Here is a 72089-nt window from a genome sequence, read left to right as displayed (position 1 = left end):
TGTCTTCTGCAAAGAAAATTTCGTTAGTAACACATTTATACACAAATAAGAGGAATAGGTAGAACCGGTGAATTTCAAATTAACCATAGGAAAATTGCGAGATTCTCGGGGTGCTTTTGAAAAAATAGCTCCGTGAAATCCGCAAAGCAAGATCGGCTTTTGACGAAAATAATACTTTGAAAACGCCGAAAGTGCCGACAAACATTAATGGAGGCCACGTGAAGTTTTGGAATCTGGAAAGAAAAAGAGAATATGAGGATCCGAAAAGATATTGGGATCCTGAAAAAACTGTAGCCATATTTCCTCCTATAGATATTGCCTTTGCAAAACTTGATTGGAGCAACTGCGTTTCAACTTAACTTCCTTCATTTTCTGAAACTTTAGTTTTCTTAAGACTTTCTTCGAAACCTTCTTAAAAATGGCTTCCTCTTCTTCCTGCCCAAATTATTTCAATTTAAATGATACTCCCACAACAACCAGTGACGCCAAAGTTTGGCGTCCATCCTTTGTATCCCAAAATCATCATCTCACAGTTAATGATTCTGTGATGATGAATGATGCTACTGCTGTCATAGTAGCTAGGAATTTCATTACTCCAATGGATGAAATGCTGTTAACAGGGAGGTCTGAGGAAGAGGCTATTGATGACTCAATGGCTTTTAGCATTCAGAGTGCTGCTTCTGTTTCTAACATGGCTGATCGTTTGCGTGCTAGAGCAGACGAGGTTGAGAGGCTAACAACTGAAAATTCGTCTCTCCAAAGAATGCTTCATGAGTCTCAACAGGAGGTTGAGAAACTTAAAGGAGAGAATAATGCCTTGTTGAAACTGGTGAGTTCGTACTCTGTTGATACACTGAGAAGGCTAGACATGCTGCAGGTCTCCAATGAAAGAATTTTGGGAGACCACGAGAGGCTCATGGCTAAGCTTAAGAGGCGTTGTCCTCTTCCTTCGGAGGCTTCCAGAACATAATGTAATTTTATAGATTTTACAGGGCCTGCACCTTCATTGCAGGTGGAAAAATCTATCTGTTGTATGTTCCTTTCATGTTATAATAATTGCGCACATTCTTAAACTTGCACTTGTGGTTTTTTTTTTGTTTTTTTTACGTCTTTTCAAAATGACGGTTTGGAACCTTGTGCCTTATAGGTTCAAATAACCACATCGACTCTCCCAAATTTCATATTTCAATGTATGGAACTTTTGGCCTGGGCTAAACACAAACTCAGAATTTATTCGCCCTTTTCAAATGGACATGAAATATGAATGGAGTAAAAGCCATGCTAATATCTCATATATTTGGGTTCATGAGCTTCCGGCCCAGATATAACAAAATGTGAGGGGAGCCTCAATTCATCATTCTCTTATGCCAAAGAAATATATGGCGTACCACAATTTGCAATAATACCTCAAGGGTTGTCCATTTAATTGTTGGAACTTCAGGTTCTCAACACTGTTAGATTTTGAACCTCAAGCCAAAATCACATGTTCTCATGGTATGGACATTTTTACAATTTTCTGTACATATTTCTGGACTTCAAGCCCTTACATAATTGTCCATATCTTGAGGAACTTCTGGCATCTCATTTAATTGCTCATTCATGAGTTTAAGGAACTACAGGTTCCCTTTTTGAATAGTGATGGTTTACCCAAAATGGTTAATATTTATGTATACGTCACTATTCATATATTCGGTACTATTCATCAAGTCATGAATACGTATCTATTCATGTGTACAGTACATTTGCCAGTACAGTTATCATCCATGTGTACGGCATTATGAACCAATACGGTACTGTTACATCATTAAGGAACCCCAGGTCCTTATTTACATGTCAGGGATTAAGGACCCTCAAGTCCAATCACATGTTTACAAATATAGTATCGGAGAGACTGCCAGCTCTCATATTAACATCATCATCAAGGATCTTCAAGTCCTGATGTAATTGTATGATGAGGATCAAGGAACTTCTGGTCCTGATCTGCATACTGTAAAAACTCATCATACAGCACAATTAATCCATAAAATAAATTACTGGTAAATAAATTACTGGTATGGACGATAAACCCGCACCATACTTTAAATAAATGTAAATGTGCGGTAAAATAAATTCATAAATTAAATTGCTTGCTGTATGGACGTTAATCCCGCACCATACCTTAAATAAAATTAAATGTGCGGTAAAGTAAATTCATAAATTAAATTGCTTGTTGTAAAGGCGTGGACGATAAACCCGCAACACCCTTTTAAATAGATAATGTTGTATGGGTAATAAACCTACACCATACAGTAAATAAAATAAATGTGGGGATAAAAACCACCACAAAAAATATAGAAGGTGAAACTGTCCATATAATTACCATATATAAGGATAAAGTAAAGACAATTATTTGTGCATTCATATCAACACCACAATCAAATAATATGATATTATTATACTAATATATTAGTGGAAAGCTAGACATATCATGTTGGCTTTTCTTCTTTTCACTTGCAATTAAGTTGAACTTGTTGTGTAGAGAAATAATAAAATAATAGAAAAAGTAAAAGGCATAGAGCTTATCCTTACAGTTGGTTTGCTCGTATATCTCTCTTGCAGACCACAACTCCTCCACTACTTTTCTTCCTTACATCAACATAAGGGTTAGTAGTATAGATAATAGTGCAACACAAAAATTATACCTGAGAGCTTCTCGTGCTGATAACGTGTTATAAAATGAATTGGTATATGTGCGAATATTGAGCTGCACGTAAAGTAGATGAGACACAGTATTTAACGAGGTTCGGCTATGCCTACATCCCCGGAGAGCAGCAGCAGTAACTTTTCCACTATGTAAAATAATAGGGCTACAACTTTGTGTTTACAATATGTATGGCTCACTCAATTTTCTCTCTTGGAGAATTTCTCTCTTGCTCTCTTTCCTCTCAACTCACTCACCCTCATTCTTCCTTCTCTTCCTCTTCTATATGTGTAAACTTCTCTTGATGTAGGTATCTGTTTATAGGCCTAAGACATTGGTTGTTCACCTCACAATATAATTGGTAGACAACATCATTAATATTCTTCAATCAACAACATCATTAATATTCTTCAATCAACAACATCATTAATATTCTTCAATCAATTGGGTAGTGGTTTGGTTTGGTGAGTGTGTGGTTAGGTTTGGTGGGTGTTAGTTGGCTATGTGGGCTTCACCTATTCTTCTTTACTTATTCTTCTTTACAACATTTTCTTGTTTTTCCTTAATTTGGTGATAGTATGGAGCTGAAACGAAAATACGATGCAAAAATACTCCTTCATGGAGGCCACAATGATCGTGTGGGTGAAGCAAATAGGTTAGTGGAGGAGAAGTACGTAGCTTGAGGGAGGTCACAATGTAATGCTCCAATAAATACAAACCGTCATTATTATTGTGTGGAGCTATTTGTTTATGTCGTTTATGAGTACTTCATAGAATTAAATGATCACTTCAATGAGGTAAATACTGAGTTGTTTTGTTTGGCATGTTTGTGTCAACATGATTTATTCGTAGTTTTGACAAACCAAAGCTAATTCATTTTGCTCAATTTTATAATCAAGATTTTTCAGATTGGGACTTATTAGCATATGAAAATTAACTTGAGCTTTATATTCGTCATATGAGTCTGAGTATTTGTTTTTCTCAATTGCAAGGGATTAGTAGTCTTGCAAAAAAAGAAAATAAAAATGGTTGACAAAGGGATGCATAGAACAACTTTGTATTTGTTTATTATATTGACTTTAGTTTTATTGGTTGCAAGCAATTGCTTTAATGAAGACAACTCACACTAAAAAAATGGAGAATAATGACATATTTACTAATTCGTAATTGGATTAAGAGAAGTTGAATTGAGGAGAATTAGATTCTAGATTCCTATTGAAGTTGTTTACTAAATCATATGGATTGAGGGGAGTTAGATTCCAGATTCCTGTTGAAGTTGTTTACTAAACCATATGGAATTCGGCTAGGAGTGGTATTAATTACTAAAATGTCCTCGTTGTTGGTGTGGGAACCATATTCTAGCAAAACCCTAGGTCAAATATTTCCTTCCATTTGGGGATTATTTGACCTAATTGGGAGTTACTCAATTTAATTGGGAGTTACCTGATTTAATTGGGATTGATTTGATTCATACCATAATTAGGGATTTGATTAATCAAATCCCTAATTAATCCAATCTCAACAAATTGGGGAGGAATAATTCCTTTCCATCGAGGCCCCTATAAATAGATGGCTACGCACAATGGTTGAGGTACGTCTAAATTCATCTTTGAAACTCTGCAGAAATTATCTTTCACAAAGCTTAGCCGCTATACTCTTTCTCTCTCTCACACAAGCCTTAGGCCACCACACACGGGTCTGGTAGCCCGGTTCACACCATACATATATTTATGTACCCTTTTTAGCTATTGTTTCTCTACGAATCAATTGAACTAACTTAGGCATCGGAGGGCTTTTGGCCAACACCCCTCGGGTGTGGTCCTCTCATTCCGATTTATTTTGCAGGGAGAAAGAGACGACGAAGGGGAAGACGGAATTTTAGACAAATATTCTTGTGGGATGAAAATCGCTTCTGTGCTCTAAATCCATTTTTCAATCCACTGAAGCCTACCAAACAAACATGGTTGGAAGCAAACGCCCTAGGAGCAAAACCACCACGATGGCATACTCCGGAAAGGCAGAAACCTCGCCGCAACCCCACAGAACCATGGCTGCCAACACCTTGTAGCTACCTCCTAACGTTGTGCAGCCACCTCCAACTGTTGGAGTTGCACAACAGCAGTTGCAGACAGCTGCTTTAATTGCACAACAGCCATTGTAGACAGCTGCTGGAATTGCAGAACAACCGCTGCAGACAGCTGTTGGAATTGCAGAACTGCCAGATGGCCCCGTGACCTCCACAGCCTTGCAGCTGTACGCGTCGGCTCGCGGAGCTGCTTTACCGCGTCATCCTACCGGAGTTGCTCTGCCTCGTCATCCTGCCGAATGATGCGGCAGTCCGGCAGTCCGGCAGTCAGAACACATCAGCAGCTGCGCCACTCAGCTGACCGATTTGCTGCACAGCCCCACTACTACTCCGATGTAGTCCCAGTCTTGTAGCAGATCCATTCTCTCACTCCTCTGCAACCACACTTGACGTATGCACCTGTGTGCGCATCTAATGGAGCCCTATCCCATACGCCATTGGGCTCAATCCACACCTCTTTACCCGACCTATGCAATCAAGTAGGCCTTAATTCACGGGTTGATCAACTCGCGCAGAGGGTCGACGACCAAAACAATCTAATTGGCCAACTACTCAGGTAGATCAACTTGAATCAAGGCTCTGACTTTGGAGCTCATGACGAGGAGAGAAGGATCCGTGAGCATACCGGCGAGCATTTTGAGGGATCCCAGACTAGTCAATCAGAGACAAACTCGCAGGGGAGAGAACGAGATCGTGCTGACGAGACCCAAACATCTGCAAGCCATACTCAGAGTTGGTAGACAATCCATTCAAGATTAGGCTCACAGGAGGCACGAGTCCGTGAACAATTGCGTGACGAATCCAAAGACCGACGCTCACCAACCGGCTCGAGAACCAACTCACTGCGACAACTTGTGGAGGAATCTTTGCAAGCTCAATCCACCAATCTGCCTCACGGGCAGGGCAACTAAGGAGGTCAACCTCTTCAAGTCGACGATGAAGTCAACCATCCCCGCCTGAATCACGAGGGTCTCCAACGTGATTGGCAAGCCATGCGTGCGGAGGACGTCAAGAAGCTCGTAAATGACCGACTTCGTAACTTAGAGATTGGCAAAAATTTCGAAGATGCTCTACACAATGAGGTGGACCAAACAAACTCTACGCCTTTCACTGCCGAAATCAAGCAAGCTGCTCCTCTAAAGAGATTCTCAACGCCATTATTCATGCATTTCAAAGGGGATTCCGATCTCGAGAGCCATCTAAAGCACTTCAAAAGTGTCATGATCCTCTACAAGGCCAACAACGCGCTGATGTGCAAGGTGTTTGCAATGACCTTGATAGGAGCATCCCAAGACTGGTTCCACACCCTGCCATCAGGGTCGATTAGCAGTTTCAAGGAGCTAACTTACGTCTTCACCAAAGAATACACTTATTACCGGACAATCAAGAAAAAACCTGACCACCTGTTCAACCTGCACAAGAAGTACGATGAATCCCTCTGAGATTACATCAAGAGGTTCAAAGCAGAAAGGGCAAACATCATTGGATGTGACGATCGAATCGCGTCATCGGCCTTCAAGAGGGGCTTGCCAACTGAGTGTGAGCTGTATCGTGAGTTGACCATCTCTCTCAGCCAAACACTAGTAAAAGTCTTCACAACAACAGAACTCTATGCACTTTAGGACGATGATAGGATCGCCGCAAAGAAGGCTGTCAAGCAAGCCGATCAACCGGTTGAGCAGGCAAGCTAAAGGAATGGCAGGATAAACAACAAAGAAAAAGGCAAGTGCGGATTACAGCCTCAAGGAGGTGCTCCAGCAGCCGAGAGCTATACCAAGTTCACTATCCCGATACACCAGATCCTGGCCCAAGTAAAGAACATGCCTTCGTTGAAGAAACAGTCCCATTTGAAGGGAAACCCAGCTAAGAAGGATACTAGTAGATACTGCGAATCCCATGAAGGGCACGATCATTACACAAATGACTGTGTCGCTTGGAAAAAGCACCTCGAAAAACTGGTCAGAGACGACCATTGCACAAAATTTATCACAAGGGGGGCTGTCCAGCAAACCAAGGATCGTGACGCAGCTGCCAACGAACCTCCACGAAAAAAGTCATATGGATTAGCAAAATCCTAGCCGACTCTAAGAGCCCGAGTTGACCACCGGGGAGCAGAAGAGAAAGATCATGCAAGCGACTTTTGTCTCCCAAGCCGTCACCAGCTACCTAGTCATGGAAGACGATCTTGGAATCATCTTTCAAGGGAAAGAAGTTCCAAGACAATGGAATGCCCATCACCTCCGGAGGTACTATCCACGAAGCTCCTTGCCTATCAGCTTGGCTCCAAGCAGGCGGGCCAGGCCTTCCTCACTTCCATTGAAGACAAGTTATTTTTGATGTTACCCTTGCAACTCATCTCTTTTGTCCAGTAAAGCAATGTAGTCACATAGGCATCAATACAAGTTCAAGTTTTTCTTTCTAATAGAGTGTTCACAAATGCAATCAGGCTATTCTCATCGACACGTCTCCGGACGTAGGCTAAACGGGCCATTCTCATTGACACGTCTCAGGATGTAGGCCAAACGGGCTATTTTCATTGACATGTCTTCGGACATAGGCCAAACGGGCCACATCCATTGATACGTCTCCAGACGTAGGCTAAACGGTCCACCCTCATCGACAAGTCCTTAGACGTAGGCCAAATGGGCCATTCTCATCGACACGTCTCCGAATGTAGGCCAAACGGGCCACTCACATCGACAAGTCTCTGGACGTAGGCCAAACTGGCCACTCACATCAACACGTATTTGGACGTAGGCCAAAAGAGCCACACTCATCGACAAGTCTCCGGACGTAGGCTAAACGGGTCACACTCATTGACACGTCTCCGGATGTAGGCCAAACGGGCCACTCTCATTGACACGTCTCCGGACGTAGGCCAAAAGTCATATTCATCGACGGGTCTCTGGACGTAGGTCAAACGGGTCACTCTCATCGACATGTCTCCGGACATAGGACAAACATGCCTCAACCCGAAAAAAACATCCTACGAGATATACAGAACATGCCCGGAGTCTCTCATGGGGGACCTTGGCACTTGTCAAGTTTCCTAAGGGAAAACATCCTACAGGATATGCGGAACATGCCCGAAGTCCCTTAAAGGGGACCCTGGCACTCATAAATTTCCTAAGGGAGACACACAATCAAGATATTGGCTGGTTACTCAAGCAGTTCACAAGTCGATATGCAAATTGGAGTTTAAAAGCTGACCAACTGGTCAAGTTCAACAAAAGAAGATGATCAAACATGACCAATTATTTTAAACAAGAAAGCAGACTACCAAAGCTTAAAAGAAATAAAGAAGTCTTCATCTACTCTGAGACGCCAGCAAGAAACCCCTGATCTTCAGCCTCTTCAGTATCCGCCTGATCAGTCACTCTTTCAGCAGCTCTACTTGCCTGCTCCGCGACATCTGCAGCCATCTCATCTGTTATGTCCTCCTCTGCTCCATCCTCTTGAGCTACCGCCTCTTCGGCCTTCTGCTCTTCAGTCCATTCCATGTTCACAACATTAACCTACTGACTTTGCACAAGGAACAAGTCCGAGCAGAGCGCCTCGATGTCACCATCTTCAATTGCATAGAAGAGAGCAGTCCCATTTGTGCACTGCATGTAACCCAACTTGTACCCATCTATGGTGGCTTCAAACTTGGATTTCTCGGCAGACTTGTGGTGAGCGCGAAGTCTAGCTAGAAGCTTGTCATAGCTGAGGGAGATATCAACATTCTTGCGCTCGAGACAGAAGAAGGCATCTTTTCAACTAGCCAAGTCAGCAGCAGAAGAGCTAAGCTTAGAATCCTTCTCAGCAAGGTTGCTTTTCAGCTCAGAGATCATTGCCCTCAAATCAAATGTCTTCTTCTCATAACGGGTCTGCTCGGCAGAAAGCTTCCTGGCCAGTTCAACATTCTTCTTTTCCAACTCGTTGAGCTGAGCAGAAGAAGGGGACAACAACAGACGAGTTCCGGATAGTCTTAGTAGCAAAAACTAATCCTTTTTGAAGTAGATGAAATGTCACTTCCCTTTGTTTTTCTGAAGAAAGACTTGAGAATGTGTCAAGATCGCCTGCCTGACGGATGTGATTAACCAGCTCAGCACAAGTAGATGGGCTTGACAGAAAGTTCATCTTGAGCCGATTATACACGCCCGCATCTCCCACAGAATTGAACTTGCCTACCTCAGGGTTAGCAGATGGCATTATATAAGATTCCTTCGCTCGGGCAGATGACTCTCTCGTCTTCTTAGGCTCTGCCAACCTCACCTCCAAAGGAGTCAATATCGCTGAATCAACTCCACTCTTGACTGCCCGTGATTCAGCAGCTGGATAATGAGCAGACCTCCCAGTTTGATCTTCATCCTTCGACTGATGTAGGTGACCCAAACTTCGAAGAAGAACATCTGTATCTCTTTGCCTCTCAGCAGGTGAACTAGACCGCGCATGGTCTATTTCAAGAAGCAGATTATGGTCTTCAAGTTTGTCAGCAGGAGACTTGAATAGAACATCTCGAGCACTGCGCATACCACCAACCTTCCTGCTATCTGTACCAGTGAGATGCTTAACCCTAGCAGATGAAGGGGAAGCAACTTTTACTTATGTCTTCTTAGCATAAGAGAGCCTTGGTTTCTTCCTCAATGGAGATATATCCTTCGCTCACGAAGTTATATCTCAATTTCTTGAAGACTTGACATTAACCTTCCTCTTTGAAGGGGGTTCGGTAGAACACTCCTCCTGTTCTGCAGGCAGATCGTTAAAGTCTAGAATATTTTGCTTCCATCTCTCAACATCCTGGGCAGGGGGCAAACCATCAACCTCCCCTTGATACTCGCTCAGCTTACGTAGCCCGCAACGTATGAGGCCTATCATGCTCTAGCCCAGACCTGCGACAATAGACAGCCGCTGGTCCACTTGCGCACACCTGCTCCACCACAGCTGCCACCCACTACCAACCGTCGCCTGTCATGACGACAACTAGCTGAGCTTCCCCTAGCTGGCCCTCGCCGCAAAAAAGAAGAAAAGACGAAGAAAAAGAAATATACGTGCTCGACTTACCTTAGGATGCACGACGATTCCTCTCTTCGACAAGCAGTATAAATTCTCCAAGATCTCTCTTAAGCTAAAAAGTAGAGAAGTTAAGTTTACGATGTGAAGAAGAGTGAATAGAAGCCCTACATTTACACAGGTTGGGCATCTTAGGTCAAGAAGGAATCGCAAGCCTATTCCTGCTGGGAACCCAACTCCAAGAAAAGTCTCAAGCCCATTCCAACTGGTGTTCAAAAAATTCGCAAGTCAGAAACCTCCTCCAAGCAGGAGCCCAAATCCAAGAAGGAAGCCCAGTTGCAGCTGGACAGCCCAACAGTTAATTTACACCTCCTCCATGCCACCATGCGCCATGCAGAAGCTGGGGGGCATTTGTGGGAACCAAATTCTAGCAAAACCCTAGGTCAAATATTTTCTTCCATTTGGGGATTATTTGACATAATTGGGAGTTACTCAATTTAATCGGGAGTTACTCAATTTAATTGGGAGTTACCTGATTGAATTGGGATTGATTTGATTCCTACTATAATTAGAGATTTGATTTAAATCAAATCCCTAATTAATCCAGTCTCTCCAAATCGGGGAGGAATAATTCTTTTCCATCTACGGAATTATTCCTCTGAAACTCTAGCATCTGAGGCCCCTATAAATAGATGGCTATGCACAAGGGTTGAGGTATGTCTAAATTCCTCTCTGAAACTCAGCAGAAATTATCTTTCACAAACCTTAGCCGCCATACTCTTTCTCTCTCTCACACACAAGGCTCCGGCGACCACACAAGACTCCAGCCGTCCAGTTCACACCATACATACATCTCTGTACCCTTTTTAGCTATTGTTTCTCTATGAATCAATTGAACTAACTTAGGCATTGGAGGGCCTTTGGCCAATACCCCCGGGTGTGGTCCTCTCATTTCGATTTATTTTGCAGGGAGAAAGAGACGATGAAGGGGAAGACGAAATCTTAGACGAATATTCCCGTGGGACGAAAATCGCTCCCACAGTTGGGTTAAAGTAGATGGCAAATTTGAAAATTTTAAAATTATGTGAGGATATAATGGGTAAAAAAGATGAATTCCTAATGTGTTAGTTCTCCAGAAATTAGAATACCACCTCCCACTCAAGAATTGAAGTCCTTCAAAATTAGGAATTCAATTCCTAATTTTGTGTGGGCTCCATAGGTGGAATTCAATTCTTGATGAGAATTTCAATTCTTGATTAGTAAACACACTATAAGAGAGAAACCATAAGTGAACACTCAGAGACAAACAACTCGCCACTCTAAAAAAACCACCAAAGAGAAGCTAGGAAAACGAGAAGAAATCCTTCTTCTCAAAAACCAAAGGCTATTAAATTCACTCAAAACAGAATGTCACGTTCCATAATCGAGGAGGTGATTAAATAGTATTGTCATGGAACAACCCTCCATAAGTAGTTTATCATAAATAACCTCATATGTACCAAGTAGGGACAGACGTAGGATTTTGAACTGTGGTGGGCTAGTTTACCTTATTGTACTGTTAGAGTTTAGGCTCAACTAAACCCTTATAAGGAGGATGATGGAATTGATCATAAATATATAAATTTAATTTAAGAACATTTGATTTTTTATTTATTTATTTAAAGAGGCCTATTTGACACCAATAATGCCAACAACAATTGATTATATATGCTTAGCATTAACACTAACTATAAGAAAAGAATTCATGCATGGTACCAAGACTTGGAACAATGTATGTATCAAACATAAACCTAACAAATGCATTGAACTAGACTTTGACTTAAATAAGATAAATGCAACATGTGCTAATTAATTAGATGGGCTAGGTTCAGTGTCAAGAACATTTTTGTCTATGAATATTGTAAAACGTCCACTTCGCAACAGAATATGAGATTAATGGTTGACTGATATATAGCTTAGTTGTTTACATTGAGAAATTTTTTTCCCTTGTATTCATAATGAAACTATAATATTTTAAGAATATAAAAACTCGTAGTAGACAATTATAACTTGTAAGGTTGTGTTTATCAAAAATTATGAATAAAAGTAGTATTTGTTTATATTATAGTTGATCGAGCATGATTCGACAATGGTCAAGCTCACTAAGACATTACGGGCACTAAAGGTAAGCTACAAGGATCACCAAATCTTTACTCATCAAGGTTTAAGGACGACAATGATCAACTTCGCCCAAAGGCCAAGAAATTTGTTAGTACCACAAAAAGGCATTTTAGTACAAGCAAAGAACTATATTATCCTTGGATATGCGTCGCCACCTTGTGCCGCGTCAAGATACCCACATTGGAGAAATGCAAAGGAGTCTAACTAGGCGATTACCATCCGAGACTGAATTCTCATATGTACGTACCTTTATTTTGTTAGAATTCCTTTAGATTCCACACTTCCCTAACTTAAGCATCAAATACGCTCCTAGGTTGGTACCACACCGGGACTGAGTCGTCATTGATTTTCTTGCCTTGCACATCAATCCCCACTTGCCGAATGACCCTTGAGGTAGAAGAGATCACCTTAAAGTTGAATCTAATTTTGGATATCAACAATATCGTTTTATTTTACAGAGTATTTTTCGGCCTTTTGGGCGTGGCACTAGGTCTTTTGGGCCTTCATGTTTGAAACTCGGGGTGAGGAGGGGCTTTGTTTTGGATTCAAGGGTTCAATTAGTCTCAAGGTGTCGTCCTTCTCGCTATTATTTTTCTTTCATTTATGTTACTTTCCATCAAATCCACCAAGGATTGGCTTAAAGGTATTTGTGGATACTTCCGAACGCAATCATGAAAGGGCTGCTTAGTCATTTACTAGACCTACCTTTTGCCTGCCTGTGGAGAAAGGCTGTACAGCCTAATAATGCACTAATGTGAAGTGTGCATAAGGGCTTTGGAACGTAGCTTGGAGTTGACGCTCATAGAGTCGTAGCTCAATAATCTGTTTTCTTCCCCTCACTTTTTCATTTCTTTTTTATTTGTTCTTAATTAAATGTTTTTCTTTATTACTTTTCTTAATTAGAAACCAAAGATAGTATGCATCGACTAATTTTCAGTTTAGTAGTATTTTTTTTTGGAATATTGAAAGAGGTTCGAAGATTTGTATTCTTCATAACCTGCTTATATTAAAATAAAAAAACAAAAAAACAAAAGACAGAACGCACCATGCAAAAATGTAATGCTAGGGACGGGATCCAACTATCAGCACACTATACAACAATATCCTAGACTGCCGACAGATAAAGGGTCCTTATCTTGCAACTTTGACGTACTGCCATGAAGAGATTTTGAAATTAAGTTTCCAGAAGGGCCCGTTATATCATCAACTGAACGATACGTATTTGTAATTGCTTCTGTATTTTAATTTGGTAACCATCTTGTCTTTCTCGTAAGTGTTGGGTTGTCAACTGTTTGTCCCAACTTTTTCCAGCAATTTGATGATATGACTAGAGCACTCAGCTGATCATCACATTCATGCACGCGTCTGTTAAGTCTAGCTAAGAGGGTGCAATAGATATTATTCCAATTATAGCAAGCAAACCAGATTGATGTAGTCTGATTTCGGCTTCTAATGTTCGTTGTTAGTCAAGTGGTACTTCTCTTCTGAAGTTGGAAGAGGTCCAGTTTGAATCCCCTTCATCCGTTGATACGTACAAAAATGATCTTTACATTTATATACCACATCGTTTATCACTTCTTTAATAGAGGTGAGTCCTATTATATTGGTAGGCTTTCTTTTACTTAAAGAGTGAGTTCTCGATTGTAATTAAAGTAATTAAGGTTCCTATTTACTGCATTGACAAAATTATAAGTTTAGTTAATAAAGAGTTATATGCCCACAAACAACTCTCATGCACTGCCAAAAGGATCAAAAGCTTGTCTTCGTATTCTCAGCTTTCACTCATATGATATGTGGCTGAGCGCTTGCAAGGGAACATGTGAATTTTGATTGAAATCGCATATGCTCCAGCAAGGCACGTACGGTCTAAACATAAAGCACAAAGAATCATTCTTTTTTACTTTTATTTTAATTTTTTAAAATTTTTATAAGGTCATGAGATGATCCGATATGAAGCATTCGAGCCCTCTAATTTGAGGAATTTTAATGGACCGTAATAGTGTCATGTGGTGTTGTCAGTTCACTTGTATTAGTAGAATACGTATGTATATTATAGGTTTGCTCCTCTAATCTGAAGGTTTTTTGTCAGGCCAAGTGATTAAAGTTTTACGATTTAGAAATATTTTTGTTTAATAACTGAAGTTCATGAAATTCGACCTCAGGAAATATTTCAAAGGAGAGTGCTATCAGACCAGATGATGTGGACAGATTATAAAACCACTTAGACTGTTTTCTTTTGGGAATTAAGCACTTAGAAATATTGACCCAAAAAAAAAAGCACTTAGAAATATTGCCTCACCTGAACGTGAAAGTTGCTATGCATGTCCTAATCTGGACCCAAAAGCAAAATATATACATGTCACTATTTCAGGTTCCAACAAACGGCATTGTGACACTTCTCTTTTCTTTTTCCTAAGCGTCACCCTCAAGTTGTTAGTTTATGTTAATTACAAGAAAATATTCCCTATGCAAAGCATAGCCTCGGGCTACATCAAGAAGCCAAAAATAGCTTTGCCAAATCAAAAGCAACATATATAAAATATACAGAGAGCTTTTATTGAGGGATCCTTCAAATAAGCTTGAAGGATACCTTTATAAAGTTTACTTGACATTGTATTTCACTAATCCAAATAGTCTATTGTAGATATTCATTCAAAGATCATCTCTACAAAAAATCACTTGAATCCGATATCATTTGATCACTCAATTAAATTATTGAAAATTTAATACTTTCTTAAAGAACCATGTTCATTGATTTTGTAGAACACAATTCAATGTCTAATGATTTTCGATTTTGTCTAATGTTTTGCAAGAATGATCTATGAATGAAGACTTAAAAAATAAATGATTTGGATCGTTGAAAAAAAATAATGTAAGGTACCCTAAATGACGTCCCTCAAAAACAATTATTTAAGAGATCCCTCAATAGAAGAGGACTATATATATATATATTTTTTTTGTATTAGTGGACGTCTTAATCAGTTCTTAGGCTAATCAAAATTAAATTGTCGTTCTTCTAAACAAAATTAGATGGTGTGTATCAGTGCATATGAGATAATTAATCTGGACAGAAAAATGGATGTCTTAATCATTACTCCGTGCCAAAAGTTTCCTGATTTTTTTTTAATGATAAAAGTTTCGTAATTTTGTCAAAAGAAGGTGCTGCTCTTCTTCCTATAGCTAGTGGTCACTAATTAATTTGAACCCAATGGTTTTAAAAGTTCTTCTTGGATGGTTCTGGTCTCCCCCATGTCAGTACGGACCACAAATCCATAAGCACCAGCTTCAAAATAATATAATTTTCGTCAATCCAGCAACTTTATTGAAGGATATATTTTTTTCGCCCATTTTCTGGGTGGTGAGGACGGCTTTACTTTGGGTTTTCTGTTCAGTCAATCTTAATCACTCCTCACTTTGGGTCACAAGATATTGATATAAAGAATCATTCTTTTTTCCTAATGAGGGGCACAAGATAGCACAAGATATCGACATATACAGAATCGTTCTTTCTGTAATGATATATGAACTGTTGAAATTGGTCAGTAAAGACAATTTTTTTTGGGTGGTTAATTAGGTAGATCTCAACCCTAGTAACTCATTGTCTTATCACTAGTTATTTGGACCTAAATTTTTTTTACAGTAAATTTGGCTTACATCCTTCAAATTCAATTTGCCGTACCTACAACCCTTCATATTTTGTTCCTATAAATAATACCTAATTTGTATAAGTAAAAGGGAGCATTTTTGCTCACCACTTTAACTCAAGGTGTATCATCACCACTCTTCCCAAAAGGTGACACATGTCCATGGATTTAACTATAGTTAACTCTTTATTTTTTATTTGTTTGATGACATTATTACGAGAGAGAAACGATGATTTAATAAGATTTTTCCTAATTTAGCCTTATTCTATTAATTAACCTAACGAACTTTCCACTTTTATTGATTAATTTAATTTAAAAAATAAATCAAAACAATGAAAACTGAAAAGGCATACGTTACTATTCCAACAAAAAAAAACATAGAAGTCTCTTGAATTGAGAATTTCTAGTTTCTTGATTATTCACAATTTGGGTGCTTATATGTGAACTATGCTCAATAGACTTCTTTCCTTTGTTCAAGCAAAAGATAGGTATCGTCTATGTTGTTACTTGTTTTTTTTAGTACTATGTATTGTTTTTTTTTTAATTATAAATTTGCTTTGTTTTATTTAATTTTCTGAGTATCAAGGCCAAATTCGAATTTAACAATTCATGTCCTTCGTTAAGATTGGGATGCCAACAGATTCATGGGAAGTGGAAGACTGTTAATTTTTATTTATTTAAGTAATGACTGTTCTGCTGTTGTTAATTATTCGGGTTGTTATTAGCTTAATTGGTAATTAATATAAAAGTGGAAAGTTTGTTGAGTTAATTAATAGAATAATGATAAATCGGGAAAAATCTTATTAAAGCATTGTTTCTCTCTCATAATAATGTCATCAAACATAATAAAAAGTAAAAATTAACTATAGTTAAACTCATGGACATGTGTCACCTTTTGGGAAGGGTGGTGAGGGTACACCTTAGGTTAAAGTGGTGAGCAAAAATGCTCCCATAAGTAAAAACTCATGACTAGGATCCAACTTAGCAAATTACCTAATTCAGCATAAAAGCTGATTTATTGTACTTTTCAGATTCCAAAAATACCCCCAACTAAGCCATAATTGCATTTTGTATATTAATGTAGGAATCATTATAGAAACAGTTTTTAATTGGATTTTATATAATGACAGACATTGAATTTTGAAAGCTCTCCAACTTGTGACATGAATTTAGAATTATGCCATTTTCGGGTTAAGGTTTTTAGGATCATTGTCAATACGCCAACTTGTGACATGACTTTAAAAAAGACCAACATTCGAGAGTGATCAAGCCAATATTGAATAACGGCACAATGATCGATCGAGGACTTTGGTCTGGCTGAGTGGGTTGAAGGTAAAAATCAATTGAGAAAATTTTGTCAATATCATCATTGAAATTCTTATTGGGTTATTTCTTGATTCTTAGAAGATCATTGCGTGTAGTGACGTGATTTCAAAAATATATACATATATGTTTATTTCATGGAAGAGAGACCCGTAAAGCCAATTACCCATACACAAATTTATCCAACTCAAGTGGCACGGTAACGAGAATTTCTATTTCATGGTTATACCTCATATATCTAACCCCCCATTCACAAAGATTGTAGGACTAGTCAGTTTGTATAACTTGGCCCGAAAGTTTTACCTATCGAATTCTAAGGTCATCCTTATGTGGTCCCTCTTAGGTCATTTTAATCGGAACAACGTTAACACACTAAGTCCGTGCCCATCGAAACATCCTTGATGCCGAAGCAGATGCCCTACATATATTTAAGCAAGGCAGAGATATGCCAACCAAAAGCCATGTAGATTTCAGTGCTACTTCATACATACAGTAAAAATACAAGTATGACCACAGTATATATCACCCCCTCCTCCTTTATGGGATGAGACATCTAAATTTAAAATGAATTTATAGCCCTAGGCTCATGGGAATAAGGATTTATTCTTGTTTCTCTTTTAGTCTCTATTTATTCGGTGTCAAGGTTTTACGTAGCTAACCCTTTAATATAATATTCAACTTTCAGATGAATCTTTTTTAACGGGCTTGTCCAATATAAATTCATATATTTTTTATTTCCTAGACATATATTCATCATTCTATAAATTTATGTGTAAAATCCAATTTCAAATTTAAATGACTAGTAGGATATAAGATGTCGTAGTATTCCTATATTTTTACATCGTTGCCACCAAACTTCATATTTTATTTCTAATTTATTTCAAGCATTTCATTAACTGCCATAATTATAATTAATACTCCCTATTAATAGCATATCAATCACCCCATTTCTTTTGGTTGTCATTCCTTTTCACATATCGCCCCCAAAATTGCAAACTAAAAAAAAATATTTGTAAATTACATATCCAATAATGTACCTATGAAAAATATAAATATAAATATATACTTATAAAATATAAATATATTATTTAAATAAACTATAGGTATATTATTTACCAAAAAAATTTTAAAAAAAACTAAGTCAGTTACTTTGTAATTGAAATCTCCGTACATTTTACATAAATTAAAAATAGATATAGAATAATTTATAGAAAATATAGGTACATTATTTACCCATAGGTAAATTATTTTACAATATACCTATAAATGTGTATAGGTACATTATTTGGAGAGGAAAAATAGGTTCGTTTTTAAAAAATAAGTACATTGTTTTAATAGGTACATTATTTGAGAAAAAAAATAGGTACATTATTTGTTGAGAGAAAATAGGTTCATTTAAAAAAAAATTGTTTTTCATAAAACAAATAATAGGTACTTTATTCAGAGAAAAAAGGGTACATTATTTAGAGAAAAAAAATAGGTTCATTATTTAGAGAAAAAATAGGTTCATTTAAAAAAAAATGTTTTCATAAAACAAACAATAAATAGATAATCAAAATATTTTTCAACATAATTAGAATGTACACTATTATTCATAAAACTATAATAAAATAGATTACTAGTAGTAGAATTCATAAAAAGAAAACAAGAAAAAAAAAATTATTAAATAAACCAAAACGTTAATAATATATTAATGTTGAATTTCTTAATTTCAAATAAGTTTGTAAATTAATTCTTACATCTATTACAGCCATTTGAAGATCTTTCCAAATTAAACGTATGTCATTAGTCACACCCCTACATAACACGTTAACTTGTAAATATGGGTAGTTTCGGAATTCAAAAAATAGAATAAATCAGATTTTAAGCTAGATTAGGTAACTTGCTTACTTGGATCCTAGTCATCGGGTTTAATTTGAAAAAAATGGATATTTTAAATAGAAAAATAAAGGAAATAGTTGTAGGTGATTAAAAATGAATTTTTAACCTATTAATTAGCTAACTCATGGTTAGAGTACTCTCTCCACTAGTACTAACTCTTTCTTAAAATCTATACATTTAGGTCGGGCCATGAGCTATAAAAGCTTGGCGGTCAAGCCCAGTGACCACACTTGACATAGTTTTTGTTTTATATTTTTATTTATTATAAAGTGATATTTTGAACTATTCTAATGTGTAGGGAGAGAGATCGACTTCGGATGCAAAGGGGGAACTTATTGTCTTATCCAACTAGCTTAACACCAAGTTTAGAACCAATATTGGATACAGCCTATATACAGGCAAGTTCAGCATTACACAGAAAATCAGTAAAAAGGAAATAGTACTTTTCATTGCCAGATAGAAAGAGCCAGTTGATACGACTCTTTAAGCTTGAGGATCAAATTGTTGGCTCTTGTTAATGGGTAACAACATCCATCCAGAGCAACAACGCACTTATTTTAACTTTGCATTTTCAACCCTTGGTTTCAATGAAACTTCTTGTACTTTCTCCGTACATAACAAAAAGCACCGAAACTGTTCAGGGAATTCAAATAAGATTTTTTAAATCTTCACTTACATCCTTTTTCCCTTATAAATATGAAGCCTGTGGTGTGCCCGAAAAGCATCACTCTCTCTTCTCTCTCTCTCTCTCCCCCTCTCCTTCACTTTCTCTTTAATTAGTTCATGCAAAGCTAGTCTTACATCATTCATTTTTTTCCCATAGTGATGATGGAGTCTGCAAGTCATGAGAAAGTAGGGCTTTTAGCTAGTTGGTGGGTTCGGCTAACAGCCATGCCTAATATGATTGCTTGCAAAGTCTCTGAGATTGCAAAGAACACCAAAAAGCTTGGGCAAGATGACCCTAGAAGAGTTTTTCATTCTCTTAAAGTTGGATTTGCACTCACCTTGGTCTCATTATTCTACTACTACCAGCCACTTTATGACAACTTTGGTGTCTCTGCAATGTGGGCTGTCATGACTGTCGTGGTTGTATTTGAATTCTCAGTAGGTATGTTGGTCATCTCTCTTAAGCTATATCTCACTAATGTAAAACTCATAATATCTCATCGTCATCGGTTTTTGGACGACATTAGTTAGTCACATGATGTGACAGTTTATACGTAATTATTTATATCCTAGATATTATATAAAAGATATATGATCATGTGACCAATTAATTAATTAATTAATGTTAACGTTGTTGCTCTAGTACCATAAATAGATTTAGTGATTTCTGACTGTTTTATGGACATGCTTCTAGGAGCTACTCTTGGAAAAGGTTTAAACAGAGCATTGGCAACACTGCTAGCTGGTGCTCTTGGCATTGGAGCTCATCACCTAGCTAGCCTATCTGGGCAGATAGGTGAGCCCATAGTAATTGGGTTCTTTGTCTTCCTACAAGGTAATATATTTTGCTTTTTAGCCAATATATTTATACTTGCTTTCTTTCATAAAAAAAATAATTTATATTTGCTGTCCTTTTTTATCTTCATCACATGTTTACATTCAAACTTTTGTGTCTTTGCAGCTGCGACATCGACATTTATACGGTTTTTTCCCCAAATCAAGGCACGATATGACTATGGCTTGTTGATCTTTATATTGACATTCTCTTTGATATCTGTGTCTGGATTTCGGGACGATGAAATATTGGAGTTGGCCCACAAAAGGCTGGCAACCATTTTTATTGGTGGCTCTGCCTGTGTGATCATTTCCATAGTGGTTTGCCCTGTGTGGGCTGGCGAAGATCTACACAACCTCATAGCTGCCAACATTGAAAATCTAGGAAGTTTTTTAGAAGGTATATATTAATGCCACCCTAGACAATACATATACTGCCCAAATTCTTTATTGTAACCCTAATAATGTTGTTTAGTATGACATTATAACTTTAGACGCATGTCTTGTTTTAACTAAGTTGTTTTATCATTCAGAATTATCACATAGCAAAAACAATCTTATACAAGTTTTTATTTTGAATGTGTGGTCAAAATTAACGGTTTATCAATGTAATATATTAAGTTATCAAAATTAATTAATAAGATTTGAATACATACATAATTTTTTTTTTTAAACACAAGCAACAAAAACAAAGATCGTAACAACTACCATGCTATTTCAAGGAATTGTCCTTTAATTGGTATGAGACTAAACAAATGATAAAATAATTTTTTTAATAGGATTTGGAGATGAATACTTCAAAACGTTAGAGGATGCAGAGTCCAAAGAGGACAAGGCATTTCTGCAAGCTTATAAAAGTGCTCTCAATTCTAAAAGCAGTGAAGAATCCTTGGTGGGTATAGTTCTCTCTCTCTCTCTCTCTCCATCTAAAAAAAAAGGTTCATTATTCGTAATCAACTAAGATGTTATACGTGTTACTTTCAGGCTAATTTTGCAAGATGGGAGCCTGGACATGGCCGTTTCCATTTTTGTCATCCATGGAAGCAATACCTCAAAGTTGCAACTTTAACTCGACAATGTGCCTACCGGATTGAAGCACTTCATAGCCGCCTCACTGCTGACAACAAAGTATGAATACAAAATCCATAAATAGTACATGCATTTTTTTTGGTCTAATTTAGCACCTGCACGCATATAAAATTATATATAATATAAAATTAATTAATAAATAACACACTATAAATTAAAGTTTGTATTGTTAATGGAGCTTAGGCAATTTGGCTACGTTTATGCACGTATGGTAAAAATAATATAAAATTAAGTAGTAACATAATGCTATATTGGACCATTAATAATTAATTAGTGTTCATATGCTTAACTTGTGTTGCAGGTCTCACCAGAAATTCTTAATATAATTCAAGAATCATGCACAAAACTGAGCTTGGAGACTGGCAAAGCACTGAAGGAACTAGCAGCAGCTTTCAAGGAAATGACCAAATCACCCTCTCCTGAAACCCACATGGCTAAGGCAAAGGCTGCAGCCAAGTCCCTCAGATCCTTACTTAAATCTGGGCTGTGGGAAGACACAGAGCTCTTAGAAGTGATGCCAGCAGCAACAGTTGGTTCACTTCTGCTGGATGTTGTCAACTGCAGTGAGAAAATTATTGAGTCTGTTAATGAACTTGCCTTTCTTGCAAATTTTAAGACTGTTGAAGCCACAGTGTCACAAGAAAAATCACAGTTGGGAAAACTTGACACCAAAGAAAAAAATCCCAACATGGATGTTGTTGTTACAATTGCAGAGGCACCCTCAGTTTTACCAGAAAATGGGAAAAAAGTTGGTAGTCAACAAGTGGAAGTGTAAATATTATATGTTACAGTACTGTTTTACGAACACACATGTAATGGCAATGACATAATACCCACACTGATGTATTATAAAGTTTGGGTATATGGAAGCTAGACTTTTTACCATAATTTGAAAATTGTAAAAGGGTTATCCTGAACCCACTAAATAATTTACTTTTCTAGTTATCAACTGGTGTGGTTTATACTTTTCGGAATTTTCATTTTGTGATGGCTGTCAACATTTGGAATATTCCTTTTCTGAGGGAGGGCAGGATTAGCAACATGCATATAAGTGGAACTTTGAGGAATTGATTTTTGGAATCAAACTCATTTTTCATTCTTGTCGACGCTGAAAAACACCGGCCATATAATGAGAATAACCCTTTTCATGCATGAAGGAATGGCTTCTGAGACCACAATGGGATGGTGATCCAGTGACAAAGATAATAGATAATTCAAGAATATTAACCTGATCATGAAAATATAATCTAGCTAGGCCCCTAGGCCTACAGAGAGAAAAGCAGTGGTTAGCTATTTTTGGTTGCCTCATTCATTCATATATATATATATATCCAAGAGCGGTCAAGTGATCGATTAGTACCGTAAGTTAATGTAACACTAACCACTGTGTGTTCGAACTCACTCCAAAATGTCATCTCATGATTAGAGTCGTTTATTTTTTTACGTACATCCCTATTCAAACATTACCCTTGCAAAAGATAATCTAACTAATAATCTAACTGTGATGAAATAAATACACCAACACAATATTTCTTGTAAATAATAAAAATATTCATGATATGGTTATTCGATTTTCGATTTGGCTTATATATTTTGTAAGGGTAATCTTTGAATGATGATCTAAAGGGGTATGCTTTCTCAAGAAATCTCAGCGTTTTCGATTAATAACTTCCATTTTCATCTCCTGAGATTAGACATGAGAGTTTCATTCCCAAGAAGTTAATTCCGCAAATCAAAACGGGCCGTGAAGGGTTATATATCTGGAATATATGTGGGAAGTGCTATACGTAGCCATGTAATCTTTAGAAGTTATAAGGCTAGTCAAAGTAGATCTCTTGATTATTAGAATTTCAGGCTGAAAAATTACTGGAACACAAAAAGGAAAGGTTACCAAAGGCTGAATTGAACAATTATTCAACATAGGCAAACCAATAGCAGCCGTCAAAGAATTCTAGCCGTCCAGTCCAAACTTCACCACAAATTCAGACTTTTTGAAATGTAACCCTGGCCACACATAAATCACAATATAATATTATTTTAAAGTTTAAACGAAAGATTTCATCTATCACTCATCATAAATTGACCCCAAATCCTCTTTAGACAAATATTCCCTGATTATTCTTGACTGCATTAGGAGAGGCAATGAGTAGAGCACATGGATATGGGGTATCTATCCTATATGTTAATTCCTTTTATACTTTTATCAGTGCCAAAGATAAGTACTAATTAAGTCTTCATTTTTTGGTAAATATGCATAAGGATTTAAGTGGGCTGACAAAGGTTTCTGGCTATTTTTAACCTTCCAATTAAATACTAAAGATGCAATTCTGCAGACCATAGAATTCAGAGAAAACTTTGAACAGTATTAGCAACTTTCAAACTGTGTACATGGTGTGACCTCTCATATCTGTAACTCAGTTTGGTAGTGCTTTGGAAGCTTTCTCCAATGCCACTTGCAGATATTTCTTAATACAAGTTTAGAAAAGCATAAGTTTACTTTCTCAGAAGAACAACATATTCCTTATTGATTCCTGAGAAGAACAACATATTCCTTATTGATCTCTAGTTTACTTTCACCCTATGAAGAACAACATATTCCTTATTACTTTATCAGGAAACATAATTAAGTTTAGACAAGACACTTGATTTCTTATCGATGCTTTATGTTTTCGTTATCTAGGGTTGTTTTCAGGCCAGCCTTAAGATTTCGGGCATATGAGGCTAACCACTATAACAGGTTTTTTTTTTGTGTGTGGCTAGAGTAGAACACTTACCTCCTCGTACTTACGGTAAAAGTTCGATTCATGTCTTCTCATGTTCTTCAGAAAAGGAATATATATATCTAGTGTTAATTTCATTCAATAGTACACGTAATGAAATGTACCGTTCTGCTGTAAGTATGTTAGTTGATTTAGGATTGTTTTATACTCTTCCTCACCATTGCATGTTTGCAACTATGTTAACCTTATTAACAAGGAATCCATAGGCTAACTCTTTTTGTGTAAAAAATTAGACTAACTTGTTTCACGTTTGCGTGAAGTATCAAGTTAAGCACCTTTTTCTAACACCCTATCGAGAAAGACAATTGTTGCCATGGATGATGCAGGTGCACTTAACTTAAAGAGGAGGTGCCCTCATCATGCCCTCATGCCCTCATGCCCTTTCCCTTTTTCAATATAATATAAGTGGCTTGAGAGTCTGAGAGTCCACGCAAACCACCCAACATGAACATGAGGAAGTGGTGAACAGAGAAAGCAAAGCAAAAAGGCAAAGGTGGATGGAATTTGAGCTGGTTTCCACTATATCTATGCACGCACCTTTTCTGTTTTTGTTTTGTGTTTCTGTTGCTGATGATGGAGTGGATGATCCGGATCTGTGAGAGCATCTATCACTTTTAATACACTACTACTCTTATCATACATGTTCTACCTACATATCCAACGTTTTCTAGGTTTTGACTTCTTGTCCTTGTGAGGAAAATTGCAAATTTAATATTATGAGCTTCTTTTGTTTACTAAAAAGCAAAGGTCATCTTCATTCATCCCACATCGCCAAATTTTTTTTTATTTATAAAAAAAGTAAGAGAAAAAAAAAACTATGCCACGTCGAGAGGAAATATTTTATGCATTTTCTATATCTCTGACTCTTTTTTTTTTCTTCTTCTTTTAATTATCAATTATATCCTCTGATTCTTGTGTTATGTACTACTATTGATTATTGAAGTCAGACTACATTCATAATATTTGGTGATTAGTTCTTTTTCCTGACTTATAACCGTCCATATCAATTATATTGTATTTTTTAAAAGTACATTCCGGTACTTGGTTTATTTTTGAATCTCAAGCGCTTTATATTTAGTTATGGTTTTGGATAAAAACCTTATGTTTAGTTTGTATGCAAGAAATTCTAACACCGCTAGTTCGGTTGGGTATAGTTAAGATGGTTGAGCTCGTTTACCTTCACTTATGTGGGCAGAGCCGCAGAGGTTCGCAACCCAGACACCCAATGAATATTTGTATATAAACCCTCTTCTCCCAATCGCTTATACTAAATAAATAAATAATAAAAAACTATAGTTCATGTAGTCAGGGGAAAGATGGTAATGACCAGACTCTTTTGGGCTTGTGCTGATTTTTTGTCTCCTTCTGTTGGGCTTTCGTCAAGTTTCCATCTACATTTTGTGTTACATTTTTATCCTTCTTTCTAAGAATATTATTGATTTCCACCAAATTCAAAGTGAATATAGAGTCGAATAGATCCACTAAGAAAGTGTTATTAGTGGTCATAGTACCCTAATGCGAGTCTTAAAAGAACGTACAAATAGCCAAATAGATTGAATCATACTACGTATATGTGTAATCTTGTGGTAAACTCGAGCTATGCTCATTTTTTCTTTTTTACAAACTGAGCTCGAATGAGCCAAAGTCGAACTCAAATTGTATCAAGCCGATTTACAACACCAGTAAAATGTGATTTCTGCTAAGGTGTATTTTACAGGTTGATTCCAAAGATCGCACAACTAGAGGGGTGACAAGATTTGTCTCATGGTTCTTTTTTGGTCAAAAGATTTGTCTCATGGTTCAGGCCACTATGAATAATGAAACAAGTCAATTGCGAAGATAAAGCTAGAGACTTAGAGGTGTTGGATTACTGTGTTCTTAGGGGTGTGCAAAGATCCAATCTAATCTCCCTAAATCAACTGATCCAATGCAATCTAATTCAATTTCAATCGGTTTCAATGATTTGACGAATTAGATTGGATCCGTAATTTTGAAAACCGACATAATTGTATCAGATGACATATTTGTTTGGGCCAAAATCCTGCGCACCCAGCCCAACGCTACAGAGCCCAGAATAACAAAGACAAAAACGCTGGGCCCGAGAAGTCTGGACTCTCAAAATAAACAGAAACCAAAGGTCCAAAATCCAACAAAAGCCCGACCCAGAACCTATCTCAAGCTTGGACTTCGAAGAAACTAAATTGGGCTTGGCATGATCAAAGTAAAAAGTGGAAACCCAAAAGGAAACAGACCCACGTGATTTTTTTTCTCTGACTTGGAAAAGCCAAACTAATTCAACTGGGTTGATAAAAGAGTTGACAGAGGCAGGCAAAAAGAAGGGACGTCTCTGAAATCTCTACCACCACAAGATCAAGACCCTTTTATATATTCAGAGATATTGTTTCTACTCCAAAGAAAGCACCATCTTTCAAGGGATACGCTGGCTAAAGTTCTCAAAAAGAGATAAGAAGGAAAACAGGGAGTTGTTCAAACTGGAAAAGCAAACTGAACATCACGGTTTGAGCTTTCACAAAGGGGCTGTTGGAATTAAAGAGGGGTAAGGTTCTCTTCCAAAAAAAAAACAGAGAAGTGATTGGTCTTAAAAAGAACTGACTATTGAAAGCCTATCTGCCAGAAATTGATAAAAACCCCTTCTTCTTTTTATTTAAAAAAAGAAAGAAAGATCTTTTGAGAATTTTTGCCGCTCATTAGTGAAAGAAAGAAACCCTACTCCAGAACATTTCTTATAAATATAAAGAGAGGGTAAACAGAGCAAAAAACTCATTATTCAACAATCAATCAAATAATCAGAAATCAACCAAAGGCAAAAAACTCAAAATGATCACTTGATCACTGAGAACCTTCAAATAAACTGGAGCAACCAAAAGCTCATTTGAGCCACAAAAGAAGCTAGCTATAGATCAGAACTTCCAAAGTTCAGGCCAAAGTTCAGGCTTAGAGAAATAAGTCATTCAAAACGAGACTTCTTTCGCTATAAATTTGGTTCAGCAAAAGCCAAGACAAGCAGAGTTTGAGTTTTCACAAATATGAAAACCTCAACAAATTTTACAATGTAGTTCCAGCTTATTAAGTCCTCAAGTCCAGCCACTTCTGCCCCTTCAGACTAAAGAAGCCGTAGTTCTACCCGCTCAAAAGCCTCCCAAGGCTTGAAGTAGATTAAAGTTCTGCCAAAATTGAACTTTGGTATCGATTTATAGCTAAAGCTAAGCAATTGAAGTTGTTAACAGCTCAGTCCAGCATGAATGTACTCGGTCCAACCCGGATAAGAAGTTTCTACCCAGGCAGAAATGGGATTCCAGCCGTCTGTTTTTGTCTTTCTAGAGTTGATTTTTCCCTTTTTAATTTTGTAGAAGGCAGTTTTGCCTAAAACAGTCCACTTTATTATCATCTATTTGGCCAGAACTACCAATTTTATACTGTGATAAATTATGAAGTCCTCACCAGTTTGAGGCAAGAAAAGAACTTACTTGGGAGATATTCCTCACCCAAATTCACAATCGCTTGTTTAGAAATCAGTAACTTGGGGCGCAAGTTATCTGTTTCAAAGAAGTCTGCTAGGATTTTTCATTGCTAACAGTGGCACGCTCGCACACTAAAAAAAGTTGGCTTGTTGACCAGTCAATGGTTTTCAAGGCAATGGGAAACTTTGCCCTTCCATCACAAGAGTAAAAACAAAACGGGTGAACAATATTTGCTCATCAGAATCCATTCAAATCCAATTCAATCTAGTTAGTTTTATGTTTATATTGCTCTTGTAGGTATTTGTAGTTGAAAAGTTATGAATATTTTAAATCATTTAATGAAGTTATGTTTAATGCATTATATAATCAAAATAATTTTCTCTAGTACTTCATTTATATTTTACATTTACGTCTATTAATATGTTCGCTTAGATTAAACTTGAGGATAAAGGTTTAATATTTCATTAGTCTTTTTTTATTATCAAAACCGATCATCCAATCTAATATCAATTGGATCGGATTGGATTGGATTGAAAAAACTCACAAGCCAATCTATATTGGATTGGATGCGCATTGACTAAATTGTATTGGTTTCGAACATATGTACACCCCTATCTTGTACGACGATCATATTGAACGACTAACCTGACCACCTTGCATGGTCATCAACCATGTCACATGACGGACTCGAGTACTGGTCATCAACCATGTCGTATGACGGACCCGAGTACATTCCATAGCCATCCATCACGTTGAATGACCGACCCGACCACCTTGCATGGTTATCCACCACGTCGAATGGCCGAATCGCTCACATTGCATGAGTGGCATATTACTCGCAAGGATGAGCCAGATGACCACCTTGCATGATTGACCGTCCTGACCACCTTGCATGCATGGCGTATTACTTGTAAGGATGAGCCGGATGACCACCTAGCATGCTCAATCTCCACATCGTAGCCGACCCAAGCACCTTGTATGCTCAATTTCCAAGTTGCACGATCGACCCGAGAACCTCACATGCTCAATCTCCATGTCGTAGCCAACCGAAGAACCTCACATGCTCAATCTCCAAGTTGCACGACCGACCCGACCACCTTGCATGACCATCCACCAAGTTGCACAACCAACCCTCTCTCCTCAAAAAATGGGGGCAGCAAGCAAAAGAACAAAGTAGGAATGGAGAAACAAAGCATAATGAGAAACAGGTTGACTTGGTCTTAAAAAAGGGTCAGCTTCCTTTCTATCCTCCCCAAAAGATCTCACCATCAGGTGGGATATTTTTAACCACTAGATAAGGTCTCATCGTTACCGATGAGCAATCAAAAGAGAACCACCAGCAATGTATCTGTGAGACTGAATTCCCCCAGCTAAAGAATCAATCATGCAAGTTTCTCGGGTTGGCATGTGATGCGGAGTTGAGCATGAAGGTGAATGAGCTACTTGTGCAAGGTGGGCGGAGAGCTAACCGGGCTAGGTAGGCATAGAGTTACCTGTGCAAGGTTGGCATAAAGCTATTCTTGTCAGGTAGGACCTATTGAATCGAGAATGACCTTTTGAATCAGGTCGGCTAAGATATATACCAAGTGAGCACTTGAATCACCAAAGCCACTAAACAATATAAATATATATATATACATATATAAATGTATGGATCTCCACAAACTCTAAGTGCTGCCATCACAAATAAACATGCCGCCACGGGTCCAGTGAAACAATCTTCTTACTTCTTACCCAGATCGGTTCTCTAACAGCTCGGCTCGATTTCATCATCTCCACCTTGTCCCAACATGATCTAAGACACAACTTATATCTCCATGTGGGTGTGCTTGACTCGACCCCACCATCATGTGCTCGGCTCGGCCTCACCATCTCCGCCTTAGATGACCGACCCGACTTCTTGAATGGTCAAGCTCCAAGTTAGGGGACTCCTGCCACTCCAGACACATTCAAGGTATGAATGAATCAAACACGAATTGGCTAAATATGAAAACTGATGCAACTCCCCACCCAAGGCTGACTACCCTTGAATAAAGAGTTGGTATATACCTAGCTGACTTGATCCAAAAGATCCTTTCCAATTCAAAACTTCCTACATGATCCAAAAGGTCATAGTTGATCCAAAAGGACCTATACTATTCAATAGGTTCTACTAGACAAGGATAACTCTATGACAACCTTGCAGGGGTAGCTCTATGCCTACATGGCATGCATAACTCTTTGCCCACCTTGCACGGGTACGTAGCTCATTCGCCTTCATGCTCAACTCCGCATCATGTGCCGACCCAAGAAACTTACGTGATTGATTCTCCAAGGAACAAAAGCTCTCCCTTTCAAGACACAGGTTGATCGCCTTCGCTAATAATGGTTTTACTTAAAGTTCCTAGTCGAGAACTAGTTATCCACTAAGAATTTAGAGGCTCGGGGGATACCATGTATTCGCCATCACTACCACCTCCAACTTCTCCCATCATAGTTTAAAAGAGACAACGAAGTCCCGCCATGGTTAAAGAGAGACAGACATAAGGAAGGTATATCTCTAGTGAATTAGCATATAATGTGTCACATAATATACATCCGCTAGCGGACCTACACATGAGCAAGGAGGTGCACTGCACCTTCCCTCATCAAAATATCCTTTGGGGTGGTCAGAATTTGACCCTCTGCTGGTACCCACCGTGTGTTCGATTAAATGTCTGCATGAGACTTTGTAATATTCAATTTGATTTCTGCTTCACATAAACTTGTTGTCTCCCAAAATTCCCTTAATGCTGTATCTCTATTTAATAATTGTCCATGAGCTTTAATCCTCCTTATTTGGTATATGTCCTTTCTTAGTTTCTCAACTTATAATTTAATTTTGTTCTATTCAAATTTCACATTTATTTATTAAAAATTTCTCTCTTCCCTGTCGACTAATGTAGATGGGTTCATGGAGTCCTTGCATTTGGATTTCCCTCACATACTTTTAGCCTTTTAAATGTTACCCTTCCCCTGAAAAATTTATAGGTCCGCCAATGCATACATCATCATGACATAAACATACATCAACATCACACTATCATTACATATCCTCATCATGTAATCACTACATGCATCCTCATCATGTCATCATTGCATACATCTTCATTATGATATAATGTGATACCACATGTGTAAACTCCATTACGACTTGTCTCGCCATCGAGACCTACCAAGGCTCGGCTCTTCATAATTTAGCTCTCCACAAGGCCTATACGTGGTCACCAACCGAAACAGACACAACTCGACTCGTAACAACGTAGCTCGCCTCCAGGGTCCACCAAAGCTAGGCTCTGTATGACTAGGATCGCCATTGAAAGTTGTATCACTTGCCTGACCACCAACCATTTGTATTAAAGGTTTATTACTCATAGCAGACTATTCGGCTAGGCCAACATGATTGACTTGAAAGTTCTCAGTCAAGAACTCGTTCTCAACTAAGAACTTGAGGGCTTATTGGTATAGATACCTAGGCAGCACCAAGTGGCCTCACCTACCTAGCCTAGTTGTTGTACCTGGTTGGCACAAGGTGACCTCACCTGCTTAGCCCAATTGAGGCACCTAATCAGCACCAGCAGACCTGACATACCTGAGCTGGTATAAGAGGTACCTGATTGGCACCCAACTGATCTCACCTACCCGATTCACTATTTTTTGTTAGACCATAAGGCATTACCCGATTCACTATATCCTAGCCTAGTCCTACTTGGCCCGAACCCACATGCTTCTCCACACTAGCCTCACTCACAACCAGAGGAACCACTCAGTCTCGTCCTTCACGTGGCACAAGTATCAAGAAGATTGGCCCACATGCCCAGCTCATGCTCCACTAAGGAAGAACCACGCCTCTGCCACTTGTATTGGCATATCCACAAAGGTGAAAGAAGGTGTAGTTGCACCTCCCCTCGCCGGAAGCTTCCTTGGGGATGTCAGAATTTGCCTCTTTGCTAGTGACCACCAATTGTTCGACTAAATGCCTCAAAGACGTTGTTTTCTTTGCTGCTGAGTGAGGCCTGAATATTTACCTTAGATTTTTGGGCTCGATCTCACGAGCATGTAGGAGAAAACGATTCATCAATCGGAGCTTCACAACCAAAGTTATGAATTTTCAAAGTTTTTCTAGAATATGTGAAGTTAAGTTGCTGAGCCACGGTTCGAGGAAGAAGAAGACTCCGCGTCAGTGCTTCTCATTTTGAATTTTTTTAAATGGTCCAATAGCAAGCTGAAATATGTCTATTTCTAATTGGCCGAACTTAAAAAATTTATTCAAAACTCATATGTGTTTCAAAAAATTCATCGAAAATTACCCCGAACTTTTAATCACGTGTACTTTTATCTCGTGACCTCCAATCACATGTGCTTTTGGTTAGATTAATTGGCATTGATTTTAGTTAGATTAATTGGTATTGACTTTCGTTAGATTAATTATGTAATTGAAATGGATTTTGTTCATATTTGATATGAATTTTGGTAAACTAATTGTGTCACTGACAAGGATTTTGTTCATATTAATTGATATTCCATACAGACTATAATAAATTAGTTATAGAAATAAAACTCTTATTATTTTAATTATGAATGACATTAGTTTTGTTTAAATTCTAAGGGCATTTGGTTGTCTAAAATATTTTTTGAATTTTTAGCCTTTTTTTAAAACACACTACATAGATGTTAAGACTTGAACCCAGGACCTTTCTTGAGTCTTTTGCAAATTTTTAGCCTTTTAAATATTGCACCTCCCCTGAAAAATTCATGGATCCGCCACTGGCCACTTGCCTATTAAACAATGGAAAGTGGCTCTCATCTCTTGCCTGTATATGGGAAGAGACCACTTTCCAGCAAAGGACTCTCCCATTCTCCTCTCTATGGGCTTATGAGAGTCCTTCAACATGCTCTCCCTTCTTATATTCTTTAGCTATTTAACCTATCTCTATGTATATTGTAATACTCCATCATAGTGAAATATAAATACCAAGCTCTACAGTGGACGTAGCCCTATTCATGGGTGAAGCACTCTAAATCTGTGTAATGTGTGTGATTGTCTATATACCCATGCTAAATCATCCATTAACAGTTGGCACTGTCAATGGGAACTAACACAAAAGGTTTATGTCGTTCTCATTACTCTTTCTTGCACGGTGAATCCCTTCTCTCCACCGTGAAGCTCATCTCCGCCAGAAACAACGTCCCTAGTCCAAGCAAAACCGACCTTGAGAAGCACAATAGGTTGCACCTGCTCCACTGTAAAATCTACTCAATACACCCACGTCTCTCTTATGAAAATCAAGGGCAATGAGCAGAAAGAAAAGGAAAATATCATCAATAAAAAATGGTAAAATTAGTATAGGCTAAAGGTAACCACACGACAGCACATAATGCATAAAAGTATTAATATTACGTATTTATGCATCTGCATAGAAGTTAATATTTGCACATGGTGAGGTGAGATGCTTATTTGGTGAAGTTGCGTGGGTTTGGACAATAATATTTATGTTATATTACCCACTATGGTCGGCACTGACACACATATTCTATGGCTTATGGTACATTTGCTCTGCTTAGTTTAATAATGCTCGGGTCAGCATAGAACCCCAACTGTAACATCATTGCATCTTCTGCTCAACTCAGCTCAACTGGGTGTTACACCAATATATGTTCCCGGAATTAAGCTCCTTACCTTGCATGCATGAGGCCTACTCGCATGCCCGAGTTGACCATCTTGAGGTGTCGACCTTGAACCATCCACATTGCCTGGTTATCCACCCGTCGAATGACCTACGTGCTCACCTTGTATGTGTGGTGTATTACTCACAAGGATGAGCTAGGTGACTACCTCAAATGAAATGAACGACATGTTCACCTTGTAAGCGTGACCAAGCTGACCAGGTGAACACCTTACATGTTCATCAACCACGTCGCATGACGGACCTAAGCACATTGCATGGCCATCCATCACCTTAAACGATTAACCTGGCTGGCATCTATCATGCATGACTGTGAGAATGTGAAGGTAAAGAGTCCCACATTGGAAAGTTGAGAAACCTAGCAAAGGCTTATAAGGAGTTGGGTTACTCCCTCCATTGCCAATTGGTTTTGGGGTGGAACCTCAACTTCCTTCATGGTATCAGAGCAGGAACCTTAACCGGCCTGTCTCCATTTCTACCTTTCTTTCTTCTGTACATGCTATTCAATAATGGCAGAAGATAATCCTTTTGGCTCTGAAGCTAAAAGCTTCACAGTACCTCCTTCTAGTTTTCCAAAAGCTGAAGTCAACCCAAACCAGCGACTGTGCTCTGTGTTGTTAAATGAGTTTAACTATCTTCCATGGTCTAGAGCAGTAACTCTTGCCCTTGGAGGAAGATCCAAACTCGGATTTGTTAATGGAACCATTAAGGCACCTGAAGATTCGTCTCCGGAGTATGAAGCATGGCTATGCAAAGACCAACTGGTCATGTCGTGGCTCCTTAACTCCATGGATCCTAAGCTGTCTGAAATCTTCAGTTTTTCAGAATCATCTCTTTCTCTTTGGAAGGCAGTCAAAGATATGTATGGCAATCAAAACAATGCAGCTCGAGTGTTCCAACTTAAGAGGAATCTTGCAAGTCTCCAACAAGGTGATAAATCCTTTGTTCATCATCTCGGTTGCATGAAAAATATGTGGAACGAACTAAATATGTATCGACCACATACTATCGATGATGCCATACTGTTAAAGAGGTCTGAGGAAGACAAAAATTTTCATTTGCTTGCAAGTTTGGGGTCTGAATATGAAGATCTTAGAAGCCATATTCTAATGAACCCCGAACTTCCATCATTTGCAAGTGTTTGCACTACTATCCAGCGAGAAGAAGTACGTAGGAAAGTCATGAATGTTGACATCAAATCTAGTGTGTCTGAGGCTAGAGCTTTTGTGACAAACCACAAGTCATCTGGAGATAGAGTGTACAAGGGAAAAAGGCCAGATCTGAAGTGCTTACACTGCAATAATATTGGACATTTAACAGATCGATGCTGGATATTACACCCTGAGTTGAAGCCAAAGTTTGAGAACAAGCCTTCAAGAGACTACAAGGGCTCACAAACCAGATCACATACAAACAAAAACCATGCTACTGCTGCTGCTACATCAATTGATGGGTTGACAAACTTCACAGCCAATCCGGCTAACTTGATAAATGAATTCTCTGCCTATCTTCAAACAAAAAAAGGAAGCACAGGCGAAGTATTGACTGCTGGAAATCAAACTGCTTTCCTTGGGCAGTTTGCAGGATTCTTAGCTGAGTCTAATCGTGTACCTCAAGGAGATGTTCCAGGTATTATGTGTGCTCTTTCAACTGCTCTAAATGTTAGTCATTCTCATGATTTTTGGATTATAGACTCAGGTGCCACTGATCACATGACAAATCAATATTCAAAGCTATACAATTTTGAAAGCTACACTACACCATCACTAGTTTCTATAGCAAATGGTAGAGGTGTACCCGTTCTAGGTAGAGGGAAAGTTAAACTAATTTCAGATAATGTTGAGTCCACAGCATTATATGTTCCATCCTTTCCTTTTCAATTGCTGTCCGTAGGAAGGATTACAAATTCTCTCAACTGTCGTGCTATTTTCTCCCCTCACAATGTTGTTTTTCAGGATCTAGCCACCAAGAAGCTGATTGGTGAAGGTCACTACCTAAATGGGCTGTACTATTTTTCAAAGAACCTTAATGTTCCAAAAGGGTTCCAAGTCAGTTCAAATCTAGAACATCAGTTGTGGCACCAACGTCTAGCACATCCCTCAGAATTTGTTTTGTCTACTTTGTTCCCTAGATTATGCAAATCCTCACTTGTATGTGAAATCTGTCATTTGTCAAAATTTACTAGACTTCCATTTAATTCTTCCATATCTAGAGCTAGCAAACTTTTTGAGATGGTGCACTCCGATGTTTGGGGACCTGCACCTCTAGAGTCTTTTGATGGTTATAGGTACTGCGTTACCTTTGTTGATGATTTTTCAAGAGTCACTTGGTTTGTACATCATAAAATTCAAAAGTGAAGTCATGGATGCTTTCAAGAATTTTCATAATCTTGTCATGAACCATTTTTCGTCTCAAATTCACATACTAAGGTCTGATAATGGCACTGAATATACATCCAAAAATATGACTAACTATTTGAGCACACATGGCATTATACATCAAACAAGTTGTGTAGGTACTCCTCAGCAAAATGGAATTGCCGAAAGGAAGAATAGGGATCTACTTGAGAAAACCAGTGCTCTAATGTTACAAATGAATGTGCCTAAGAGGTTTTGGTCTCAAGGAGTTCTTGCAGCTACCTACCTCATCAACAGACTGCCTAGTCGGGTTCTGGATTCAAAATCACCATATGAGGTCATGCAAAACAAAAAAATTAACCTGTCCCATCTGAGAATTTTTGGATGTACTTGTTATGCTCATATCCAATCCCATCACCGAGACAAGCTAGATCCCAAGGCAATTAAGTGTGTTTTCATGGGTTACTCCTCCACTCAAAAAGGTTACAAATGTTACAATCCATGTTCCAGGAAGCTATTTGTCTCAAGAGATGTAAGGTTTGATGAGATCAAACCGTATTTCAACAAACCATCAGATCAAAATCGTCAGGGGGAGCACTTACTGGATTTCTTTCCATTACCAAATCCAGCCGAAACAAGTGATTGTGTTCATTCAGTACCTCACAACAGTGACTCTCATGCAACCAATATTGACAACGTGATTATTGGAAATGAAACTGAAGCCTCCGAAGCACAAGTTGTTTCTCATGACAATGACACATCATCTATAGAAGAGAGTGGAGCTGAACCTACTGTGATCCCATCTCAACCTCGGAGGAATCCAACTCGAGATAGACATCCACCATCAAGGCTACAAGATTATGTAACGTTCAATGTAAGGTACCCAATTCACAAGTTTGTAAATTACTCCAAAGTCTCTCACTCCCATGCAGCTTTTCTCAGTAAATTGTCAAATGAAAGTGAACCAAGGAATTTTCAAGAAGCCAATCTTCAAGATGTTTGGAGGCTAGCCATGGAAGAAGAACTCAAGGCTTTGGATGAAAATAAAACCTGGAGTGTAGTCCAGCTTCCAAAGGGAAAGAAGGTGGTAGGCAGTAGGTGGATCTACAAAACCAAATTTAATTCTGATGGTTCAATTGAAAGACACAAGGCAAGGTTGGTGGCTCGCGTTTTTACTCAAACATTTGGAGTTGATTATAAGGAGACATTTGCTCCTGTGGCTAAGATGAGTACAGTGAGGGTTTTGTTATCTGTTGCAGTTAATCATGAGTGGTCGTTGTACCAAATGGATGTAAAAAATGCTTTTTTGCATGGAGATCTTGAAGAGGAAGTTTACATGCAATTACCTCCTGGTCATCCACAAGCACAGAATTCAAGTATGGTTTGCAAGCTTCACAAATCCATTTATGGATTGAAACAATCTCCACGTGCCTGGTATGCCAAGCTGAGCTCTGTACTTGAAAAGTTTGGTTTCAAGAGAAGTCATGCTGATTCATCCTTGTTTGTTCGAACTGGATCAGTTGGCAAATTAGTTGTTCTAATCTATGTTGATGATATCATCATCACAGGTGATAATATTGATGAGATTAACACTCTTAAGCATTCTCTTCATCAGAAATTTGCCATTAAAGACTTAGGAGTGTTAAAATACTTCCTTGGGATTGAAATGGCTACTTCTCCCAAGGGACTGTTTTTAAGTCAACGGAAGTATGTGATTGACTTGCTTCAAGAAGTGAAGATGATAGATTGCAAACCAGCTCGTACACCTCTTGATAGCAAATTGAAGTTGGACTTGGAAGGAGAGCCTCTCAGCGATATAAGTTACTACCAAAGACTGGTGGGTAAGCTTATATATCTCACCATTACTAGACCGGATATAACTTACGCCGTCAGTCTTGTAAGCCAATTCATGCATGCACCCACTGAGGCTCATTTAAATGTTGTTAAAAGGATTCTAAGATACCTCAAGGGCTCCATTGGTCGTGGAATTATCATGAAAAACAATGGTCATACTCAAATCATGGCATACACCGATGCTGACTGGGCAGGGAATGCTATTGATAGAAAATCCACTACAGGCTACTGCACATTTGTTGGAGGAAACATCGTGACATGGAAGAGCAAAAAGCAAAATGTAATTGCTCGCTCAAGTGCCGAAGCTGAGTATAGAGCAATGGCTTCCACTGCATGTGAACTCATTTGGCTCAAGAGCCTTATCTCAGACTTGGGTTTTTTGAGCAACAAACCTATGTCTCTTTTTTGTGACAATCAGGCAGCTATGCATATTGCCTCCAATCCCGTGTTCCATGAACGGACCAAACACATTGAAGTTGACTGTCACTATGTTCGTGAACAGGTTCAGTCCAAGGTAATTCAAACCACATTCACTCGGAGCCATGATCAACTTGCTGATGTTTTCACCAAGTCTCTTGCTTCCACTCAGTTTCAACGCTTGCTCTCTAAGCTTGGATCAATTAATCCCCTTGATCCAGCTTGAGGGGGAGTATTGGAAGTATAGCTTGGTGGCTGCTAGCTGTGATTGATTTAGGGGATTTCCTTGATTTAGGGGATTTCCTTAATTTAGGGGATTTTCTTGATTTAAGGGATTTGATCTTGTTGCTTGTAATTAGAGTTTTCCTATAATTAGGGGTTAAAGTCAAGGTGGTGGTTGCTTGTAATTATAGTTTTCCTATAATTAGAGGTTAAAGTCAAGGTGGTGTAATTAGAGTTTTCCTATAATTAGGGGTTAAAGTCAAGGTGGTGGTCCCTAGCTTATACATATATACCTGTGTAATCCTGTAAACACAAACATAATGAGAAAACATATTCTCCCCATCATTTTCCACAAAAACATATTCTCCCCATCATTTTCCACATGGTATCAGAGCGGGTTGCCCACGTGTGAAAGCCCAACGGCCACACGTGCTCTACGTCACCCAAAATGTGTTGTCCACGTGTTAGGCTTGAAAATTCGCCACACGTGCGGGGGCGTGTGAGAATGTGAAGGTAAAGAGTCCCACATTGGAAAGTTGAGAAACCTAGCAAAGGCTTATAAGGAGTTGGGTTACTCCCTCCATTGCCAATTGGTTTTGGGGTGGAACCTCAACTTCCTTCAATGACCGACCTGACCACCTTGCATGCATGGTGTATTAATCGCAACAATGAACTAGATGACCACCTCACATGCTTAATCTCCATGTTGCATGACCTACCCGAGAACCTCGCATGCTCAATCTCCACATAATAGCAGACCCAAGCACTTCGCATGCTTAATCTCCACGTAGCACGACCTACTCGAGAACCTTGTATGCTCAATCTCCACGTGGTAGCCCACTCAAGCACTTCGCATGCTTAATCTCCACGTCGCACGACCGACCCGATCACCTTGCATGGCCATCCACAACGACCAACCCTCTCTCCTCTAAAAATAGGGGCTGTAAGCAAAACAAACGAAGTAGGAATGGTTCGACTCGTACTCCGACCACTACTCTCCCAAGAAGAAACAAAGCATAATGAGAAACAGGTCGGCTCAGTCTTGAAAAGAAGTTGACTTCCTTTCTCTCCTCTCCAAAAGATCTCTGGGATATTTTTAACCACCAGATAAAGTCTCATCACTATCGATTAGCAATCAAAAGAGAACCACCAGCAATGTATCTCTAAGACTGAATCCCCTCAATTGAAGAAACGGCTCGGCTCGGACCACCCAATGAAATGACGACCAACCTATAGGGAAACGACTCGCTTCTCTCTCTCTCTCTCTCTCTCTCTAAGCTCGAGGAGCTCGGATTTACAAGCCCACCTTCGCTGCACCACCATTCGACCTCGGAAAACACCTTTACACTCAGTCATATCTACAATGGCCTTTAGGCTACATTCCAAACGAGCACTTGAATAGCCAAAGCCACTAGACGAGTAGAAATATATATATATATATATATAGATATATAATATATGTATCGATATCCACAAACTCCAAGTGCTGCCATTGCTTATAAATGCGCCGCAATGGGTTCAGTGAAACAATCTCCTTACAACCCTACCATATTGTGCTCAGCTTGGCCCGCCCTCACCATCTTCGCATTAGATGACTGACTCGACTAGTTGCATGGTCAATCTCCACGTTAGGGTACTTCTGCCACTCCACACACAAGCAAGGTATGAATGAATCAAACACGAACTAGCTTGGTATGAAGACTGATGCAACTCCTCACCCAAGGTGTAACCTTTGAATAGAGAGTTGTATATACCCTAGCCGACCTAATCCACAAGGTCCTTCCCAATTCAAAAGGTCCTACCTGATCCAAAAGGTCAAAGCTGATCCAAAAAAACCTACATGATTTAATAAGTTCTACCCGGCACAAATAGCTCTATGCCAACCTTACATGGGTAGCTCTATGCCTGCCAGGCACGGTTAGCTTTCCGCCCATCTTGCACTGCTAGCTTATTCACCTTTATGCTCAACTCAGCATCACATGCCAACCCGAGAAACTTGCGTGATTGATTCTCCAAGGAACAAAAGCTCCCCCCCCCCCCTCAAAGATACAAGTTGATCGCCTCTGCCAATAATGGTTCTACTTAAAGTTCCCAGTCGAGAACTAGTTTTTCACTAAGAACTTGATGGCTTGCTAGTATAGGTACATGGACGGCACTAAGTGGCCTCACCTACCTAGCTGAGCTGTTGTAACTGGTCGACACAAGGTGAGCTCACCTGCCTAGTCCAACTGAGGTACCTAATCAGCACCAATTGACCTGACCTACTCTAACTTGTATTAGAGATGCCTGATCGACACTCAGCTGACCTCACCTACCCGATTCACTATGTGTTGGCAGACCATAAGGCACCACTTGATTCATTATGTGTTGCTAGACCATAAGGCACCACTCGATTCACTTTTAGTTCCCACAGATGGTGCCAACTGTTAATGGGTGATTTAGCACGGGTCCTAGAGGGTATATGGTCAATCACACACAATAGACCAAAACACGGATTTAGAGTGGTTCACCCATGAATAGGGCTACGTCCACTGTAGAGCTTGGTATTTATTATATATGGAGGAGTATTACATTATACATGGAGAGGCTTGAGAGCCTGAATACAGAAGAAAGAAGGAAAGCCTAGGCGTCTCCTGATATGCCTATGGAGAGGAGAATAGAGAGTCCTTCGCTGGAGATGGGTATTTTCCCTTATATAGGTAGGAGATGAGAGTCACTTACCATTGTTTAATGGACAAGTGGCAGAGGCGTGGATCTTCCTCAGTGGAGCATGAGCTAGGCACGTGGGTCTGTCTTCTTGGTACTTGTGGCATGTAGGGGACCAGACTGAGTGGTCCCTCTGTTGGTGAGTGAGGCCAGCCTAGAGAAACACACGGATTCGGGCCAAGTAGGACTTGGGTAAGACATAGTGAATCGGGTATGACATATTGCTCGGGTATAACCAAGGATGAAAATATCGATGATACAGATATTATCAGGCCTTCAATTTACGGATATTTCAGGGGATATATCAATGTCATTTTAGGTATCGGGGAACATCGACAAAAAAGACGGACAATGGCTTAAAAGCACGAAATTTTGAAGTGAAACTTTCATAGATATTAAGCACATTTATCAATGAATATGTTGAACTAATAAAATTCAAAATATAATAAGTATAAGATATGCATATGATGAAATGTACGTGTATATATAATGCATGATGAAAATCCTAAAAATAAATACAATTAGACTTAACACAACAAAGACAACATTATTCAAACATAACCCAACCCAACCCATTAATACATAACCCAACATTATATTACAAGAATCAGACTTAATGATAAAGGAAATGAGAGATAGAAGATTAGGTGAAAAATAAAATCAAACACACAAGAAACCGATCAACCAGAGAGAGGAGAGGAAGAGCCAAAGATAGCCAAAATGACTGAGAAGAGAAGAAAGGAGAAGCTACTAAGTATTAAAGCTTGGTTTTTGACACTGATTTAGCGGCTGGGACCTTTGCTTACTTTCAAAATTGAAGATAAATTTTTGGGTTATTTATTTCGTATCGGGAAATATCGGTAAATATTGGTAAATATCAAGGATATCGGGGGTCATGGGGGATATATCGTCAACCAAGGGGAAGAAATTGGCTTACCCCCCTTGTATTTGTATCGACACCCAAAAAAAGGGATATATCGGGATATTAGCCGATATTTTCATCCTTGGCCTTGGGTATGACATTTCAGGTAAGATATGTCAACTAGGCCGTATTGGCTAGGCTATATTGAAAGAGTAGGATACCTGGGGTAGGACATTTCGGTTAGACCATATATTAGGTATCGGGGAGGCCATTTGGTGCCAACCAGATGTGTATAACAACAATGCTGGTCATTGTGAGTATGCTTTGTGCGTACGCTGCTATATACAAACACAAGGGGTTGTCGTTGAGATTTCCGGGTAGTAAACTGGGTTGGGATTAATATCAATAATGGGGGCGTGTTTATAAAGTGGAAGTAGTTGGCGAAGGTGTTGGCTGAGGACTTCGAGATTGAGGACCATGGGCCCAAACCTTGAAGGATGTTGATTTACAGTTATAAGTTGTGAAAAGTGGCTTTTAGTCATTAGAAACTCCAATTTAGATCCTGGACCAAAGAATAGTAGCTGCATAGTGGCCTTCAGCAAAAAGTGTTATAAAAAATAATAGTTTTCCTCTTTCCGTAAAGCCAAATACAAAATATTTATAGCTTTGAAGGTATAATAAAATTGAAGAAAACAAAATAATAGGTAAGTAAAAGGAAAATAAATAATAAGTAAAAACGTGAGTTTGGTACGGTGAAGCACGTCAAAGACGCTGTCCTAAAGCCTTTGTAGCCTCCCTACGTGCAGGTACTGACGATCTACAAGACTCCAAGATACGACCCCTTGTACACAAACTCAAGATCCGCTATGAGCACGTTCACAGACAGATATAGGTATCCAAGTCACATAAACATTGCCCAAAATAATAATAATATAAAGTAGAGAATATATGTAAAAATGGACAAGGAGAGAATTAGAATGTGTATGTGATATTCTGATACTGTATTGTGTGTTATTGTGTGTGTTCAAATGTGAAGGAGGAGTGACCTTTTATAGGCATCCAAAAAACATGTAACCTTCACCAACCATAAAAGTTCACCAACCAAAAAATTAAGGCTTTCACCAACCAGAAATAAAACCTGAATATTAAATATTTATAACCCCCACAATAAATAAAATAAAACAGCCAAAATAATTAAATAAATAAAACGGTTAAATTTTTAAAACCTTTTAAAATTCCAACAAAAAGCACCATAATTAGCGTGCTTTCTTCCCAAACCACACCATTAAAAATGGTGTCAATTGAGGAGTTTTTTATTGGTGGGGTTTGATGAGGGGTTTAGCTTGATGGAGATGCTGAGGGACAAAGGTGGAGTGTGGGAAAAGATTGTGGGGAAGCTGGGCTCTGGGAGGTTTGTGGAGGTTGTATTAGGTGGGGGAGCTGAGTTGTCTCATGAACAAGAGTAAGGAGCATGGGTTTTGTGGATTTAGAAACTCCATATTCCTTTGTTTCTTGGATTATTAAAAAGAAAGCTCACAAGATTGCGCCATGATTGAGATAGTGTTGAATTTTAATTGGAAATGTTTGGTTGCTGTGTGCTGTGTGCACCTTCCCACGCTGGAAAACTATTGTATGTGCTTCAAATTGTCTCTTTGCTCAGCTGGTGGTGGTGCACTCCAGGTGTACAGATTACTTTATTTCCATTTTCAGCATTTAAGTACATGTCTTTGTCCTTTTACTTTCATTTATTTTTATATTACTCTATTTACAATGTAAATAAGGAACTACCACCCATTTGGATTCAAATAAAAATACTAGAAAATCAAATTCCCACCAAATCAATATATGAAAAATCGGTTTTAGTGCAAAATATGATTTAGGCAAAAAATAATGGCTCATTAAGTCAATATATACTTCACAATAAAATCTTATAAAATCAAGTTTTCCTATTTGATGTGTAAGGAATAAAAGCCGCCAAAAATTATCTTGAGGAAATGTTTATTCCGAAAAATCATTTTTCATACTTAGTCAATATTTTTACATAAAATAATTTTTCATGTATGATATGAATACATGAAGGGACTTAAGGTTAATCTAGGTAAAAAGCCTTAGATGTTCAATCTACAGAATTTTTAGTCTTTCAAAATTGCACTACCGCTAAAATATTCCTGGGACCGCCAGTGGCTGTGGGGTTGGGACTTCTAAGTTTCATGTTGGTGTGACTTTTTGTGTAATATGTGAATATGGACGTGCGCCGATTGAGTTTGTGTCACTAAGGGTAGAGGCTAAAATTCAAGTATGGCCAACATGAATGCAAAAATATGTATTTCTTGTACATCAAATAATAAGAGCATAATTTTGTTTACTCTGTTAATGCTACAACTGATATAAGAGCACAGTTTTGTTTACTCTCTCCATGATAAGAAAAAAAACATAAAAATAGTGATAATAAACGATGCCCTTGTAAAATTGCAAACAACTAAATATCCCCAGAGGCGACACCGTTTATGGTGGTCGGAGTCGGTGATGTTACCGCACCGCTTGTCACCCGGGCGAGTGAGATGTAAGCCGGCATAGAGACGCCTGTGCCGAGGTGGCACAACAGCTAAGGTTCCGTGAAGGTGGCGACAAGTTCAGGCGTTGGGGCAGAGTGAGCGAAACCTGCAGGGGCTTTGCGATAGCGAGATCTTAACGGCTGAGGATCTCTCGGTTTCGATGGACGGTCAGATCAAATGGAGCTCCTTAATTAATTGGCAGCCCCTTGTTTGCTTCCAATTTCCTGCTGAGAAGGCAATTTATGAATCGTGATGACAAGATGTGGCACGTTATCATTGGTGGAACTCGCAGAAGAATTACACGGCTGCAATGCTTTTGTTGGCTCTGCGCTCTTGAACTGCACATGCGAAAACGAGGACAGTTCGTGGATCGACTTCTCGATTTGCTCAGCGTATGAAACGACGTCGCTTAGGAGCGAAGCTACAGTGATAGCAGGTACGATGTCCAGGAGGTGAATGCCTTGGCTGCCCAACAATGCTGCGCTGGTTTTGAGCAGAGATTTGAGGTTATTGGCTGCAGCTCTTGATTTTGTGATGTGACAGCTGGCGGCAGAGCATGGCTTGGTCATTGTTTTAAGGGCCCATGCTAGCTCCTTCAAGGCCTTGCCTGATTCTGAGCTCATCTTCATGCATAGCTCTTGAACTTTGTTGCTCTGGATGTTTAGAGGTGTCTGTATAATAACAAAATCACTGTTAATATTTACATATTTTTCATTGTGTCTTTGTTTGTAATAGTCTTAAATGATCTGGTGTACAATACCTGAATTTCTGAGTTGAGGTAACCGTTAAGAGTGTCGATCCGGTATGCGCATTGTCGGGTTAGGGTACCGATTTTCAGATAATGTTTCCATGGATGACGGTATCTAAACTTTCCATGTCTAGGCTCCCACCTTGCAAAATTTGCCTGCAAAACATCAAGGTATAGTGTTATCAGTCTATGAGGAGTAAATTTGTCTAGTCAAACAATCTGAGATGTTATTTTGCTACGCTATGAATTAGATCCATAAATTACATAAAATTTATGTCTAAATGTGCGGTTCTAATTCATAGTCTAACACAACGCATGTCAAATACTTGGCAAATATCATTTGTAATTACATTTTACTTAAAAACTTGTAATTTGTTTGTTGTGGGGGTAATTAAGAGAGACTCAATACCTGACTTTCTTCACTCTGTTTTGAGTTGAGAACACTAGAATATCCTTGCAAAAGTGCCTTATTAGACTCTGCATTGCCGGCTACTTTAAAGTATTCATCCCCAAAACCTGCAAGTTTAAAAAAAATTTATAGTGAGTTTTTCCAGTCACATAAGTAATGAAAATTCTAGGCATGTAGTGCATGTGAGTAATGTGAGTAATGTACCTTCCAAGAAGCTCCCAAGTTTCTCAATGTTGTTAGCAACAGAGTTGTGCAGATCATCACCAGCCCATACAGGGCAAATTAAAACACAAACAAACACAGCTGTAAATGCGCCTATCAGGATTGTGGACACCCTCTTGTGGGCCATTTCTAGTATCTCCTCATCTCTGTATCCCGACACGGATATCAGACAGAATGTCAAGATAAAAATCAGAAGTCCATAGTCGTATCGCGCCTTCAACCGCGGAAAGAAGCGTAGAAATGTCACTGATGCAGCTGCACATGAATAAATTCTATTAAATCTCAATTCATTAATATGACTTGTAATTTATGTGATGATAAAGTTGATTGAAAAAAGCTCCTAAATATTTTTATTTCTTTTTTCAGGTGGAGTAATTTTACCTAGTAGAAAGACAAAGACCCCAATGAGTATTGGATGAGCTGTTTTTCCAGAAAGATTTGCCAGGTGATGAACACCAAATCCTAGAGCACCTGCTAGGAATGTTGCCAAAATCCTGTTTAAACCTCTTCCTAGTGTTGCCCCTGCATTATGCAAACACAAAAACAAAAAAGATAAATAAATATATTTATATCAACTTAAAACAAATTTAATTAAAACAAAATCATGATTCGAAGACATACCTACAGAAAATTCGAAGACAACAACAACAGTCAAAACAGCCCACATGGCAGTGGCACCAAGCCCATCATAGAGAGGCTGGAAGTAATAAAGCAATGACACCAAAAGAACTGCAAGTCCTACTTTAAGAGAATGAACGATCCTTCTGGGATCATCTTGCCCTAGTTTCTTTAACTTTCTTGGAAATTCCACCACCTTGTTCATCAGCTTCCCACAGAAACCAGGATCTCTATTTTCTCCTTCGTTACGATTGTTCTGATCACGAACTGCTTCAGATGCCATTTTGATTTCTGTGTGCTACTGAGAGTGAAACACACACCAGTGGCTGAGAGAGGCTTGATGTTCTTCAGCTTTGAAACCAAGTATATATAACTAGCTGTGTTCTTTCATACGTGAGATATATATAGTGAATACAATATGCCGAAACAGATGACGAAGCTGCCTTGAAGCAGAGAAAAAAAATCATAAAAATATTAAGATTTTATTAAATAAATATGTGAAATGTTAGAACCAGACGCGTATGCATATACCTTATTATTTGCAGGTAGCTATAGGTTATCATTTTCAAGATAAACACGTCTCGATTTACAGGTCCTGCTGTGACTGTGCTGTACAACTAGTACCAACCAGATAGGTGTCAGGCTGGTATTGGATATCACTCTGTATAAACGAGTGCCTGTGCCTACTCTGTGGTCCTTTTATCATTTTCTGTTGTCGTTTGGTTGTGGTTCAGTGACTCACAGCAGAATCCCACCTGGGGTCAATGCAATTGTTGCACCACCTTTTGTTTGATATTGTCGTTTTTCCAAGTACGTACGGGTTAGTTGGGACACAAACTCATTATTTATTAATTCTTGTGAACCAAGCCTGTTTGCCATACTTAAATTTTCTTATCTGTATCCAGTACATGCCAAGGAGAAATTATATGAGTGGTCTTTTTCGTGCGGCTTCAATGTGTACACCTGTTCTGTTCTTTTGGGTAGGTGCTCTAGGAGTGTGAAACGATTAATTGTTTGATATAGACAAGAAATGAATTAAAAAAAAGCTATCTTCTTTTAGAGAAAGGAAGCTAGCTTTTGGTTTCCTTTTTTTCTTTCTTTTCTATACATATTTTGTTTTCAGATCTTGGGTAGTTTTTTTATTCAATTAATATATATAAATTATCTGTTTTAGTCGTCTATTTCTCTCAAATTCAATTAATATAAATGATCTAATTTATCATAATATATATCCAATATAGCCAGTTTTGACAAAAGTTTAGATGATGTCTCGATAAAACTTGGTTCGGGAAAAATCTAGTGGGATAAAATCCTACATGAAAGAAAAATAGAGTACTCTAACGTTCAAAACTTTACGTTCTACAACAAAATCTACATTTTTTGTAACTCTCAATTGTCGACATGCTTCATCTCCAACTTTCGTAAGCATTTCTTCATTTTGTCAACATGCACTTACAAAATAAAAATAACAATGAAATTTCTACCACAAGATATCATTTAAGATAAATTACTTGCCTATGATCAGCATCTCTTTCAACTTTTCCATTCCCAAACATCTTCACATCATGTCGCATGCAACCTTAAGTCCCATTAGACCTACTTGCAAGCTCACACAACATCCAGCCCAAGCCCGACTCTGCCAAGCTTGCTGTCACGGACAGTCCACACTCATGTATGTTGGGTCTTGCTTCTCATGCCATGGCTTGGATCTTGCTATGCCAAGGCTCAATCATAAGGTGACATGTAAATAGAGGAATATTTTTTAGGTCAAATAATTGTGTTAATTAAACCCGATTTAATTAGCTGATTATCCTTGATTTAAGATAGAAATATCTCCCCAAATCAAGGATCCGATTTCCATCAAATCTCCTTCATATTATCATGTCATTTAAGGAAAAGAATAATTCATCTCCTTATGGGAATTATTCTCTACAAACCCTAGCCAACAAAGAGACTCTATAAATAGATGGTTACATACCACACATGAGGTAATCCTAATTCCATTCACCTCTCTCTCTCTCTCTCTCTCTCTCTCTCTCTCTTCCCAATGAGAAAGCTTCATCCTTTCAGTTATTTATGCATTTTCTCGAGACCATTTAACTGACTTAGGCATCAAAGGGCCTTTGGCCAACACTCCCCGGGTGTGCTTTGCTGACCATATCTATTTTGCATGGATCAAGGATGAAAAAGAGGTTCGAGTGTGAAGAGGATCATCTGCGAATATTCTGTCCGAAGGAAATTTGCACAAACACTTGTCTTGTCCGACTCCGCTGCATATTTTCCTTGCCTAGGCATTGTTGGCATGTTCTAGATCAAGGGCAGAGCCACATATAGACAGGCAATGGCCTTGGCGCCACCCCTTTGTGCCCCGTGAAGCTCCATGAAAAAGCAATTAATTCTTAAGCAGCTACTGCAATATCAGTTTAAATGTAAATCTATATAACCTTGAAACTATAGTACTAGCCTGGCCCTAAAAGAAAAGCTACTAGCTCCACCACTGCCTCGGATGTCAATGGTGCTGCACCAAGTCAATCATAACTCTTAGAAAACTTATAAAACTTCGACCCAAATAAAGATTCTTGATAATCTTGACATTGACTCTTAAATTGACAACTTTGCACAATTTTCACTTTGTACTCGAAAAACTGTATTGTTAGATTTTGGGCAATGGATGAGTATTGGATCTTGAGTGAGAATATATCTTTCTTTTCCAACCAATTACAAACGAGTTGCAATCATCAAAATATTTCAAACTTTATTTATGCTTGTTATGTCTCCAGTTATGGGGCTAAATGTAGTCCAGGGCTATAAATTTAGTCCTCCAAAATATTAATTTTTAAAGAATAGCATAGGGTTAAATTTTTCAATCTCCAGTCATACAGGACTATATTTTAGGATCCTTTATATTTTATTATTTTGAGAAAAATTATTGTACAACACTCATACATTTTACAATTATGTATTGTTTAATTTAATTAAACTATTATTTAGAGAATATTCCAATTATACACATGTATGTTGATAAGCATTTAATAAGTATTTGTGTCCATGTGGCACGTCTTATCTTGAAGGAATCTTAATAATTTTTCGGATATGATTTTCGAGTGACACGTGTAGGTCCGAGAGCAACAATCCAGATTTCCAATTAGATTTTGTCGACGTGGTACCTCTTATCTTCATCTTCAAATGTCAATAAATAGAGTGTTTTCGATTCAATATCTCACAACTTCATCTCCTTCCTTTGTAAATGGAAGGATTGATCGTGATCGATGCCTTTGTGTATTTTCGTGAGATACATTCCCAAAGCCCATTGCTTTTTTGGTTAGTACCCACAACGGTATCTTCGAAGACTTTTATGAAAGTCTTGCAAAGAAGTTCATCTTCCACTCGTGACCAATTTCGTCCCTTCAAAGTCCGGGATATTTTTCAAATAATATGAATAACAAAATAAGTAAAGAAAATAAATTTGTAGGAATTGTTGGGATGATGAGTGTGGAAAATATTTGACAAAAAGAAAGAGTGGAAAGTTGTGAATAAGTAGATAATGTGATAGAACTTGTAAGAAATGTGGAATGAAATGAGTGGGAAAATTTTTGAAGAATTTTTGAAGTATTTATAGACATATTTTAGGTTTTAATTTTTTTTAAAATAATAATAATAAAGCCAACGAAGGCAATTAAAAATAAAAAATAAAAAAAAAAGGCTACGTTTCAATGGTTCTGACCTCCAACAGTCATAACCAGTTTTTATATATATTTTTAAAACAAAATGAATTTAAAACATTTAAAAGGTTTGAAATTTTTTTTTTTAAAAAGCAACTTTTCAATTAATAATTTTGACTTCCAATGGTCAGAAAATAATTATATATATATATTAGTCTTTCTATACACGTTTCCGCGCTTGTGAGAGGCATTTTTTTTAAAAACAAATTTAAATTTTTTTTAGAATTAAAAAGTATTCCATAAAAATAGGATCCATTATTATTATTATTATTTTAATTTTTTTTTAAAGTGTGAATTTACCATATTATCCTCATTTAATTAATAAGTTTAATTCTTAATGTTTGCATTAACCAATGATATTTTCTGGTATTTTGAATGTTTCACCATTCTCTGCCTTTTGCTTTATATACATAGATATATATAGATTAAATAAAATGAATTTAAAAACATTTTAAAAGGTTGTTAAGAAAAAAAAAACTAATGACTAGCTGACGTCAGCACATCTTTAATATTGGTTGTTGGATCTACAGTTGTACAAGATGTTTCATACTTTTGCCCACGCGTGATATTTTTTTCTTCTTGGAAAGCACATACACTGGGCCCATAAAAAATTTAGCCTAGGGCGAAGATGGGTTACAAGTGGCCTACTTGGAGGGCTAAAAGGCCAAACTTGGGGTTGGGCTAAAAATTAGGCCAAAATTTTTTTAGCCCATGACCAGGGTAAATTTTGCATTATTTTATGATTATATTTGATATATGGCCATGACTGGAGATGGCCTAAATAACCTAAAACCCAAGTCAGATTCCAACTTGTTACCATACAAACCACAGAAACTAGGTAAAAAATTATTTAGCCTAAAATAAATTAACGGTCGCCAAAAGGCAGACCATTAAAGAATTAGATGCCCTTTTGACTACGTGATTGAAAAAGTAGTATTTCTTTGTCAATTTTGGTTCCAACCATTGATTGATCTTGACAACGGAAATCACCATTCAGGACTGTATCAACCAATGAGTTCAAACATCTATCATACAAGAGTTGATCACAATATTGTGTGAGAAATTAATATTATTTTATTTAATATTAGTTTTCCATTTGAATGGAAATTAATAAAATTTATTGGGTTAAAGACATGACCTTTGGGTAAAGACATCTTCAGTTGGGGGGTGAACACTCTTCAAACTAAGAGATAAATTGTTTGGGGTGACAACTCTTCAAGATCAAGGGATGCACTGTTTGCCTTTTCAGATTGGGATACCATTTTTGGAAAGGGTATTTCATCATTTATAAATAGAGCAATCCTCCTGCAGTTTTATTGATTCAATCAATTCTCTATATACATACTTTCATATATAGAAAGCATTAGAGTTTTCATAAAGAGAGGTTCCTACATAATTTTGGTTCAAAGTTCCTTGTGAATTGGAGTACTTCTTTCATAAGGAGGAGAGTCGTTGTATCTTGGGAGGTGAACGCTAGAGAACCATAAGCACCAGTGTGGGGCGTAATTCGTCTTAAGGTCAGAGTGTCCAACACTTGCCTCGACTCAATTAATGTTCTTTTAATTACATACTGCTGTTGTAAAATCTGTTTTGTTTGTAGTGTTTATTTGTTTATTATATAGCAATTAGAACTCATATTTCCTACAATCTTAAGACGAATTATATGTGTTAATTGCTATATACATGAATCTGTGTTTAATTGCCATATACATTAATCTGTGTTTGTGCATTTAATTGTTAACTTTGCAAAAGGTTTGATTTTGGTACAAACAATAAAAACATCATTTTATTAGTTGTTTATTCTATTGAATTGGTTTCCTGTTAGTTTCTTTTGTTTTATACAATTCAAAGTTAAACAAATCTAAATTATAATAATCGGGACCATTCAATAAAGATTGCCACAAACACTAATTGCCTTCTGTTTCTATTGTTAGGCAAAGTCTACATATACAGCATCGGTTTTTATTTATTTATTTGGAATCTGTTTTCTGTTTGGCATCATTTTTTATTATTCTGTTCATAGATTCTGATTATATTTATCTACATACATTAATATTACTGTACCTGTGAATTATAGCATTTTGTATTACTGTTATCTTGAATAATTGCATATTGCATTTGCTATACTTCTTATCGGTATTGCATTATTAATTTCTGTGTGTTTTGTTGTAACCCACTATTGTGATTCATAATTTATCTATTAAAGACTGCCAAATATTTATGTATTGACATTGAGATTGTTCACTCAATTAAGGAAAATGTCGAATGAGATATAGAAAGGGGGTCCTTCTGTGAAGACAAGTGCACCTGCTGTAGTGTTGCCTTCATCTCATAATCATGCAGAGAAGCCTGAAAAATTTAATGGGATAGATTTTAAGAGATGGCAACAAAAGATGTTGTTCTACATCACCACATTGAATTTGGCTCATATCCTGAAAGCAGATCCTCCTGGACCTGGTGATACAATAGAAACAGTGGCTGCTTCTGATGCATGGAACCAGTCAGATTTCCTTTGCAGGAACTACATCCTAAATGGTTTAAGTGATGCACTATACAATGTGTATAATCCAATTCAGACTGCCAAGGCTTTATGGGAGTCACTAGACAAGAAATATCGAACCGAAGATGCAGGAATGAAGAAATTTATTGTCGGTCGGTTTCTTGACTACAAGATGGTAGACTCCAAGATTGTCATAAGTTAAGTCCAAGAACTCAAACTGATTCTACATGAAATAAATGCAGAAAAGATGGAATTGAGTGAGTCTTTCCAAGTGGCTGCTGTCATTGAAAAACTAGCACCTTCTTGGAAGGATTTCAAAAACTACCTTAAGCATAAGCCTAAGGAGATGGGACTTGAGGATTTGATAGTAAGGCTAAGGATCGAAGAGGACGATCGCCGTGCTGACAAAAAGTCTGGATCCATAATGAAAGCTAAGGTTAACATAGTGGGAAAAGAGTCAAGAAATAACAAAAAAGGAAGCACTCTGGAGAAGGCTCAAGTCAAGGGAACTCCAAGACGTCCAAGGAATTTAAGGAAAAGTGCTTCAATTGCAACAAGCAATGGCATCGAGCTGTGGATTGCAGAAGTAGAAATGGACAAGGCAACCAAAAGAAAAAGGCAAGACTAAGGCACACATGACTGAAGAAGACAAGCTTTCAACTGATTTGTCAGATATTACTCTTTCTGCAATCGTGTCTGTAGTGAACTTGGTGGGCAACACCAAGGAATGGTGGGTGGATACTGGAGCTACAGGCCACATATGTTCTAAAAGGAAAATGTTTTCTACATATGAAGCAAATGATCAAGGAGAGCCTTTATTCATAGGAAACTCCTCCACCTCCAAAATTCATGGCCAAGGGAAAATAGTTCTAAAGATGACATCTGGAAAGGAAGTCACTCTCAATAATGTACTTCACGTCCCTGAGATCCGAAAGAACTTGGTTTCTGGATCACTGCTTAGCAAGAATGGGTTCAAGTTAGTCTTTGAGTCTGATAAGTTTGTACTTACTAAGAATGGAATGTATGTGGGGAAAGGGTACCTTACTAATGGACTCTTCAAGATGAATGTAATGACTGTTGTACACAAAGTTAATAACAATAAAGTTAGTTTTGCCTATATGCTTGAGTCATCTGATTTATGGCATGGAAGATTAGGGCATGTTAATTATGACAAATTGCGTCAATTAATTAACATGGAACTAATACCTAAGTTTCATATTGATTTCCGTAATAAATGTGAAACCTGTGTTGAAGCAAAACTAACTAGATCATCATTCCAGTCTATAGAAAAAAGTACAGAACCTCTAGAATTAATTCACAGTGATATTTGTAATTTGAAATTTGTACAAACTAGAGGTGGTAAAAAGTATTTTATTACTTTTATTGATGATTGTACAAGATATTGTTAAGTATATTTGCTAAGAAGCAAAGATGAGGCCATAGAAATGTTCAAACATTATAAAAGTGAAGTTGAGAATCAACTTAGCAGGAAAATAAAGATATTAAGAAGTGATATAGGTGGTGAATATGAATCACCTTTTGGTGAGTTTTGTTCCCAACACGGAATTATTCACCAAACTACTGCTCCATACTCCCCTCAGCAAAATGGTATTGCTGAACGCAAAAACCGTACTTTGAAAGAAATGATGAATGCTTTGCTAGTAAGTTCTGGAGCACCCCAGAATTTGTGGGGGGAAGCTTTACTTTATGCTAATTACATTCTCAACAAATTGCCTCATAAAAAGTTAGACAAAACACCTTATGAGTTATGGAAAGGTCACAAGCCTTCCTATAAATACTTGAAAGTGTGGGGGTGTCTAGCTAAAGTTGCGGTTCCAACCCCTAAAAAGGTTAAGATAGGACCCAAAACTATTGACTGTATCTTTATTGGTTATGCCATTAACAGTAGTGCATATCGTTTCCTTGTACACAAATCTAATATATTAGATGTACATGTGAATACGATTATTGAATCAAGGAATGCATCTTTCTTTGAAAATGTATTTCCTTATAAGGATGCACAAGAAAGAAATACACTTAAAAGAACCTTTGATACTGTTAATAGCGATAGCCAAGAAAGTCATCAAGAAAATATAGACAAAAAGACTACAGAACCAAAACCTAGACATGAACCCAGGTGTAGTAAGAGAGCTAAGACAACCAAATCCTTTGGTCCTGAGTTTCTAACTTATTTGTTAGAAAATGAGCCTCAAACCTACAAAGAAGCCATGACTTCTCCTGAAGCTCCATTATGGAAAGAGGCTATTAATGCCGAAGTTGAATCCATCATGCAGAATCACACTTGGGAACTTGTGGATCTTCCTCATGGAAATAAACCATTGGGTTATAAATGGATTTTTAAGAAGAAGATGAAAGCTGATGGATCAATTGACAAATACAAGGCAAGGCTTGTTGTCAAAGGTTATAAGCAAAGAGAAGGATTGGATTACTTTGACACATATTCACCAGTTACGAGAATAATATCAATAAGAATGTTAATTGGAATTGTAGCATTACATAATCTTGAGATTCATCAAATGGATGTGAAAACGGCCTTTCTAAATGGTGATTTAGATGAGGAAATTTATGTGGAACAACCTGAAGGGTTTATTGTTCCTGGACAAGAAAAAAAGTCCGTAAGCTTGTTAAGTCTTTGTACGGGTTAAAGCAAGCACCAAAACAATGGCATCTGAAATTTGAAAATGCACTAATGCCAAATGGTTTCAAGATCAATGAGTGTGATAAATGTGTTTATACGAAAAGCACTCAAGATGGTTTTGTAATTATTTGTCTTTATGTTGGTGATATGTTAATTATTGGTAGCAATATTGGGATGATTAAATCTACCAAGAAAATGTTGACCAATAATTTTGACATGAAAGATTTGGGAGTAGCATATGTGATTCTGGGGATTAAAATTTCTAGAACATCTGATGGACTAGTGTTATCCCAATCACATTTTATTGAGAAAATACTTGCTAAGTTTAGCAAGTGTGATACTAGTCCTGTAAAAACACATTATGATCCAAGTCTTAATCTTGTGAAGAATATAGGTCATGGTGTTTCACAAATAGAATATGCTCGTATCATTGGCAGTCTCGTGTATCTTACGAATTGCACAAGGCCTGATATAGCTTACTCTGTTAATAAATTAAGCAGATATACTAGTAATCCTGGAAAGGATCATTGGAAAGCTATAGTCAGAGTTCTAAGATATTTAAGATACACCAAAAATGTTGGACTGCATTATACAAGATATCCAGATGTACTTGAAGGATATAGTGATGCTAATTGGATATCTGATACTAAAGACTCCAATTCTACAGGTGGATATGTCTTTACAATTAGAGGTGCGGCTATATCATGGAGATCTACTAAGCAAACTGTTATAGCAAGATCTACTATGGAATCTGAGTTCATAGCATTAGATAAAGCTGGTGAGGAAGCTGAATGGCTACGTAATTTCTTAGAAGATATTCCATGTTGGCCAAAAACTGTACCTGCTATATGTATACATTGTGATAGTCAATCTACAATTGCAAGGGCACAAAACGATATGTACAACGGCAAGTCTCATCATATACGTCGAAGACACAACATGTTAAGCAACTGCTCTCTAGTGGTATAATTACCATTGACTACATAACGTCAAAAGATAATTTGGCGGATCCGTTTACTAAAGGTTTGAACAGAGAGCAAGTTTATAGATCATCGAGGGGAATGGGGTTAAAGCCCATGTCAAATGAGTCGTCATAGTGGAAACCCAACCTAGTTGACTGGAGATCCCAAGATCTAGGTTCAAAAGGGACAACTAAATTATGATAACTCAATGAATCCGATAGTACTTCACTATGGAAGGTTCAAAGCCAAAAGATACCTATCCAGATGCTATATTCTTCTAATAGGAACTCTCTCTAAGTCTGCATTATCATTTGCATATTGTTGAAACTAATTTTCATTCATGTGGGGGATTGTGAGAAATTAATATTATTTTATTTAATATTAGTTTTCTATTTGAATGGAAATTAATAAAATCCATTGGGTTAAAGACATGACCCTTGGGTAAAGACATCTTCAATTGAGGGGTGACAACTTTTCAAACTAAGAGATACATTGCTTGGGGTGACAACTCTTCAAGATCAAGGGATGCACTGTTTGCCTTTTCAATTGGGATACCTTTTTTGGAAAGGGTATTTCATCATCTATATATAGAGCAATCCTCCTGCAGTTTTATTGATTCAATCAATTCTCTACATACATACTTTCATATATAGAGAGCATTAGAGTTTTCATAAAGAGAGGTTCCTACATAATTTTGGTTCAAAGTTCCTTGTGAATTAGAGTGCTTCTTTCATAAGGAGGAGAGTCGTTGTATCCTGGGAGGTGAACGCTAGAGAACCATAAGCACCAGTGTGGGGCGTAATTCGTTTTAAGGTCAGAGTGTCCAACACTTGCCTCGACTCAATTAATGTTCTTTTAATTACATACTGCTGTTGTAAAATCTGTTTTGTTTGTAGTGTTTATTTATTTATTTTATAGTAATTAGCACTCATATTTCCTACATATTGATCGTACGTATCTTTACCAAGAAAAACATATGATTCGCTCGTATTTGAGGGATACTTTTGCAGAGCTCATTCTGCATTATATTTCATTAATTCAAACCATCTATTTTGTGGATATTTATTCAAATTTCATCTCTACAAAAAATACTTGAATCTGATATTATTTGACCATTCAATGAAATTTAAGTATTTTCTTGAAACATTGTGTTGATTGATTTTGTTGGTCGCAATTATATCTTGTAAAATATTTGAATAATTATATCTAAACCGTATAGCCGCTTGGCTATACTTGTAAATATTTGAATAATTATATCTAAAGCGTATAGCCGCACAGCTATACTTGAAAAATATTCGAATTTATTTTAACAGTATAGCCGAATATTTTTCAAGTATAGTTGTGCGGCTATACTATTCAAATAAATATATTTAAATGGTATAGCCTCACGGCAGTACCTTTAAAATATTTTTGTCCAAAAAAATGAAACTAGCAAATTTGCATTTTGACAAAAAAAATTGGAAATCGTGTTAAGCCAAAATCGGCCCCTTGTGATGAAAAAAAAAAATTGAAACTGACGAAATTGAAGACTTGAACTTGATTTATTAATGATTGCAAGTACACTAATGAAATCGATAAAATTAAAATTACGGTAATTAAAATTAAATTTAAACCAAACTCCAGTGAGCAAAATTATAAGTAACCCTATATATAAACTAATTTTTGTAAAAACATTTGTTGAACTAGTAAAAATAATTGTATTGGGACCATTGATGTTGGAACTGCTGCATGTATATCATTTTTCATGCCATTTTTCAAACTTCAAAGTCAGTTTAGTGGCCAGACAGAGTAGCCTAGTTTTGAAGACCAAAGCTTCATAAAAGAATATTATATAAAAAGAATAAAAAAGATAAACAAGAACAATCTTCATAGTATTTTTAGCAAATAATAAAGGATGTGTTAGAAGCCATTTCATTTTTAGTTTTTTGCTTTAACAATCTAAAAATAATTTTCTTTTTCAAGCTTTTGTTTCATACATTTTCTTTCATTCCGCCCTCCTCCCTCCCTTCCTTCATCTCTCTTCATCCTTCATTATAAAAATGAAAACTATAAAAAAAACGAAGTGTTACCAAGAGTATCGTGTCTCAAAATCGTCTTCATGTTAGGATTTGATTAGTCAAAACGTATATATCGACTTTGCCAATTAATTAAGTTTAAATAGTTTCTTTTCCGGGCGGAAGTTTAGGCAATGTGTTTATTTGTGTTTAAATAGTTTGTCATATAAATTTGTGTTTATCTACATATATTAGGCAATGTGTTTTTAAAAGTATATTATTTGCCTCTGCCTAACTTAGTGGAAAATGATATTGACTTGTAGACAAATAGTCTCTGATTCAAATTCCCATAATATCTTGATAATGTGTCTGAAAACCCCATCTCACTTGTACTTTTTATTTTTTATTTATTAAAAAAAAAAAAAAACTCAACTAAGTCTATAGGACAACAATAATGACAATACTCTTGTCGACAACCCAAAAGCAAGGATTTAAATTAATAAATCTCCTTTTTTTAAAGGTAAAACTAGTTAGGTGAGCCAATAATTAATCTATTTGATGACCTATCTATGCAGTTGCACTGCCTATCCAAATTAATAAATCTCCTTTATTTTCCTGTTTATATGTCACAAATGCATCTAAATCATTCCATATACCGTGAATCATGGCTAAAAACAAAACTGGAAGAGGCTTCTAATTATACCAGGTAGCAGAAAAACAAGAAAACAAATTGATAAAGTTTATTCCCAAGAATTTGGATTTTAGCATTGTTTTAAGAAAGAAGATATCTGAATTCTAGATGTTTTGATTAATTAGTGGACCTTAGAACATGGGCTAGGTGGAATTCAATTTATTAATATAAAAATGAGACATATATAAAGAAAACAGATCTACCAAAATATTGTCACAAAGCAAAAATTAGTAGAATATAAGTGAAAGGACAAAGGCAGAATATATCATATGAATTAATGAACTTCACTGTTGAGATGGACTTTGGATGGTAGCTCTTGAACTTGACCAAAAATCCATAAAAAGGAATTTAATGACGCAGCAGCTCAACGTTGAATATTGTTTTCTTGCATTGATTGCAGGACCAATCAGTCATGAAAGGTCAAATTTTAGCACTGATATGTAGATTTTAGGGTGTGGTAAGAATCAAACTATCGTTCTAGAAGTAGAGGTGATCTCTGCCACTGAAATTATTAGTCCCTACCAACAAGAAGAATTTTGACTTACCAACAACAACCCGAAGGCAAACTCAATGACTGAGATTCAAGAAAACCTATACTAACAAGAGGGCCAAAATACATCTTGTCAGGAGAAATTTTTGCCAGTGATCACTTGCTCGTGTTGTTACTAATACACGTGTTATAATATATAGGTGAAAGACAATTTTATAATTTAGCATGCTAATCAATAGGAGAAATTATATAGTAATTGGCAACTGTATAAATCTAGATACTTAATATGTTATTGGAGCTTGCTTCTCAAGAAAGTAATATGTGGGATTGTACTTGGTTGTCAAGAAAGTAATCTGTCAATGAGATGGTGCTTCATTGTGCCTTATGGTTATCAGATCATATATTCGATTATCCACACGAGTGCAATAGTATGCAACAACATTTGTCTCTCGATAAAAATGATTTTAAAAAGGAGAACCAACTAGCTCTTAGTCTAGTGATATTTCTCTTTTCGTTATTAAAAGAGGTCGCAAGTGCCTCCCAAAGATATAAAAGAAATTCTAAGGAGGAAATACATATAAAAAAATAGTTCATATAAGTTGTTTTTCTTTTATTCCCCAGATGAATTTGGGAGGGCAACAGCCCATTTTGAGACCAATCTGGTGCTTGAACTATGAATAAATTAGTTTTGTTCCCAAAGTTTGCAAAACCAAGGTTTTACAGACGAATTGAATTAAGCCTTCCTCTCCAGTTTTTCTATTTTCAGGAGAACAAACTCAAATTGTGCATAATAAAGAAATACAATTTGAGGATAACACTTCTGTTTTCAGTAAGGCAATTCATCATTTGCAGCAAGTACAAATATAAACTGCTTCAAACCTCAGAGCTTCCAGTGGAAGCTCTAGGGAAAAAGCAACATATCAAACTCCCCCATTGATCAATTAATGATTTAAGGGGGAGAAAAAAAACAAAAGAACAAGCTCAAAAGCGCCTCTATCATTTCATTTATTGACAGAGAACTAAAAATTACTATTGCTTTAAAAAGTCTACACCTCCATTCTTGGAGCCATTGCTGGTGGGAGATTCCGATTTTCCTGTAAACTTTGAGATGGTTCATTAATCGTAATAACGTGATGCATCCCATCGATGCCTGATACTGGCTGCACAATTCCCTGTGAAGGTAATTCTTTCTGCTCTGGGGTCACTTTAGGCTTTGCATTCTTAAAATGTGCTAGGGACGCCAGTTTATGAGCAGCATCGGCAATTTCCTCTGTACATTTAACAACTTCACACAGTAGTGAAGCCACTGCACCTGCTGGTATGATCTGTAGGATATCGTCATGTTTCGATAAGCTGGATCTGATTACAGATTTGAGATTTTCAGCAGCATCTTTTGAGTTGGCAATGTGACGTTCTGCTGCGGATGATTTAGTCATTTTTCGTAAAGCAGATGCTAATTCCTTCAATGCTTTGCCACACTCTGAGCTAACTGCTGTGCTTGCTTCTTGAATTATGCTTCGAACTTCTGGAGGTGACTGCATGAGAGTAGCAAAAGATAAGTTAGTAGACATAAATTGGTAGTGAAATGCATTTATATCATTAATACAGACATAAAATGGTGAAAAGGGTTTCATCATCATACTTGGATCTCAGAGATAAGGTAGCTGTTGAGAGCTTCAATTTTGAAAGCACATTGGCGAGTTATGCTCCCAACTTTCAAGTATTGTTTCCATGGATGACGAAACCTGAACTTTCCATGACGCGGTTCCCATCTTGCCAAATTAGCCTGGATAATAGAAACTAAAGAATTCAGAGTAGAGTTCAAGCATAATTTTATTGGACAGAAAATAGAGGAAGAGAACGTTGTATGATTCTCACCATGGTTTCTTCCTTGCTACTTGAACTTAGAACACTTTTATATCCATCAAGAATTGATGATTTGTCTCTAGGCTGCCCTTCCTCAGATACTTTAAAGTATTCTTCTCCATATCCTGCAAGTAATTGGCTTTAACAGGTTAACCTTTGAAGTTCCTGGTGGTAATAATGATAAGATAACCATAAACGAGGTTTTTAAAATATATTTTTGGTCAATATGAGTTTTTGAATATATATGTATACCTTCTAAGAAATTCCCAAGCTTTTCAATGTTGGTAGCAATCTGATTGTGAAGATCCACCCCAATCCATACTGGACATATGAAAATGCATACAATGACAGAAGTACAGCTTCCAATGACGATTGTCGATAACCTCTCGAAGGCCATTTCTATAACCTCTTCATCGCGATAACCAGACACCGATATCAAGCAGAATGTCAATAAGAATATCAGCATCCCATAATCATACCTTGCCTTAATTTGGGGAATGAATCTCAGGAATGTCACTATTCCAGCTGCATTAACAAAAAAAAAAAAAAAAAAATCCAACATGAAATGATTATTAGTTGGTTTGAAGCATATATACATACATATATAGTAGAAAAATTAATTTAATCTTGTTTCTAATAGTAAGTATATGCATATATACCAATGATAAAGACGAAGAGAGCAATAAGTATGGGTTCCCCTGTCTCTCCAGAAAGAGTTGCTAAGCGATGTGCCCCGACGCCAAGAGCAGCAGCTGTTAAAGTTGCCAACATTCTATTTAAACCTCTTCCAAGTGTGGATCCTGAAAAATAAAAATACAAAATATCACATTTTAGAAACTTAAACTCTCTGATTTTCAGTTGATAATATATCTTGGAAGTCTTGGACCACAATTATGTGAGCTTTTAGAAGTTGCTTACCAACAGTAAATTCAAACACAACCACAACAGTTAAAATAGCCCACATTGCAGCAAGACCAAAACCTTCGTAGAGTGGTTTAAAGTAGTAGAAAATTGACACCAATGTGAGAGCCAGCCCCATTTTAAAAGAATGAATAATCCTTCTTGGATCATCTTTCCCTAGTTTCTTGAGCTTCAAGGCAAACCCAACTATCTTCCCCCATAACCTCGTCAAGGGTCCTGCAGCATTCTCATGATTTGAAGATGTCATTTCCAATATTTCTATAAAAGAACAAAATATTGGTAGCTGCAGAAGGAAAAATTAGATGGAGGAAGAAGATGCCTTGTGGAGTGAGTTCTAACTAAGCAAATTATAATATTTATAAGCGATCAATGGTGGATGGTGGCATATAAAATGTGCTTATCACATCATTATAATAATAACAATAATAATAATTCGATATGTAGATGAAGAATGAGAAAGTTAGAGACTCAATTATTTTTATCTAATAATTTATATATTCATGTAGACATGGGTTATACCCAGTTGATCAGGGCAGTGAGCTTGTCTCTTTGTACTCAAGTTTGAATTCCCCTTCCTGTAGATTAAATTAATTTAAATTAATTTAAAATAATTTAGACTAGCGCCGTATTAAAAAAAAATTATGTATTCATATTTATTTCTTCCAGAAATATTCTACTCTCTATGTATTATTATCCAAATTTTGGAGCATTGCAATTTACACTAGTACATTGCACGTGACTCACATCAGGAGAACCTGACGGTTATGCTTCTGTGGTTGAGACTTGCGAGACAGAGGGTCAAAGAAGGCTAGCCATCCTACGTTTTACAGCAGAGCTATGCTTTTGGATCTGCGAGCTGCAAGTGAGAATATAATTTCATTTTTCTATGAATCAATTTGTGGATTCAGAAACTTGGAAACATTTTGCATTCTTGTATATAGTACTGCAACGGTTGACCACCAGCATGATAGATCTAAAAGTTAACACTCGCACTTTGTATAACAGAAATTCTTAAAAAGTTAACACTCTCAATTAGTTAAACCTAAATTCTGTAACTAGGTGAGTAAATAGGATATCATTTTATTAATCAAAGCTAACTCGTCCAAGTTTTTGATTCTGCACAAAATACATATGTCACATGACTCATCAAGATGAGCTCGAACAAATTATTAGGCTCAAGAAAAATGAGTTGAGCTTGAACTTTGGTATATTCGGGTTGTAACTTGTAAAGCTCGTGAGCAACATGTATCTTTTGTAAGATAGCTCTAGTTTTGGTTAAGCTCGTTCATAAAACTTGGCTGATAGAAGTTAGACATTACAATCTTATGATCAAAATTGAATAATGTCATGAAAAATCAAATCCAACGATTACATCCTCAACTTTTTTGAAATGTTCCTTACTTTTCATTCTTCATATTCATCCAGTCTTTCAGAAATGAAATGTACATTTCCCATAAGGCATGTCAAACTATTATATGTTTATATGTATGTGCCAATATTGACCAAGGACATCTCATACTATTATGTTTGTTTGTATTTGCTTTATTATTTTTCATCATTAAACTTCGCCAAACTTAAGTTCGAGCTCGTTTGGATTTGGAAAACAAGCTAAACCCTCTACAATACAATGCTATTACTAGCTAGCTAGTGGTGTGTTGAATAATATTGAGAAATATTTGCTCTCTTTTTTTTTCTCTGTTTTCCCTCTAGTTGTAATCATATTAAATCAAAAGGAGAGAAATCCAAACAGCGAAAAACCATTCACTTTATGTTCAAGTCTAAAATGTTTTTTTAAATATGAATTTCTAGCTTTGTCAATGTCCACGAAGCTTTAAGGACAAGAACTTATAAGAGGTTGTTCTCCAACCATGTGGCAAGTAGAGACAAAACAATCTAATTAAAAAAATTTGGTGTTGAAGAAATTAAATTAAATTTCAACATATCTTTTAACTGGAATGTATTTTAATTATGCATTTTCACAGATCCATGAATGTTTTAATTGAGGTATAATTTTGGCCAAGATTTATAAATAAATAAATATAAAAAATATAAAAAACAAGCACACTATGCAGCATACTAACTTCGTTTAGGCTTTTCGTCGAACACCTAGAATGCCCCTCCCAAGCTGAGTAGAGGTGCAATATACATATATAATGATTTTTCCGATGAAAGGAGGTGCAGATGCACCTTTTTGCGCCTTAATAGGTCCGTTACTTTGTACTTGATTGGGACAACCTCTCTCACAAATTTTTTTACCAGTAAGCTTCTTTTCTCTATCTTTTTAACCCATTTTCATATATTATTTTGTCGTCCTAAAAATTTCTTTTTGGTTTAGAAATACTGGTAGTACTCATCTTGATATATAAAAATATATATATATATATATGTATCACCCAAGCTACCATTATCTTTACTCTTTCTACTTGTTTTATTAGGAAAAACAAGCTACCATTGATTGTTAAACTTAATTAAAAAGAGGATATGCATATATCTAGCAAATGCAGTTGGTAACCATTTTCCTTATGATACAAGCGATAATGAGAGAGAAATATAAGTCGAACATAAACGCTTTTAATTACTAGAACTATAAGCTCCTTATTAATACTAATCGTTCAGAAATTAAATGATTACTATAATAATAATACTAATTCTAGCTTATATATTGTAGTTTTTTCCCTTTTTTGCTGGAAGCTTTACATTTTCACTTTAGTGTTACAGTGTACTAAGCTAAAAATGCCACAGGAAAAGCATCTACTCCAAATATTATATAGGCTTGCTCCCATCTAAAAGTATTTGAATTTCAACCTACTGGCTGTTTGATGATTGAATCTACCCATGTGTTCAAACATTCAAGACAGCATGACATATCATAATAATTGACACAAGAACCGATCCTAATTGAAGTTGTCATTGAGCTGATTTTCAGAATATTTTGTCTAATAGAATAAGAAAAATTAATAATGAAAAGAATGTTTTGCTATTAACGTATCCTGTTAATATATAATTTTATAACTGTGTATACAAATTTTTTAAAAAAAACCTCTTGTCCCATTATAGACATGCTTATAATATTGAAGGAGCATCTATGATGTGGTTTTTCTCCTTTATAATATTGTTCTTTTTTTACTGCAAGCATCCTAATTTTTTTCTTTTCTCTTCTTTTAAATTTGAATTGTTTTATAATATTCTTTCCATCTTTCCGGGAGTTGCGAAATTAGTAGTAAAATGTTGAATTTGGTCATGCTTTTTACGCATGAATAATTCATTGTTATATATAAATAGATTCACTCTTTTTATTTAATTTGAAGATTTTACTACAACACCCATTCCTTTCTGGGAAAAAGCTTCGCCTCCTTAAAATTGAGGAGGAGCTCATCTTCCAAACAAATGGAATGCTATTTTCTGCCCTGGATTTTTATCCCTTGTAGTTTTTCTCGGAAAAGTTTTAACGAGACCACCGTTAACATGCTCGTTTTTACCATGTAATGTTCTCTTTGGATTGAATGCAATACAATTTTCTCTATAAAAAAAAACAAATAGAATGCTTTTGAATTCCTTTTTAAACCTAAGGAAGAGCTCCTCCTCAAACAAAATGAGATTATGACACTTGTCAAATTCCGAAACAAAGAAAATAAAAAAAAAATTTCAAAAAAAGTAAAAGTTAAATGAAATTGACAATTATCAAAATCTGGGTTGTTTTAAGGAGACAAGCTTCTTCTTCCTTTTTTTCACTTTTGGAATTCGAAAAATGTCAAAATTTCATTTGTTATGAGGAGCAGCTCCTTTTTAGTTTTAAAGAGCCAAACTTTTTCCTTATTTTATATCATCTTACGTTCTTGATCTGACAGAAAATAAAATTATTTTTTAGTGAAACAGAAAATAGATTTTTTTGCGTTCTCGAATTTCATGCATGATGTGCATTGTGACAACGCGTTATTTGACTCAATATGTGTTTTTTTATTAATGGTTTTTGCGTTCACTTGTCTTGTATTGCACAAAAGAGAATCCAAAAACAAATAATTAGAACTTTCCTTACCGATTGAAAAGAGAGAATTTTGTTTCCAATGAAGAAGATAATTGTACATTGTAAAGTACAAAAGAGAATTCAATAATTATCTATTGAGGACTCCAATACACGCAAAGACTCATGACTCCTACTCTCCAAGCGAAACTCGTAGGTCAAAAGGATACTGCTTTCATTTCGAGAAGCATGTAAAAACTAGAGAGCTAGGTTGTTAAATATTCTTGTTTATGCTACATTGGCTTGTCAAGGGAGAATGGTTGATTTCTCCTGTTTTATTCTTGAGCTTATGCTTTTAATGTTTTGATTTTAATTTACCATCATATTTTTGAGTAACGTATTTGCAAGGCCGAGGGCGACGGCCTAGGGCCTCATATCAAGAGGGCCCCAAAAAAATTTGTATCTACATGTTTTATATATAATTGTTCAAATTCATATTAAATTGATTTTTTTAGAGTCTGAAAAAACAAGAGTTCAAATAACAATCACTTTGAATCCTTAGCAATACAATTAATAAATTGAATATTTAAATATTATATTTTTTGTTTTGGAACAAACATCCAAATAATCCAACATTTATGTTTACTTCTTCTAATTTGATGACTTTTTTTTTTGTTTTTGAGAAGCAGAATTCATTCATAAAACCACAGACGTACAAAGAGCGACATGAAATAGTGGCATCGTTAAAATCTTCCTAGGACAAGAATCCCAGGAGAGGAAAGAGTATCACACATGTCATGGACTAATAGGAGAGTCCAATTCAGGTCATTTTGGACCATTACAATAAAAGAACAAGTCAAAAACAAAACCTAACACAAAAACCTCCGACGAGAACTGCAATTAGAGACCAACATAGTAAGACCCACATGAGAGGACCGTAGAAACCCCAAATAATAAACCCATAGAAGAACACCGCAGAACATCCCAATTGTCAACAATTTGATGGTTTTTTATGTTTTATGATTCATGTTCTTTCATTATTTTAGTTTAATAGGATACCATAATTAAGACAAAAAGAAAATACATTCATGTACAGAAATTTTTTTCTTTCTTGATCAACTATGATTATATACAAAAGAAAAAGGGGTCATTTTAATTTATGCCCGGTGCCACTCAAAAGTTAAGGCCGACCTTCATTGTAAGTTCTTTTGTTTGTTCAGAAAAAAAAAAAAAAAAATTACATTAATAATGGCCCCGCTTAGATTAAAGTTAGTGATTGCCAACACAACGAGACGATCCAAATCCTAATCCATAATTAAGGCCCAACTCAAAACTTAGCAACAACCCGAGTGTTGATATGAAATACAATGAGCTCAAGGCCTAAAACAAAATAACATTCAAGCATTATCCGGCATTATCAACCCAACTCAATTTTAGTTGGCCCTTCCAATCAAAACGAGACATATAACTGAAAACAACCTGGTCCCATTAGCAAAACACCAACTAAAAGAACGAAAGAAAAAAACAGAGTTCCTTCATCAATGGCCGCTTCAACTGCGACTGCCCCAACTGACCGCATAGATGTGTTCTGGGAATCAGGCATGCTCAACCATAACTCAGGCAATGGAGTATTCGACACTGGAATGGATCCTGGGTTTCTGGATGTGTTAGAAAAGCACCCAGAGAACTCTGACAGAGTTAAAAACATGGTTTCTATTCTAAAGAGAGGCCCTATCTCTCCCTACATTTCTTGGCTCCCAGGAAGGCCTGCTCTGCTCTCTGAATTGCTCTCTTTCCACTCTTCAGGTATTTGGATTCACTTTGAATCAATTTGCTTACTTTTTCAACTTCTGATTGCTCTGCTTCTTGAGTTGCTCCTTTCTCTCCCCTGCTACTTGGGTTCACTTAGGACTTGCAGTCTCTTTGTAGGTTGGGTTTTGATTGCATAGTACTGGGATTTTGTAGGCTTTGAATTACGAATTCTTTTGGGTTTTATTCATTTATGTGCCAATGAATTTGGATGAAATCAATTACCCAATATTACTTTCAAACCAAACTGACAGGTGTTTATCAAATTTTAATCCTTTGATTGTTTAATCCTTACATTTGTGCTATATATGAGTTAGTGAAGTTATGAAGAATATTGGTTTGGGTTCAAATATATGCTGCCGTGTCAGAATACATAAATGAACTAGTTGAAGCGGATAGAGATGGGGGTAAGATGTTATGTGCTGGGACTTTCTTGAACCCTGGATCATGGGGTGCCTCGCTTCTTGCTGCCGGTACAACATTATCGGCAATGAAACATGTGCTTGATGGACATGGAAAAATTGCTTATGCATTGGTTAGGCCTCCGGGTCACCATGCTCAGCCTACTCGAGCTGATGGCTACTGCTTCCTTAACAATGCCGGTCTTGCTGTTCAATTCGCTTTAAATTCTGGATGCTCAAAGGTTGCGGTCATAGACATCGATGTCCATTATGGAAATGGGACTGCTGAGGGATTCTATAGGTCTGATAAGGTTCTCACAACCTCCCTTCATATGAATCATGGTTCATGGGGTCCATCTCACCCACAGAATGGCTCCGTTGATGAGCTTGGTGAAGCGGAGGGGTTTGGTTATAATTTGAATATACCTCTACCAAATGGGACCGGGGACCGTGGATACAGGCATGCCATGACTGAGTTGGTTGTCCTTGCAATCCAAAAGTTTGAGCCTGAAATGATGGTTCTGGTCATTGGCCAAGATTCAAGTGCTGTAAGTTAAATCTTTCTGCATGACTTCAATTTAGATGATTTGCTTGATTTGTTTATTTATTGAGAAAAGTGTCTGCTTAACAAAACTGAAATCATCACCGTCTTTATGTAGAGACTTCCCATATTTTGAAAAGAGCTGTTTGTGTTTAGTACTAATAACTGTTGCCAATTTATTTTTTGGCATTACCCTTTAATAATATCCTTCTTCATATCAGAGTATGAACTTCAAGTTCTTCTCTAGCTACCTTCGAAGAAATCTAATTTTATTGTCAACAAAAACTGAAGTAGCTTAAACGTTAACACTGCTTGTTCTCAGTTTGATCCAAATGGAAGGCAGTGTTTGACAATGGAGGGTTATCAAGAGATTGGCAGGATTGTTCGTAGCCTGGCGGACCGACACTGCAGTGGACGGCTTCTGATTGTCCAAGAAGGTGGATATCATGTTACCTACTCAGCCTATTGTCTCCATGCCACACTTGAAGGTGTGCTCAACCTACCAACTTGTCTATTATCTGATCCCATTGCTTATTACCCAGAGGATGAGGCATTGGCCGTGGAAGTTATTAAATCCATTAAAAAGTTCCAGAAAGACAATGTACCATTCTTAAAAGGAGCTTAATTTGGAATTCATTTTAGTAAACCTCATTCTCTGTTTGTACTGTGTCTATGATATAAGATTGTCATTGCAACAAAGAAGTCACACTTTTTCTTTTTTTTTTTTGGGTAAATTTGATTGAGTATTGCTTATTGCTTCAATGTTTCTGTATGAGCATCCCCAATTAGAGATGAAGGCCCTGTTATCTTGCAGAGTACGCCTACGTTCATACACAATTTTTTTTTTAAGTAAAAAAAAAAAAAAAAAAAACTGAAACTTGGCATGGCTGGAGCAGAAGATAAAAATTCACACTTCAGTTAATACTTAGGAGCCACCAAGAATTCTATAGTGAGGGCCTTACATATGACCCTTAGGTGAGGCCTTATCTCTTAATCGTTAGATCAGATTAACCAATTTGATCCAACAGTTAAGAGATAGGACTTCACCTAAATGCCATATATTAGGCCCTCACTACAGAATGACGAAATTCTATAGTGAGGGTGTCATATATGGACTCCTCATGTGGACCTTCATATTAACCACATGATCCTTTCATTAAACTTAAGTGAAGTTACTATTTAGATGAATCATGTGGCTAATATGAAAGTCCGCATTTATGACACCATCACCATAGAACGACTCCTATAGAGTGACTCAGTTACGCTACACACTTCGAATTATCAAATCCTTTGGGCCCATTTGTTTAGGTGGATTTGGATTTGGGCATGTTTGGGTCCAGGTTTATAAAGTGGATATGGATTTGAATGAAACTACCGACAATTTGATAAGTCAAAATATTAGAATTTGAATGGACAACTAAAATTAGGAATTTGTGTGAATTTCAACCTCATTTATGTTTACTCTCTCTCCTACCCTACAATTTTCTCTCTGATCTCTCTTCAAATTGTGGTGAAATTCTATCTTGATACTTGTTAATCTCACATCTTTAAATTAAATTTGAGAAATGAACCTAGAAGTAGAAGATAAATGAGTCTGCTCCAGCAACAGTCAAGGGGCACGTTTGCATTTTAAAGTGGCATCCTAATCTTCCAGGACTAGGACTTCTGCTTTTAGAATGAAAGCAAAACCAATGATATTTGTCGGCAGTCTTTATTGGTCCATGTCCTATTCTGAACTGAAGCTTGATATTTTATTAAATCTTAAGGCTCCATTTTGGATGGGATGACTTCAAAATTTAAGTATTTAGATTATATTACAGGGTTAAATTATAAAATTACGTTAGTATAATTCATGTACGTCAAGATTTGAATAAGGAAATGAAGAAAATAAATGGATTCCAAATATATTACATCTTGTCATTCAGATACCTATAATTTAAAATTTTATAACAAATTTAACATTGTTGTCAAATTCAAATCCGTTCCTTCAAATACCTCCATTTAAAAGAGGCTCCTGAAGGCAAGTCGACTTCTGAGATGTGTCTACTGATATTTTTGCCATCCTGTTTTTTTTGTTGTTGTTGTTTTTTTAACAAACTAAGATGTTAGTATTATAGGCGGGCCTGTATTGACAAAACTTTGATAAGCTAATGGACGAGAGCATCAAGTCGTGAGGCACATGTTTTTGTCTGCAAATGGAAACTGAATAGGTTAATGCAGATACTTACAAGACGCAAATCCCTTTCCACTCATTGTCACTTCTGTTCCTACCATGTGTACATATACCCGAGCCATGTTCTGTTGTATTAATATTACATCCCTATTTGATCCTTCTGAAAATCAGCCCTAACTCTGGTAAGCGTAGCCCTAGCCTAAACCAAAATTTTGTCCTATTTATTTTCATGCCATAACTTTTTTCATATTTTTTTGAGTCACTACATTTTTTTCCTTTAATTTCTTAGGAGTGATTCGAATACAGGACTTCAAATGCAAAAATAATTGCTCTTACCACTTGATGATAAGCCCCTTGCTTTTTCTATAAATAAATAAATTTTAAAAAAAAAAACTTTGTTTTTTTGCCCCATTTTGGGACCTACAAATAAGCCCTACATTTTAGATATTTTAGACCGATGAATTTATGATCTTCCAAAATGGAAGCAAAATTGAACTCAAACTCTTCGTAGATGCATGTGCCATGTGTAGGCAAGGGCGGATCTACACTTGGGCTGGAGTGGGTTCCAGCCCAATGTTGAAATTTTTTTTTTTTTTTTTTGTAGTCTTAGTGGTTTAAGCCAAATATAGGTTAAGTAAATAATAATCTAGCCCTCTATTTAAAATAAACCCACCTCTCTATATAGAAATAAGCCCACTCCTGAAGCACATAAGAAATAGTAAACATACAATCCATAACCAATATAAATTTGATTAGAAGCAAACATCAGAATTTTTCTTCTAGCCACCCAAAACGCTATATTTGAACCTTCAAAGCCTATAAGAAATAGCTCTCCCCCTCTAAAAAATTGTACCAACCTATCTTCAGTGGGTTCTTCAATCCTTGTAAGTTTTTCTCTTTTTATATTTAATTTTCAATTTTAATTGTTGTTGTTAAGTTTTTATGATTTAGGATTTGGGTGAAAACTTTTGGCGATTGTTATATATGTTTTATTTTTACAACTTGAATTATTAATTAGTATATATGATTTTTGGTGTCTAGTATATATTGTTCGGATATTATGTCACGTAATGATAATAGACCAACAAAGAGAGGACAATTTTA

The 72089-nt window shown here is 36.9% G+C and overlaps 4 protein-coding genes across 4 annotated transcripts; 2 read left to right on the top strand and 2 right to left on the bottom strand.

The window, feature by feature from the left end:
• Positions 19331-22301, top strand: LOC18772290 (aluminum-activated malate transporter 2). The gene is made up of 6 exons (XM_007206593.2): positions 19331-19877; positions 20130-20270; positions 20397-20669; positions 21049-21161; positions 21254-21397; positions 21660-22301. Exons 1-6 carry the CDS (start codon positions 19595-19597, stop codon positions 22131-22133), a joined length of 1428 nt encoding a protein of 475 aa, XP_007206655.2. The 5' UTR covers positions 19331-19594; the 3' UTR covers positions 22134-22301.
• Positions 44052-46761, bottom strand: LOC18773479 (aluminum-activated malate transporter 2). The gene is made up of 6 exons (XM_020565041.1): positions 46299-46761; positions 46059-46199; positions 45660-45932; positions 45456-45562; positions 45059-45202; positions 44052-44969 (listed from the first exon to the last, which is right to left on the bottom strand). The coding sequence occupies exons 1-6, from the start codon at positions 46576-46578 to the stop codon at positions 44490-44492; spliced, it is 1425 nt and encodes a 474-aa protein (XP_020420630.1). The 5' UTR covers positions 46579-46761; the 3' UTR covers positions 44052-44489.
• Positions 60118-62413, bottom strand: LOC18772335 (aluminum-activated malate transporter 2). Its single transcript, XM_007206502.2, has 6 exons — positions 62098-62413; positions 61839-61979; positions 61432-61704; positions 61192-61304; positions 60956-61099; positions 60118-60848 (listed from the first exon to the last, which is right to left on the bottom strand). Exons 1-6 carry the CDS (start codon positions 62345-62347, stop codon positions 60360-60362), a joined length of 1410 nt encoding a protein of 469 aa, XP_007206564.1. The 5' UTR covers positions 62348-62413; the 3' UTR covers positions 60118-60359.
• Positions 67154-69542, top strand: LOC18774126 (histone deacetylase 8). Its single transcript, XM_007205285.2, has 3 exons — positions 67154-67867; positions 68239-68819; positions 69135-69542. Exons 1-3 carry the CDS (start codon positions 67603-67605, stop codon positions 69435-69437), a joined length of 1149 nt encoding a protein of 382 aa, XP_007205347.1. The 5' UTR covers positions 67154-67602; the 3' UTR covers positions 69438-69542.

This window comes from Prunus persica, chromosome G6 (assembly GCF_000346465.2).
Source record: "Prunus persica cultivar Lovell chromosome G6, Prunus_persica_NCBIv2, whole genome shotgun sequence".
Lineage (NCBI taxonomy): Eukaryota > Viridiplantae > Streptophyta > Magnoliopsida > Rosales > Rosaceae > Prunus > Prunus persica.
This window is presented reverse-complemented; position numbering and strand designations above follow the sequence as displayed.

Coding starts and splice junctions, on each gene's coding strand:
- LOC18772335 (XM_007206502.2), bottom strand. CDS start 62,347: ATGACATCTTCAAATCATGAGAATGCTGCAGGACCCTTGACGAGGTTA. Junction 61,305..61,431: donor GCTTGGGAATTTCTTAGAAG/GTATACATATAT, acceptor AATTACTTGCAG/GATATGGAGAAGAATACTTT. Junction 61,100..61,191: donor GTAGCAAGGAAGAAACCATG/GTGAGAATCATA, acceptor TCTATTATCCAG/GCTAATTTGGCAAGATGGGA.
- LOC18772290 (XM_007206593.2), top strand. CDS start 19,595: ATGATGGAGTCTGCAAGTCATGAGAAAGTAGGGCTTTTAGCTAGTTGG. Junction 19,878..20,129: donor TGTATTTGAATTCTCAGTAG/GTATGTTGGTCA, acceptor ACATGCTTCTAG/GAGCTACTCTTGGAAAAGGT. Junction 21,398..21,659: donor GCCTCACTGCTGACAACAAA/GTATGAATACAA, acceptor CTTGTGTTGCAG/GTCTCACCAGAAATTCTTAA.
- LOC18773479 (XM_020565041.1), bottom strand. CDS start 46,578: ATGGCATCTGAAGCAGTTCGTGATCAGAACAATCGTAACGAAGGAGAA. Junction 46,200..46,298: donor TGTCTTCGAATTTTCTGTAG/GTATGTCTTCGA, acceptor TGCATAATGCAG/GGGCAACACTAGGAAGAGGT. Junction 45,933..46,058: donor GGTCTTTGTCTTTCTACTAG/GTAAAATTACTC, acceptor ATTCATGTGCAG/CTGCATCAGTGACATTTCTA.
- LOC18774126 (XM_007205285.2), top strand. CDS start 67,603: ATGGCCGCTTCAACTGCGACTGCCCCAACTGACCGCATAGATGTGTTC. Junction 67,868..68,238: donor GCTCTCTTTCCACTCTTCAG/GTATTTGGATTC, acceptor CTGCCGTGTCAG/AATACATAAATGAACTAGTT. Junction 68,820..69,134: donor TTGGCCAAGATTCAAGTGCT/GTAAGTTAAATC, acceptor GCTTGTTCTCAG/TTTGATCCAAATGGAAGGCA.